This window comes from Haemaphysalis longicornis, unplaced genomic scaffold (assembly GCF_048455015.1).
Source record: "Haemaphysalis longicornis isolate Haplotype H1 unplaced genomic scaffold, Haemaphysalis longicornis Haplotype H1 scaffold_11, whole genome shotgun sequence".
Lineage (NCBI taxonomy): Eukaryota > Metazoa > Arthropoda > Arachnida > Ixodida > Ixodidae > Haemaphysalis > Haemaphysalis longicornis.
In genome coordinates, this window is record NW_027526214.1 from 114,373,897 (window position 1) to 114,445,985 (window position 72,089).

Below are 72,089 nucleotides of genomic sequence, written 5' to 3' on the forward strand. Positions count from 1 at the left end.
GTAATTGTGGCTCCGGTATCAAGAGTAGCGCTGACTGAGTGCCCGTTAATGAGTGCATCAAAGTGAATTAACATAGCTTTGGGTCGCCCTCCTCGTTTCCCTGGTTGGTAGCGAGGGCGGAAATGCTTGCGCGTCGTGGGCATTCATTGTGCCAGTGCATCTGTCGTGGCAAGCCGGCCATGACGCAATGCCTGCATCCAGACATGGGTGCTCGGCCTGGCGTATTAGGCGGACGCTGATGGGAATTGCCGCTTGGTGCATTGATCTGTGCGTGTCGACCTGGTGGAACGCGGTGCGACTTAGCTCGGGTCATAGCAGCCTCTACTCTAAGCGCAGCTGAAAGCCACGCTGCTGGGCTGGGTGGAGCAAGCCCGGCAAGAGCCATTTCCATTTCAGCAGGAAGGCCGTCGATGAGCCCTGATATAAGGTTTGCGTCCTTTAGTTCAGCGAGGCGTCCCAGACACATTTTTTCACCGTAATACTCATTGAGGCTCTGGCCCGATTTCAGGCGGCAATGAATGAACTGACGGAATGGATCCGCGATGGCGCTTGCGAACCGTTCGGTCATGCATGCAACGAGGTCCTCCCAAGCTGTGCCAGTGTCAAACACCTCGGTAAGGTACCAGCGGAAGGCCTCACCTTCAAGGTAATCGGAGAAATTCAACAACTTGTCTCGCTCGGTCCATGCAGCGGCCGCAGTCTTCACCTCGAAGAGTCGGAGCCACTTGTCAAAAGGAACATCGTCGCTTGCTCCCGAGTACTTGGGGATGGTGATGGCTTTCTTGGATGACTGACTTTATACGCACGACGTCGTGTGGTCTGGCGGAAGCCACTATACGCACGACGTGAGCGACGCGCCAACGCGGCAGCCAAAGCAACCGGCGCCGCGCTGTTTCCAAGCGGCTCTATCGCCCTTTTCCGTCGCACCACGGGTACCATACCACGGGTCGCGAAGCCGATGGTTCAAATGACAGCCGTACAACGCTCCTCGAAATGGGTTTTCGTTTAGCTTTCGCGCTTTGTATCGCAATAAAAAAAGCACAGCTGATGTTATGGATGCAAAGCAAGACATAGAACCGGATAATGCATTTATTTCACCTACGATTGCAGCTATGCGACTTATTTAACATGCTCTGTGCCACATTACGTCCTTGACAGACCGACCATATTCCCAATTGCAAAGCAAGACATAGAACCGGATAATGCATTTATTTCACCTACGATTGCAGCTATGCGACTTATTTAACATGCTCTGTGCCACATTACGTCCTTGACAGACCGACCATATTCCCAATTACCGATGGGAAATTTGGGGCTCTTAAATAACGTTCAGCTCCCTAAAAATAACCTAGGTTATAATTTTTACGTTTTTTTTATCTCGGCTTACAATCTGCATAGTCAATGTAGTTCAGAAGCGCTAGGATTGCGATCGCATCGAACCCTAACGGATGGCGGTGCTCTTATCCAGCCTCCCAACTAATTCTGCGGGATGGAAGCACCTGTCCTATATTTAGAATTAACACGTATATGGAGGATTACGTTGACCGATAGCCTAAACGATGCGGCAAATTGTTCTACTCATGCGCGTTAAGAAAGTTACAGGTTCAAGTTCAGTTGCAACAAATTATTAAAAAATGAATTCAGATGCACTCCCATTTCATTTTATTCTTAAACGGATTTCAGTGGCCACATGCAAGCCAATTTTAACCATTTCGAAATGAATACCCACGACATTTCATTTCAAGCACATCCACATGTGTGGAGCAATGATAACAGCCTTCATGTTTGCTTTCGGCATTAGCCATTTACATACACTAAAAATGTGCACTGAACTTTCCAAGAACTGCTTGCTTTATGTATACGTCGTGAAGGAAATGTGCGAAGGGTTCGCGAGCCCCCCTCTACGAAATAACGTCATAACGTCGACACGCAAGAAAGAGAAAGAACCAGTTTATTCCGGACAATAAAACAAAACGGCATGCGTAGAAGTATCAGAATGTAACATATAACAGCCATGCGAGCAAACGCGACACTCAACAACAAACTGTACCGATCGTTCCGAAAATAATATGGAGCTTTAATTAACACTCACGGCGATTTCCGAGTCGTGATGTCCGAGTCTGTTGTCGCGTTTGTATACTTCAGTTTCTTTTGCAGTCGTTCAAGTCGTACACTTAGCCGCGAATGGACGACGTCCACTGTTTTTTGTAGCTTTCACTACGAAAAAGGCGTTGTTCCGGAGCTGAAATTCTCAAAGGCGGGATCGAAATCGCTAAAGCAACTAAATCGTGCCCCAACTTCGAATGCCATGCCGCCTCCGTCGAAGCCGCCAAGGGGCTTGGGGAACCCGCCAACCCGTATGATGAGGGCGCTTTCAGTTTTCAGCAACTTCCGCGTTGGCTCCATAGTCGCGTCGTGCGTATAGTGGCTTCCGCCAGACCACACGACGTCGTGCGTATAAAGTCAGTCTTCTTGGATGTTGTCATGATGCGGGGTTGCACGGTAAATCCTGTAGTCTAGTGTAACGCAGGAGACATGGCGTCCGTCGAACCAACCCCTTTATTAACAACTTCTTCATCGTCCACCACTATCGCACCGCACCGTCTCTTGGTGGCTAATATCCCGTTCCGGCCAACTACCCTGCACCATCCATCTGCGGGACGTCACATATGTGTGTATATATATATATATGAAAGCTGATGAATGTTGTTGTGTTTTAGGAACTGCTTGAATTTGCCTGCGGTGAATCCTGTTACGCGGTCGGAGAGGAACTTCCGAGGCTTTTCTGCTACATGCATTACGAGGCACTGCTACACTACAACTTCTGCTACATGCATTACGAGGCACTGGCTCCAGCAGTTCGGATATGCCAATTGCTAACCCCGACCTACGACCACGGTCTAAGTGGCGGCCGCTGGGAAAGAAGACGTTCTACGTCTCCCGCGGTGGTCGAGGGGCGGCGCTAGTTGACCGGCCTCAGAGTGCTTGTAAATATAAACCCCTGCGGTAAAGTCGAGAGAGAAGCCGCTGCGGGATAGCGTAATGGCGAACGCACCGCACCGGTTATGCGGAGATGTGGGTTCGAGTCCCGCTCCCGGAAAAACGGCGGATTTTTTCTCGACTCATATTTTCGCTTATTTATCAATGTATCAAGGAAACGTGACAAACACACGTCATTCGGCCCTATTAAATATTTCGGAAAAAAGCCGAATCGCACTGGCAATGACGACTGCAACCTTGATATATATATATATATATATATATATATACAAGAAAAGAAAACTTTGAACAAGGTAAAACCACGATTGTTACCAACGTTCATCAAAGAGACTTGCTTTCGTCAGGGCAAGTCTCTTTGCTGGAACGTTGTCAACAATCGTGCTTTTACCTTGTTCAAAGTTTTCTTTTCTTGTGTTCTCTACCATCTTCAAAAGTTCCACTGCTCCCTATATATATATATATATATATATATATATATATATATCTTTCTGGTTCCGAAATTCTTCACCTTTTTTTATGACCCACCACAACCTCCCCTTTGCTTTCCGAGGTTTTCTTCACTGCCAACCCTTATTTTCTGTCTTTTTTTTTGTTTTTTCATTTTTTCATTTCATTTTTTCACCACATTCTTTCGGTCTATTTTCATTTCCCATTTTCTCATTCGCTATATGCTTAGAGAGGGTCTGTGTTCTGGCAGTCTTGGTGCCAAAGGGAGCTTAAGAGGGTTCAACACTGGTCAACCACTTTTTCTAAGAGGGTTCAACGATATAATAAGAAGATAAGAGAATAAGGTTTGGCAGTCAAAAAAACCTCGGAAAGCAAAGGGGAGGTTGTGGTGGGTCATAGAAACAGATTTTTGAGTCAGAAAGAAAGTGGCGAAAAAATGCCCGCCGGGTGGGATCCGAACCCACGACCTCCAGAATACCGGTCTGGTGCGATAACCACTACGCTACCGGCGGGGCTGTTTCCTCAGCACTATCTCGGGTATTTATGTTAAGGTGTTTTTTTGTTTCCTGCACTAGGTGGTGGTAGCCAGCGCCACTCCAACTACTCGGGGTGAGGGGGACCTTTTTTAACCCCCGGGACGTGACTCGAATTTCTACGACATGTCGAGAGTGGTCGACCAGCATTGAACCCTCTTAAGCTAAGCTTGGCACCAAGACTGCCAGAACAGAGGCCGTCGCTACATACTTAGCGAGGATGTGGGATGGGCTAGGTTAAATGCCTCAGTGAAGGTGAGGAGCTCCGCGTCACCGTGCTGCCAGATCATGAATATGTCGTGAATATACCTTTTATAGCAGACTGGCTTTAAGTTTTGAGTGTCAAGAAAGTTTGATTCCAGGTGAGCCATAAAGATATTAGTGTAGTTAGGTCCGATTCGAGTTCCCATTGACGTTCCGCTGACTTGCACGTAATGAACTCCGTCGAACTCAAAATTGTTAAGTTCAAGAATATGCCTAAGGAAAGTTTGGAGAGTAGAAGAATCGATAGGTTTGTCGCTCGATGACTGCACGCAAGCGATACAGCGGTGGTGCCATATTCATGGGGGATGTTAGTATACAGGGACGCAACATCGAGGGTGACTAGGAAGCAGTTATCAGGAATTTCAATTTTTGAGTTGTCTGAGAGAAAATCATTGGTATCCTTAATGAAGGAGGTACCCTTAATGAAGCTCCCCGACCAGCCTCGCACCGACAGCATGTCACGTCCAACCTCCGCATCTTCAGCGACCGCCGAGGCCACGGAAACCGACAGCATCGTGCCCGCCGGACCTTCCGGGGTCCCAAATCCCGCCCGCCGTGCCTCATGCCCATACAACCTTCGAAAGGATCAGCATAGCAACAACTGACTACAACATAAAAAACAGGTAACGCGGCCTCCTTCCCTGTTTCAAGACAGTTTTTAAAGTTAAGAAAAATCACTGAAAAGCGCATACGTTCCGAGTTGCACGTCTCCGCTCTTGCACAGTATTTCACCGCCGCGGTGGCTCGCAGGGGTTCAGGATCACAATAAAACCCGCTACTACCGAAATTTCTCGTCCAACATGAAAAAGTGGAAACAGGTACTCGATAAAGCATCTTTACAATTAAATGAAATAATCCTCAATAACTACGAAAGTACGGCCCATTCCCTCCGAAAGAAAGAGGAACTACTCAGTCAGGAACTAAGCAAGAAAAAGTTGAACCTTTCAAGCGACTACGAATCCAAGAAGGCATCCGCCATATCCCGAACAAAAGCCCGCAAATTTCACCAAGATGAGCTTTCTAACACTGGCCACACGCGTAAGAATCTAACAAGTTCCAGCAATAGTAACTTCCCCCACTCTGACAATACAACCGATGATGTCCCTACGACTGTAATTAATGCTTCCACTACCCCACTACTGCACCCCAACAAGTTCAGTTAAACACCAGTAGTAATAACTTTCCCTCGTCTGCCGTCAAAAAGAAAATCTTACCGGGAATGTAATGAACCTTTCAAGTATAATACTCTCCCCAGTTCAAATGAACGTATTGTCGAATGGCCTAAACTTTTTACTGGCTACTGGTGCGTTTGATGAATTTCAACTTTTAAGGACTTAGATAACTTCGCCAGAAACATGAGGTTACGTGAATACTTTCTACGATCACCTTGCGACGGAAGAAGCCCACCGCCTCCTACCTAGCTGCAAGCACTGGACCCCTCCCACACAGCGTGATAGTTGCCTCGACATGTACATCAAAGCTGTCCAACGCGATGGTGCGAAAAGCATACCAAACACAAATTTCTTTCCGCCATAACATGACTACAAACGAAAAGACAGCCCTAAAGGAACTCGCAAGCTGTCCCGACATAATTATTAAACCTACCGATAAGGGAGGCGCCATCGTAATCCTTGACAAAAGCGACTATGTTAACGAGGCCAATAAGCAACTATCGGTATCGACGTTCTACAAAGCACTACCCAATGATCCCACTCAAGACTATAAGCAAATCGTCAAAGATAAACTAGCTGAGCTTGTGAAAAATAAAACAATAAATGAAACCACGGCTCGTTCCCTGATCATTTTAAGCCCAGTAGCCGGTAAATTCTATCTTCTGCCTAAAATTCACAAGGTGAACAACCCAGGGCGCCCCAGTGTTTCTGGCATTGGAACTGTTACCGAAAACCTCTCGCGCTATGTCGATAATCTCATTTGCGACATTCCCACCAGCTTTCCCCCCTTCATTAAGGATACCAATGATTTTCTCTCAGACATATCAAAAATTGAAATTACTGATAACTGCCTCCTAGTCACCCTCGATGTTGCGTCCCTGTATACTAACATCCCCAATGAAGATGGCATCACCGCTGTATCCCTCGCGTATGGGCAGTCATCGTGCGACAGACCTATCGATTCTTTTACTCTCTAAACTTTCTTTAGGCTTATTCTTGATCTTAACAATTTTGAGTTTGACGGAGTTCATTACGTGCAAGTCAGCGGAACGTCAATGGGAACTCGAATCGGACCCAATTACGCCTATATCTTTATGGCTCACCTGGAATCAAACTTTTTTTACACTCAATACTTAAAGCCACTGTACTATAAAAGGTATATTGACGACATATTCATGATCTGGCAGCACGGTGACGCGGAGCTCCTCACCTTCATTGAGGCATTAACCTAGCCCATCCTAATATTTCTCTTGCTCATTCCTATTCGAAACACAGTGTAAACGTTCTGGACGTCAACGTTACTACCTTCCAAGGTCGGCTTCAAACTAAACTGTACAGAAAACCGACAGACACGCGGCAGTATTTGCACTTCCAAAGTAGCCATGTCAGACACTGCAAGACAGCGATACCGTACAGGAAAGCCCACCGTTTTAGGATAATTTGCACGAACCAAGCCGACTTCGACAATTGGACAATCAGTCTTGGAACTCACTGTGCGAAGAAATGGATCGACAGATTGATAATAAGAAAACGTGGCACCTCCTTCGTTATCTTGACGATCCAGAGAATAATAGAACAACCCAAAAGCACAATCTTGCAAAACTCATACATACATACCCCTGAACAGATCAACAACTTATCCAGGAATTATGTTCGTAATAGGAATTATGGAATTATGGGAATTATGTTCCCATATAGGAATTATGTTCCTAATTATGTTCCTCCAGGAACCTAATAGCACAACTACCCACGCCCCAGGCACCGTATGCCGGGATGGATAACCAGGCGTTGGACGCCCCTATAACGCTAGCAGAGGTTGATTACGCAATACAAACCCTACGAGTTAACTCTGCACCTGGACCGGATGGAATCACAAATAAAATGCTCCGAAATTTCGACGACACCTCAGTGGAGGTGCTGACAAAATACTTCAACAAATGCTGGGAAAGTGGCAACATACCAAGGCAGTGGAAGGCAGCCGCAATGAAACTGATCGCTTAACCAGGAAAGAAACTAAATCTGGAAAAGTTGAGACCCATATCCCTCACGTCATGCCTAGGAAAGCTTCTGGAACACGTCGTACTCAACAGACTCAATCGATACATGGAAGAAAAAGATCTGTACCCTTTCACCATAGTGGGTTTCAGAGAAAAGCTCTCCACTCAAGACACCATGCTTAGATTGAAGAAGCAGATTCTCGAGGGGCATGGCGGTTCCCCTCTGGACACCAGAGTCATACTTGGGTTTTTTTTTATTCCGTGAGGCACGCATTTGATTCCGTGAGGCACGAAGCTATTCTCCAGAGTCTCCAAAAGATAGCGGTAGGAACGCGAACCTATCACTATATCCGCAACTTTCTAAGCGACAGGACAGCCACACTCAGTCTTGGTTGCATCCAAAGCGAAAATATCAACCTCGGCAGCAGAGGAACGCCGCAAGGCTCAGTGTTATCTCCCTACCTTTTCAATATGGCTCTACTGGATCTACCCAAGAAACTAGAGGGAATAAATGACCTGAAATTCACTTTTTATGCTGACGATATCACGCTCTGGACAAATAAAGGCAGTGACGGAGAAATACAAGAACGACTACAACTCGCCGTAGATACGATAAACGCATTCATCTCTCCCAAGGGTCTGACCTGCTCCACGGAGAAGTCAGCACTACTTATCCTCCGCCCTGCACACCGTACGCGACGGTCAATGCCCACTGATGATCCCCAGATTGAGCTGCACCACGCGGGAAGAACCATACCTAATGTAAACTCAATTCGAATCCTGGGTTTAAATATCCAGGCCACAGGAACTAACACGGAAATCATAAAGTCATTGGACAAGCAAACTACACAGACCATACGCCTTATCTCTCGCATAACCAACCGAAAAGGGGGGATGAAAGAAGAAAGCACCATAAAACTCGTCCAGGCTTTCATCATCAGCCGGATAATCTACGTCACCCCTTACCTTAATCTCAAGAAGGGGGAAAAAGAAAAAAATCAACAATATGATGAAAAGGGCATATAAACGAGCTATTGGACTGCCAATGTCAACCCCAAACGACAGGTTCGATGCCTTGGGCCTTCACAACCGCATAGACGAGCTCATAGAGGCGCAGCAAATCTCACAATTTGAAAGGCTCTCCAAAACTTCTACGGGGCGAAAAATTCTAAGAGAACTTTGCATTCCCTATGGATCGACGCAAGCCGAAGAAGTTGACATACCCGCCACGCTACGAGAGCTTATACGCACAACTCCACTACCTTTAAACATGGATCCGACATATAATAAGGCCAGGAGAACGGCAAGAGCACAAGCTCTCACAAAACAATACGGCAACAACCCCGAAACAGTATTTGTAGACGCAGCGGACTATCCCGACAACAACGCCATGGCTGTGGTGGTAGTGGACCACAAAGGACAAACGCTCTCCTCGGCGACAGTTCTCATAAAAAATACTACATCTTCAGAACAAGCAGCTATCGCTCTTGCGATCACCGCAACTCGAGCCAGATACATAATCAGCGCCTCGAAGGCAGCCATACGTAGCTACAGCAAAGGGCGGATATCCCAAGTCACCGCAAGAATGCTTTAAAAGCTGCGAGCACCAAATTACCGGTCCACGAAACTTATTTGGACTCCTGCACACGAAGGGTTACAGGGCAACGAACAGGCCCACACAGCTGCTTGCGAGATCGTCACCCGAGCAGCAGTAACCCCCCCCCGCAGTGGCAACAGATCACTCAGAGAAATTCGACAGCGTCAACAAGTACAAAGAGATAACAAATTACTACAAACACAGCAGGTGCGAATTTCCAGCCGCCCATCGCACACTCAACGCTGCGCAGGGCAAAGCATGGAGGCAACTTCAAACCAATACCTACTCGAACCCGCTGGCCTATAGTCACTTCCATCCAGAGATCTCGGATAAGTGCAAGCACTGCGGTCACCGCGCAGACCTCACGCCCATTATGTGGAAATGCCAAAGAAAACCACGGAGCAAGACCCCTCTACCCCGCATAGATATCAACCACCTAGAGCACTGGGAAACCCTGCTGCGCAGCTCTGATCCTCAAACGCAGCTACGCCTTGTCCAGATGGCCGAAGAAGCCGCCAGGGACCAAGATCTTCTGGCTGACTAACGCGGCAAAGAGAGTCCAAGCTCTCTACTTCTGGGCAAATAAAGTTCTCTCTCTCTCTCTCTCTCTCTCTTTGACTCAAAATGTCGAGAACTCAAGACCGCCCTCCTGAATAAGAAATAACCCGCCGCGGTGGCTCAGTGACTAAGGCGTTGCGCTGCTGAGCACGAGGTCGCGAGTTCGATTCCCGGCCGCGGCGGCCGATCACAAATTAGGTTTTGGATGTTTTGTGCTAGCCGTGGCCTGTTTTCAGCCGTCCTCATCCCAAATAAGTTCGGGCACAAAATTTCGCATACGATAGGCTGCAGCGTACCTCACAAGTTGCTCCTTAAAGGGGTCATGAAGGCAAAGTAAACGTTTCTTTAGTCTGAATTTGAAATAGGTAACCCTCATTTAACTCAATTTCAGCACACTAAAGACGTTGTTAGCCGAAAAAAGACAACAAATATTAGAGGCGTTCAGAATTTCGAGCTGAACTATATTCGAGAAAACAACAATTGGGCAGAAGACACAGAAAGACCAGACGGCACTAGAACTCATCCAGTCTGGTCTTTCTCTGTCTTTTTGCCAATTCTGAACCAACTCGCCCAACAGAAAGTCTCTCAATATTAGCAGTTGCGTATTGAGGGGAAGTTACGTATTGAAGACATGGTTGCCAATGTGTTACGTTGGCATTAAAGGTGCACACTCAATCGAAACTATAGAGGAACCGCTGAAATCGCCTGAGAATGTTTTTTGGAGGTGGCTTTGGTCAGCCGCCGCTAATAACAGAAATTCCTGCGACGTCATAAGAATTCGGCGACGCAGTGGCTTCTGAGTCGCCGCTGCTTCGTCTGTTTTCGTTTATGTATCAAGAGAGTGAAATGCTGGGCTTGTTGGTTCATACTGTTGCAAAAAAAGAAACCAGCGGCAAGCACACGCAGGACAAGAGAAGCGTTGTGAGAATCCAGCGTTGTGTTTGTGTCCCTCCTTCTCTTGTCCTGCGTGTCGTTTATGTATCTAGGTGAGCTGATGAGAATTTGCGCCAAAATTGTCTTCAATGCCGGAATTGTAATGAACCTAAATAGTATTTTGTCTTTGCTTCCAATTTATTGGGAATAGTTCTTCATCTTCAGCGAAACTGCAGAGCTCGGACTTGAGTGGGCAGACGAAGTTCCGGAAGAGACGAACAGCCAAGGACATGTCAGGCTTCTGATGCAAGGACCGTTACCTTATGGTTGTCTTTCCCACTCGCTACACGATCATTCCCATTCCTCACGCTCATTTTCCCAGCGTCGCCCTCTCCTAATTACTCCCACCACCGCTGCCCACCGCGGGTAGGACATTATGTTGGGCAAGTCCTAAAAGATTGGAGCGCGATCAATACAATGAAGCGGCACGACGGTACCGGTGCTTGTCCTGTGGCGCTTCTGCCGTGTCCTGGTTTCCGGGCTCTCTCGTGGTGTGTACCGACAGCTTCGTGCAGGACTACGCCTTCTTTGTGTGCGCTGAGAAGTGTAGGAGGCGAAAGCTTCTTTGTAAATCTCTCAAAATCTCTCAAAGAGTTAAGAAGAAGCGTTTGCAAGTGTAGCCACACTTGCTCGTAGTTCAGCTTCAATACGTTTTATGTCCACGTGTTCCAGGACATGTACCGTAAACACGTGATTACCCCAAGAGCCTTTTGAAGGCATTCGACGCATTAAGTGTGCCAGCCTGCGCTGCTATTGGTTATTAGCTTATCGACAGTGGCAAGAAACACGCGTCATACGCGAATATTCCCGTGGCTTTGTTTATTGTGAACAAAATAATAACAAGTTCGTCTCTCGGTCCGCAGGCTTTGTCAGAGAAAAGGCGGCCCTTTTTTATCATCGGACACATGGCAAACTCGAAATACGATGTGGACGTATTCATCGAACACGGCGCCAATGCTATCGAGGCGGACATCCAGTTCAGCTCCGACGGTAATGTGACTTGGGTCTACCACGGCGTTCCTTGCGACTGCTACCGGACATGCACGAGATACGAAGCCTTCCCGGAATACCTTGATTACATGCGTAACATAACCAACGTGCGTGAGTATCCTAATCTAAGTAGTGCGTAATGAAGCGGACCAAGAGGCCTCACGGAAGATACATTCAAATTTCCCCCAAGAATGCTGGGGTTGAGTCTTGGACGAAGTGGTACAAAAACGGGCGAGATGGACAAAAAAAAAAACGGCACAGTTGAGGATTTAAACAGCGCCTATAAGCATAATTTATTTGACCTTTATTTTTGTGCGATGACCATTTTTCTGCGCTCTCCCACATAGTAAATACGGGAAAAAGATGAGCATCTTAACTGGCTCCGTTTTCCCAGTCCGACAGGCGACCAAGATGAACGGCAAAAGCCGCAAAATAATAAAAAGAAGCACATGATTGAGACAATGTGCAGAATGAAACTGCACGAGGAATACAGGAGAAAAAACAATGAACAGTGTTCTGAAAATGAAACGAAGAAGCACAGCGATGAGAAAAGAAGGGAAAATACTCGAATATGAAATGACTGCGTGTACGAGCAGGATCCACAATTCGGGTAGTTAGGTAGTTTTCGTTCGTGGAAGACAGCGCTTGCGGACACGGGGAAAAGAAGATCGGAAATACGACAGCGTTGCGTGTATTAGGAGCAATTTTATTAGGTGTATTAGGTGCAAGGATTAGGAGCAATTTTTGCACTCTTTTATAAAATCGGGCAGACAGTCTGTATCCAAACATTTATCGTTATTATGACTGGTGTTTTTTTTTTACTTTCAAGCTCTTAGAGACACGGAGTAATAGGTGTACGTAAATTTTTCTAGACCAGGTAAATCAATTACAAAGCTTGATGATGGATCCAAACAGTGACAATAACTGTTGGTCGAACACAAGCGAATTAATGTTTTTTCTTTAAGAAAAACTTCTTGCTTGTACGGAACCATACTGACTGTGTAGATGACCTATTTCTGTAAAGCAATTGGTTATCCTGTATTTTTCGAGCACTCTTTGTCCACGTCAATGAGTTTACATCAAGCTAAACGGACAATGATAGAATGCATGTTTAAAACAAGTTGGAAAAGTTCAACAGTAGCGACGTATAAGGCCAATGATATAAAGAAATTGGGAGCTAAGAAACCTTCATTACTTTGCGGAAGCCATGCCATAGAATTAAAATATATGTGGTATTCCAAAACATGTTTCTCGCAAGATATGCACCAAATATTTTGGAACAGTTAAGTGGTTCTACTACGGGTTGAGTTTTTGCACTCAGTCAGTGGACATAATCTTTAGGGCATAGTTGATATAAAACTGATATTCATTGCTAGTGTTACGTTGTTAATTGTGTTTTGAGGCCTGGTCGCTAGTGTATGCGAGAGTCACATCTGAACGATTTGCGAATAAGGCAACCTAAGTAACAAGGCTCTATCTGGAGAAAAAGCTATATAATTTCCAGAACAAAAAGAAACGGCCACAAAATTCTGCCTTGTGGCCCACTATAGCTAACCAGTTCTGCTGCCAATGTGCACTCGCGGATATCGGCAAACTGATATTTATGCCTTAATTAGCATGGCGTCAAAGAAGCTTTTGCAGAAAATCTGGTTCGGTCTGCTTTGCAAGAAGCTCACCATTGATATAAAAGCTTTCACACTATCAAGGAAAGTTTTAAGGACAGCATTATATATTTTCAAAATGTTTGGCATGAACTATTTCTTATCAAATCCACTCACTCATTCTTGCATAGTCTGTCTTCAGGTGAATTAAAACTGTAACTGTCAGAAAATAATTTAGCCGCTTGAGAAAATGTTTTCCTTTATTTTGGAAAAAAAAAATGTTTGACGAGGCACAAGAATCAAAAACGGCCGGGGCGCTGACTTACATCTCACGTGTGTTTTCCGTCCCGTAGAAACCTATATGCGTTCAGCGTGTAAAAATAACATGAAAAACAAAACAAAGAGCATTGTTTCACTGATATCACTGTATATCAAAATCCTTTATTGGTGCTTCGTGCGAGAACACGTGCATCAACGCGGCGATGGAAAGTGACGAGGAATTGCGATATGAGCGTAACTGTGGTGGTGGCTTTTGTGTTTTTTTTGTCCACACTCATGGTATGTACGTGCCTACGTGCAGTAAAACATATCTGCGGCGACAGCCAGTGCTCTGGCCGGCTTTCTTTCTTCCAGTGTGCGGTAAAATAAACATCGTTGCACTCTTTCATGCTCAACAACTAGGAGCGAAGCTGAAATTCGTCACAAGAACCTATTATGAATCCGGCCTTTTTTGGACACAAGTTGTTTCCAAAAGCAACTCTATGCATGGCGGGACGGGTGTTTAAAGCGGGCGAGCGTATGAATCGCGGAGGAGGATCACGAAGAAGTGACGCCATGGCTCCTTAACTGATCATTCTAAAAGAGAATGCATTCGACTGCAAAAACACACTGACATATATACACACAAAAGGAAATGAAGAGAAATAGGAGTACGGTGGAAATAAAATTGCGCTAAAAGGACAGGACAAACGAGCGCATTTTTATTTTACATGATGTCAAACCAACTGGCCCGCCAGATTCCTTCGATAAATAAAAGTAACTGCACACGCGAAAGTCCGACCAAAGACACGCTCGAAACAACGGGCTCACACAACAGTCTTCTCAGTGCTTGGACGATGTGGCGTCCGGCCCTGAAACGCCGATACGAGGGACATGCCGAGACTCGAGCCGTTGGGAAGCCCGAGTTGTGGAGGCAGCAGCTGGGAGTCTCGCGCTGGCGGCTCGGCGGCGCAGGCCCTGTCCCGGAACGGCGGCCCCCAGGGAACAGCCACTGGGACAGCACGTCGAACGGCACCCAGACCGGTCGCAGAACGTCCTTGCGCTGGCCGCGAACCTCTTTCGCTCGCGTCCCGATGCTCCGTCGCCGCTGGCCCATCTTCCGCTCGTGCCAGCCGGTGTGTCCCTAGTAGTACTGGAAGTAGTGGTACCTAGTAGTACCTAGTAGTAGTAGTTCTGGCGCGTTACATTCAATAAAAAGAGCCTTATTCGGTCGTTCAGGGCTTTTCAGTAGTCCAGATGAAACTTCAAGCCAAGCAAAACAAGAAATAGGGGACGATATGACAAAGTGGAGAACACGGCCCGAGGAGTCAGCGTCAGTCAAAACACGTTACCGGACACCGCTACTTGCAGACACAATGCGCAACGTTTTGTATGACCTTTCCAATATCCATTTGTGTGGAAGACTAAGCGATATTATCAGTTTAACGTGTGACGTTTATGCAGGTCACTTGTGCTTGAAATTCCATTCAGACGGGCGGCAAGCGTATATGACAGTAGGCGCGGGAGCGTATATGACAGTAAGCGTATAGGCGCGGGAATGTAAGGATGCAGCGAAGGGGATTGAAAACTGTGTGCAGCAAACGCACGTTCTATGATCATTCATGTCCTCTGAATACCTTACGTAAACTTACTTAGGTCAGGCTCGCCTCAGGCTGCTATAGAGGGTACTTTTCTCAGCGCGTAGCAGCCAATGTCCCCGAGCATAGATAATTCGCTGCGGACAAGTCCGAGACGAGCATTTATGTCTGCAGAGGCTTGCCAGTTCTCGAGTGAGGCAGCCCTACTCCTAAGGAAGATTCTAGAGTGCCACCGCAAATAGACCTTTACAATCATTAACTCGCGACACAATTGGAGCTCAAATAAAGAAAAAGAACTTCCAAATCCTGCAATCCCGACTTCCTGGCTACATTTTAGGTGGAAGCCAGTGTGTGCTTTGCACTAACTTGTTCCACCAAGGGGGCTTCCAGTAAAAGTGTTGGACAAGCAGATGTCTGCCCTGTCATGGAAGCTGTTTGTGCTGCCCGTTTTCGGTGTCATAATCAGCACTTACTATTCTATGATAGCCTCACTTCTCCAACCTTTAAATTCACGCGTGTTTCTTTGTGTGAAGGTAGCCCGCTGGCTCGCAACTTCCGCCTCGGTATTCCAGAGCGGCTTGAATTCTTCGTGTGCACCGTTTTCCAAACGACAAAGCTTCGCTGATGGAATATCTCGGGATGGAGCTACGATTAGAGCGGGTGTTTCGGGAGCCAGGCCTGCCTACGCAATCTCGCCCTTGCGACTTGGCACCTCCGATGTGGCCACGAGACATGGCTTCGCCTGTGCGTGCTGTTGCGACCGGGCGGGGGCACCCGATCCTTTCTCCGTGGCCTCCAACATACGATGGGTAGCGTGTAGGAAGCGAGCGGCCAGCCGGTGTTGCAGCCGTGAAGAAGTCCAGAGCAGTAGGGTAACGTAACTGTTTACTTCATAGCGAGAGGTGAGCCGAAGCCAAAAAAACATACAATGCCCTGACGGGCGAGGTTTACAATACAGGACACGAGAAGAGCGACCGCATGGATTCGCTGCTCCGACAGGAATCAATTTCAACGTTTGTGCTGCTTCTATTTATACCCAAAAAACGCCCCCAAGAGTAACACGCCATGAAATCACAGACACACACACGTTTCCATAGTTCGCGAGTCATGGCTTCGTCCCTCGTGGCGTCCGAGAGAGGGGAGAGAGTGTCCTTGAAAGGTGCCGGGGTCGCGCTATCTAAAGGTTGATCGTGCCGATAGCGAACCGTCTGAGCCGGGAAGGTCAGGCAGGTGCCTGAAGGGTGTGGCGCTGGCAGCTGCCGGAAGCACGTTGCAAAGCGAGGTGATTGACCCGGCATGGCGAGACACGAAAGTACAATTCACCGACACGCGGGCGCACATGGTCGATTCCCACGTGGTCGCTGATGCGGGAAAACACGTGTTGCAGGCCGATTCGTAACAGTGCGTAGTGTGGCACGGCGCGATGGGGCTTTCCTCTGTTCCCCAACACCTGCTTCGGCCCATGATTTCACCGGTACTGCTGATTTCCCCGGTTCTGCCATCTCCTCTAACCATAGGGGAATGATTACTAACCGTCTGATTGCTTGCTAATCATTTGATAATTTGCTAACGTTAACGTTAACTAACTGCTGACTAACAGTGTTTTGAACCGCGCAGTGACTACAAGTAACAAAGAGACATTGTTGGGTTACATAATGAACAGAAAAAACAGATACACAACCAGATTTACTTTGAGGCGTCGTAGGACAGGATGCGATGACGGGGGAGATAGAGCTCTTAATGATTGACACAAAAACGGAGGCTAAGGATCGGCCCACTGACGCAGGAAAGACTTGGTAGAAAACCGGTTGAGGCTTTATAAAGGAGCAGACATCAGTATCGCCGACGCGATGATGTTCCCAATATGGGCAACGCAAAAAAAGCATAGTTTTGGCGGGTTCAATGGTTTCCATAGACCCCAGTAAAAACTTCAACGACGGCTGTTAAAGTTTGCGTCGGGTATACGCAACAGAGTTAGCTATTCTCAAGTGCTATTTGAGACAGAAACCTTCTGGTAAACATGTTGGCCATCTGTGCCTCCAGAAACTCCATGCCACCATAGCAAATTCCGCCCGATCGCTTAATCGATCCGTGAAATATTGTCACGTGGCCAAGGACGACGCAGACGCGTCTTGGAAGAGTAAAGTTTATCAGAGCTAACTTCTGCTTAGAAAAGAGCATGAACAATACGCGAACGTGGAGAAGCAGCCAGCGAAGTGATGTACACAGAAGTACATCGGCTTAACGAATGCCCCAACATTTGCTTTCCGCAAATTTATGTTTCGCTCGGACTACTGGAGACATCGATTCACATTAAAAACATTTCCAATTAAACAAGAACAGTAGAAGAGTGTGACCGCGAAGGAACACCCCTTTCCTATAAAAACAAGATTAGCGATGCGGCACGCAAGAGGCAGGAAACGCGTGCTTCCCTTAACACCAGACAGCTGGAAGACGCGGGAAGGCACCGGAAACAAAACACAAGTAAACAATGTGGCAATGTGAAGCCACTCCCACTTGAAAAAGTTCGACAAAACGTTTTAGTACTTCCATTCTTCTACAACTCAACATTACCGTCGCAAATTTTTTATAAGGGAAAGCATTACTGAACAGTAAACTCGAAAATCTCTCGTCATGGTCGCCAAGAGAAGGCACACAAAATGGCGTACGGATCTCCACCAAATAAGCCGACGGGTGGCACACAAAACAGCCAATGGCTCACAGGATAAAAACATGCAAAAAAATTAAAGCCATTTCACTCAATGTGAAAGCTGTCGGCAGTGCAGAGCAGTGATTCACAATAATGGGTTGTAGCGTCGTTATCCGCTCACTGCTACCACCCAATGCAATTCCAATTTCCCGCCTTCGCAATGCTCGCGCTCCCCTGCCTGAAACTGCGCCAGCGGGAGTTCTGTTCTCTTTGTGCTTGCTTTTCCTCCCGCACGTGCCGGTGTTGCACTGACACTTTTTTCGCTTACTATCGTAAAAGCTAAACCAGCGAGCGTTCCTAACGCCGGCGCTGCCGGTTAATTACGAATATTTTGCATCAAATTTACATACAGTTTTCTTTGCGCTAAACAACGGGGAGATGTATGACAAGCGCCAGCGGTTCATGAGTTTCAGAATCTTTACCCAACAGAGCTCTCCTTCACCGTATTCACCCCTCCCTATTCTCCTCCCCCAACTGCACATCATGCGGCGCGAAGGCCACTGTGCAGCACCACATGTGGGCCTGTCCCGACGACCCCCTACCCCGAATCACCACCCCGGAGCTATGGGAGGCGGCGCTGGGCTGCTCTGACCTGACGACGCAACAAGCCCTGACGGACAGAGCAGCCAAGGTCGCTGAGCAGCTGCGGCTGCTGGCCACCCGCCCCGCCTAACAGGGCCCGATTTTAATAAAGTGTTTATCTCTCTTTCTTATGACTGTATAAACCGCTTGTCTTTCGAGGCCTCTGAGTTACGTCATGATGACAGCCGCTACAACGGAACGCCGGTGGCTCTGCTTGCGTCTAGCGAGCGAGCTACGACGTCAAGGCGAGCCCCTAGAGGGCTCGGCACATACCAGGAGCGACGCCAAATTTATTAGAGAAGCTCCTACAACCCAAGTACTCAACTGAGAAGAAATTCAGTTCCATTTGTGTGCGGGCGCCAGTAAAAGCCCAGGCTTCCGAAATGCGACAGGAGCGCTCAACTCATACGCCATAACACCTGAATGACTCTGACTAAAGCGGGACCTGCGAATGTGCCGTGGCCTTCGGCCTAGAGACGCGTGCAAGAAACATGCGCTGTGCCTACAGTGGGATGTGATCGTGTTGAATACGGAAATAGCAAACATAGAACTAGCAAAGTAGGTTTTCCCAAATGCAACGCTTTGATTCATGCTAATATGGCAATTATGGGCCTCCTTGACCGTGCCTCGGTCAGTCCCGGATCGTCCGCGGACTGCCCGAGACACGATCTGTTGTTCGATTTTCCCATGTATTCCTATGGGACGTCCGGTCCGAACGCAGTCCTCGGACTGCCCGCGGACCGTCCAGGACTGGTAAATCGAGGAGGCCGTGTGCGGCTGACAAAGCAAGTTTCCGCAAACGCAGGGGTTGATTCGCTTGCGCCCTCCCACGACTTCTATTGTAACCTGCAACCGTCTTGCGCGGTTCCGAGAGACGACACGCGTGCAGTACTAACGCTGAAAAGAAAAAAAAAAGGTTAAAAAAAAGGGATGGTCGTTGTTATTGGGCAATACGGCTTTCAAATAAGGCAAGTTCTGTTGAGTCCGCTTTGATGCAATTTTAGTCCCATAAAAAAATGTATAGTAGTCTGAGAAACCGAGAAGACATTTTCGGTGTAAAGTACACCTGAATGCTATGATTCAAAGGCTGAAATTTTCGAGCAGTTGTGCAACGAAATGTAGTTGCTGCTCCTCCTGAAGACGGCAACTTTGATATAAGCATGCGAATAGTACAAGATGAATAAATGTGAGCTATACGTTTGCTTTCAAGTAAACTGCGTTTTAACAGAATGTCGACCGAGCTGGCTCCGTTCGAGGTTTTCACTTATTCTGCAACACCAGCAGTGGCGTGACGTCGACGGCAGCTAAAGATGCCACCGAAAAGCTACACTCTTTCAGCATTTTTTACTATGTGGCGCGATGTTATTAATAAAAAAAGGGCCACTGCTTTGTTGCATTTCCAATCGCTAGCAAGGCGGCCAACCTTTCCCTTGGCCATGGCTCTGTCAAAAGGAACACACGCCAAAGCGACTGATGGTGTCCTCGTCATAAGTAAGTCCTGCTCTACACAACACTGCTCAGTTGCTTTTCATACAAAAACAACGAACATTTGCATAAGACAACGCAATAAAATGTTCGATATCCAAGCGACCTGATTCGAAGTCCAGTGAGGATTGTATGGGCACCAGCTCATAGCGGAATCCCCGGCAACGAGATCGCCAACCTCGTGGCTCGAGATTTGACCAGCCGAGCCAGCGCTGGTGAATCCGAAGACGAGCCCGAGCGCATGCAACCTCTTGTCACCTACGAGGAAATCACGCAACACTATAGGCTGTCCATCGCTACCGAGAGATCAGGAAAGATTATTGCGTGCCCTGCAGGTCAACACCTTCCCGCATCCCACCAGACTACACCTCTCTGACCGGACACACGTTTCTCCCCTTTGCCGCTTCTGTGGAGAGCCCGGGACTCTCAGACACATAGTGGGCGGCTGCGACAAGTCCAGCCTAGACGCCCCTAACATCCACCTTTCCACAGAGCTTTGGGAGAGAGCCTAGGCCAGCTCCGGCCTCGAAGATCAGCTGCGCCTCATCGAAAGGGCTGTCGACGTGGCCCGAGCTCAGGGCATCCTGGAATGAGGACGCCTCTCTCAAGCATTTTCTGGATTAATTAAAATTTATTCTCTCTCTCCCTCTGTCGAAGTGACAGCTCAGCTATCACAATATTCAAGTGATAACGGAGAAAGCGGGTGCGCGCTGATGCGTGCCTCTATGCTGACGCATTTGTTGGACAAATGCACGTGTTTTTACTTTCTGCGATTCGGTGCGGCAAGACACGTGACGTAACCCTTCGCTGAGCGCCGGCTGACAGCAGTGAGCGCTACTGCGCGTGCGATTCCCACAGGTGACATCACTTCTGCTTTTCTGGGGACAGCTTTTGCGTGCCGCCCCCGCATCTGCTACGTAGGGGGAAAGAAGGACGGTCGTTTCCGCATCAAATATGGCCTGGTTTGCTGTAAAGCTGGCTTCACAGCGAGCCTTAGGTCGCTGGTCGAGGTGTTCCGTATTTACAGCATCAGAACTCCCAAGCTGTGCTGCAGCAGAACACGAACAGATTATAGCCTCCCTTGAAAAGATTTGGGAATGTAATCGAACCTAAATCCTCAAACACTACTTCGTTTAAAGGCACTGAGGCGAGAGCAGTAGAGGGCTTGTTTTTTAAATGATGACTGAAGAGGCAATAGGCCTAGGAGTGAATGACTGAAGATGCATTTACGCCTACACTTTGGGCGTATAATGAAATGCAAAAATACCGACCTCAAATTGAACTCTTGAAGTATTTTTCTGTTGGTTTCTTTTTTCATAAAAGACACAAGCAGCAGTTGCATGTAGATGTTCTATTTTTCATTTTAGATGGCGGGAAGTATAAAGGGAAAGTGTCGTTCCTTCTTCTGGACTTGAAGACGTCAGGAATAGCTCAACAACGAAAGTACCAGGCTGGTGCAGACGTTGCCACAAAACTACTTGGGCATCTTTGGAGACAAGGTATGTCAACGCTTTCGAAGAGCGCTTGCCAAACACTAGAACGAAAATTGTCGCCTGGATGGGGTGCATCTAACCCATGCAGTGATGGTGGCATTCCCTTCGCAAATGCTTGAAGCCGGTGTTACGACTTTCTGAATAACGCTTTCTGTTTTTCAATGTGTACAGGTTCGCTTGTGAAAAATGATGACATCGCGTCTCTTTTTAACAATGGAGGCGCAAAATAGGCTCTGTGTACGTGATTTAGCCTCGCAAATGTGTTCATCGGGGTAACTTTTGCAACATTCATCTTCTGGCCAACGCGTAATAGTCCAGGCATTACATTTTTATAGCATGCTCAAGATATTTATTATTCCATTATTAAATCACTCATTCAAATATTAAATAAGTGTTTTTTAGCGCGAAAGGAAAAAGCTGAAGGCAGTGAGAAAAAGACGGTGTTATACCACCACCTAAGTGGACTTGCCATTTATAGAAGCCAGAAGCGGTTTCTGAACTTGAAAAAAAAAAATGCTCTTCTACACGACACACCTTTATAAGAACAACAAACTACACAAATGCCATCCCCCATAGGAAGTCGGGCAAAATGGTTTCGTTAGTCCAAACAAGACATCGCACGCGAGAGTTTACGAAACGGCGTATTAGGATATTTTGTACAAAAATAATTTAACATAAAAATTCGGCCTCCTTCACAAATGAGGTACAAAAACTGAGGAAACAGCGGAGCCGGTGGTCTTCAGTAGCTTTAACTTGGCTTTTCATAGGTCTGCCCATTTTATCGGTACATTGAACACTAATGCCGCTGAGCGCAACCCCACGCAAACATCTGTCCCCTTCAACTCAGCATAAGGCACAAGCCAACGACCGTGGCATAAGCGCTAAGAAAATGCCATGCGCTCCGAATGCGATGATAGCGGAATTCCTGAATGCCTGTCAAGGGTTGATGGCGCTTAAAGAAATGTAAACGACATTCCCAGCATACGTCAGCCTGGTAGCCGACGTGTGGTTTGTGCCTCTTCTGTTTGCCCATTGTTATGTAGTGTCGAAAACCGGCATTTAGCGAAAAAATGACAGTGCAATCGGCAGACGCCGATGTCAGAACGCGAGTGACCGAAGTTAGAAATGTGACCTCGAGGCGCGTTTTTTTTGTTGTCTTGGGGTGCGCACTCCCCACACCTGCTCGTCGGCTCCCTGCCTCCTCACCACTTTCCCTCGCCCTTCTTGGCACAACATTCGTACTCCTCATCACTTAGCTACGCCGAGTTTTGGGCACGGATAGAAGCCCGGCTTAAACAGCTCCGCTGTGGAAAGGCTGAATTTTCGCATCGCGGAAACCCGAACGCGGGTTTATCGAGATGCGCTGTTATAGGGAGCACGGTGTCAAAAGAAGTGATTTCTTGAGATCGTATTTTCAGCAAACGTATGGGAGCCTATAAGCAAATATTTTACTGCCGCTTATCTTGACGTCAAGGTAATTATGCTTTGAAGATTTTCCTAGAAAACGTTGTCTACTAAGCGTAGATTTTTCTTGTGTACTTTTCGAAGCTGTATTTTGTTTGATGTCTTATCCATCGCAGTGTCATTGCAAAACAAATAGCGAGCAAACCTTTCAATTATTTCGGACACAATGAGATGAACGGTAGGCATTTTGTAATTAATACCTCAAATCAAACGTCGTGGTTGCATGTACACTTAGAAACTTTCCGGCACCTAGATGTGCTACTTTGTCGTTGAGATAATGTATGTTAGAAACGGAGTTTTCCTTTGCAAATCATCGTTGGCATTTACGAATACAAATGCGGACCACGTGGGGTGCTACTCTCCGGGTTGGCTATATTTTGTTTGGCGAGCGGTTCTTTCTCGAGCTGATCTGATAAAATAGCGGCATGTACCAGAAGAACAAGACGATACTTCAGCTGCATAAGAAGATGATGGAGAGCAAGAAGGGGACTTGTTCGCATTACCGTCCGCAAGTGACAAGCGTCTCATTCACGGCAGACCGTTTATAGGCATTGATGCACGGTTGCGGGGATCTAGCTTGATTTAACGTCATTCTCTATTGCTCGTCTTGGCCGAGGCGTTTCTGAGCGCTCCTCCATCTGGAATTTGCGCGTACTGGTGCCCGCTTGCCCGCTATCTGACAGTACCCAGGCAGCAGTTCCTAAATTTTATTAGTAGTAGAACATCTGGGAGGCCCGCCGCAGCATCAGCCGGAGGTGGAAGAAAAAAAAGTGCAATAGGAAGCTACCACTCCGCATTGCAAATCTAACAAAGCAAGCGGAAGAATACGCAGATCAATTGTCTCGACAGAACTGGAATCAACTATGTGACAGGCTACAAGGGACTCTTAGTACAAAACGAACTTGGAGTATCCTGAGATCCCTCATGTCTCAAAACAACGAATCCAAATTATCTACCAGAAAACACGTCGCGCACCTTATTCACAATTTCCAAGGGACAGAAAAGGACGTCCTGCAAGCGACGAAAGAGAAGTTCTTTGGAAATAATAGCACCACGTCCGCGCCACCCGCCGTTACCAATCTGGAGTGCAGAGGGACCCCAAACCACGAGTTAGAGAGACCATTGGCCAGGTGTGAGCTGGACGCCGCTCTGGCCAAACTCACAAGAAATACCATGCCGGCAAGTGATAAGGTGAAGAACAAATTACTGCGTAATACAAACGAAGATATGGAGAACACAATACTAACAAAAATCAACGATGTGTGGGAGCAAGGCAGGCTGCCGGCCACTTGGAAACATGCCGACGTCACAATGATTCCGAAACCAAACAAACCCATCGAAATATCTAACCTCAGACCCATATCACTGACGTCGTGCTTGGGTAAAATAATGGAGCACATGGTTCTCAATAGACTCACCTGCCATATCGAAGAAGACAGAGGGGGATTTCCGGACTCCATGTATGGCTTTCGCCCCCACTTGTCAACCCAAGATATCCTTTTACAAATTAAAGAAGTGATGGACAACCTGAGTACCACGCAAAAAAGCGCCATTAACCAAAACGTCAAGGGAGCGTTTGACAATGTGTCGTATACAGCCATACTCGAAAATCTCCAGGAACCTCTATGTGGAGAGAAAGCCTATAACTATGTAAGGGGCTTTCTCTCCTCACGGACGGCAACTATAAGCCTAGGAACCCTACAAAGCGAAAAATTCGACGTACCAGCAAAAGGAACACCCCAAGGCTCAGTGATCTAGCATAATACGTGGGACGAACTGACAGAAGCGTAGAGGGCAAGCCAACTGGAACGACTCAAGCTTACAAAAACGGGCAGAGCTACCTTGGGCCGCCTAAACTATCAGGGCCCAATAGAAACAGAAAACCGAAAACAACGCATCCCCCTCGATTTAAGCACGCACATAGAAGTGGCAAGTATCCCACGAAACATGCACCCCGTCTACCACAAGAAGCGTCATGAAGCCAGAGCGAAAGCACTCCACAGATCCTACAGAAACGATCAAAACTCAAGATACGTCGATGTGGCAGTGTATCCAAGCCAAACAAATAAACGAGTCCATACAATAAGCGCTGTAGACTTCAAAAGTTCCCACCAATCATCGGCGACAATCAAGACGGGAGACACGGACTCGGCGGAGGAGGCAGCGGTTGCGCTTGCCGTCACCACAGCGCCGGAAACCAAAGAGCGAATCACAGAGCTCACGGGCTCGCAAGCGGCCTGCAGGAAGTACCAAAAAAGACGAATTTCTAAAGCGACGCTTCGAATATTATCCTAGACTTTCCAAGCTCGCCGAAACTCACTAGACATAAACATCATGTGAATACCGGGGCACGAGTCCCTAGAAGGCAACGCAGCGGCCGACGCCGTAGCCCGAGACCTCCCACTCCGGCAGTTGCCTTGACGGGAACACACGTCTTGCCCGGGATGCCACACAGCCATCCCATTGCAAACAAAGCAAAGACATCTTAGAACACCTCAGGCTTACAAGAAGGAAATACCCACCTCCACATCCAAAGCTCACCAGGGAAGAATCAACACAACTACGATTCCTTCGCACATGCCATACAATTTCATATGATGTACCCCACATTATACAGCTTCGGATGCCTGTTCTGCAGCGGAACGCCCAACACCCTATACCACATGGTGTGGAAGTGTAAGGGCGTCAAGGAACTACCGGAGGTCCTGGCGCCATCACCGGAGCAGTGGGAGGCCGTGCTGACCAGCGCGGTCCTGGAGAACCAGCGTGGTCTGGTGAACCGGGCTCTTCGTGCTGCGGCAGGCCATGGCATCCCGGACTAGGGACGCCAACCAAAGGGGGCGATCACCTCAAGACCAACAGAGGAGATCATCCTCCAATCCTTTGCCATTTTTGGCAAATAAACGTTTATACTACTACTACTAGTAGGAGTAGGTTGTAATTGGCCAGAGTCGCGTATTTCCACAGGAGTCGCTAAGTTTGAAGACAACGTGCTGTGTATGTGAGCAGTTTTTTCGTTCGTTGGAAGTAACGTTGGCAGTTTCTCAGAAACCTAAGGCAGTTTCTCAGAAGCCAATTACTTGTGAAATGTTGTTTGATCGAAATCTTACGTGACTGGTTGTTTTAACAATCCTTACTCGATGGCATATGTTGTACAAAACATAATACAACCTTTTTTAGGGGAACAGAAGTAATAACGGCTCAATTTTCAACCTGGATTATACGAAATACAACTACGACCGGTTTTAATTCACCGCCACTGCCGTTTCGCTATGCACACTGTGTAAAAACCGATGTGGAGCTAACGGCAAACCATGCGACGTCATCGAGGGAAGGCGCAGATTAGGGTTGCTGATGCACCGCAGTAGTCATGAGCAAATTTGCCACGTTTGGTGATGTCTCACTAAACGGACCCCGGCTTGTGGCGGCCGAGCTTTCAGTGTGGCGACTTTGCTGCCCTCTGGCTCCTTTTCGCGCGGAATATTTTATACATTTGCGGGATCTTCTGACACCATGTGCTGCAGAAACAGTGGCTTACACGGCCCTTCCGATCATTTCAATCATGACCACAAAACTGAAAGGCAAACAGGGAGGTGGGGACGATATGTAAATACTGAGAATGAGGCACAAGGAGTCACCTAATCCACCAACGTACACAGAACACACTAACACAGCTCTAACTTGTTTTTTTTTTTTCATTTCGGGCACCTGATAACCTAACACTTTTGTCAAAGCCTTCAAGCAACGTACTCGATTTTAAGTGCGATGATTGGGCAGTTCGTGGGAGCTTAAGATTTGTTGAAAATGGTGGGAAGCGTGTCTGATGGTTTATAATAGAGCAGGAATGTCAGGGGGCACCAAAAGGGGTGAAATACCGAGTGCAACAAAGTAATTTCGACGATGATTCGTATTCTTGGAACACTTATAACCCTGCATATTTCACATTTTCTTGTATTCAATTGTCAGAAACTGTCGCTTTTCTGCACAACAGCAAGTTTCTCGGAATGTCTGCCTTTTTCCCACAAAAGCCATCGAAAAGTAGTAGCATCGCCTTGTTGAGTATGGCGAATTTTCTGGCTCCATGTCAATTGTGGAGTTGTGGAGATCAAAGTGACTGCGGTTCTGACCGCTTTAGGAGCTTTTGAGGCTATTTTTTCGAGGCACTTTTAAATCCTCTTCGTGACCCCGAGTAAAAGAACTTTCCCTGTGAAATCATATCGCTTCCCTTTCTAGCGTCTCAAGCAGGAACCATGCTGCTGGCGTCCACGGGGCGCGGCCCACGGAATTCGCATTACTCCTTTGCCCTCCCCGGGGCTTTATTTGCATTGCTGGAAAGAGGTTCTCAATCTTCCTGCGCATGATCAAGCTGCCCTGATTTTACCACTCATCATAATTTGCTCTCGCTTCTCGGATTTCACCTTGTTGGCTGCCTTTCCGCTGTTTGTTCTGGAGATTCCCATGCGCCATGTAGTCCCGCTTGCAATCACCGTCTAGCCTGCCAGTACTGCTTCCGGCCGTCGACTCCTTGTGGTTCGCGTACGACAGCCTTTCGTATAGCTATTGAGGAGGGCAGGTTTGGCTAGTTTTCAACCGGTGTTTACTGTGTGAAGGTGGTTTCCAGTTATGTTGTCAGTCCCGACTGTGAAAGCGTACGTTTCATCCTTAGGCCGCTCTTTGGTTGCTGCACAACTTTCTCCTCCCTTTCAGTGTTTCTCATCTCTTTTTGTGATGCGGGTCACTGAAGTATGAGGCGCGTTTTTCGAAATGCGCCAGATCCAGAAACCGAAACAAAGTCGGATAAAACCGCACTGACAAGAAACACTCAACAATTTTCCCCTAAAAAAGGGGTGCAAGAAAATAGTTGAGATAACGCCCTGAAAACGCGTACGCAGTTCGTATTCCGTATCGAAACTGAGCCCGACCATGCTGTTTCACGAATGAAAGTGAGCCAAATCAATTTTCCCAATGGGCGTTTGCTTTTGGCTTGACTGTGAGTGTTCTCGGAAGTTTTGTTTTTTGCTTTTGGTAGCTGGCCTATTATGAATTCAGACGGCAATTAGGAGATCAGCGAAAGATTTGTCTTCAGATGTCAACTACAAAGTGAATGGAAGAAGTGAACGAAATGAAACTGAGAGATGCGAAACAATGATTTCATTTCGTCTTACCCTAACCTACGAAATAACTTCAGTTATATTTATGTTTTTACTCCCATATTTGCCATTTTAGTACCTAACCGAGTAGCCGCGGCTTACAAGCCCTGTCAAATCTGCCCCTTCCCCTTTGAGAGTAAGAACCAATTCATTGCGGTGAAGAAGATATGAGCAGCCTTCTTGTGAGGCGCTTTGCAAAGCAACGAAGAGCTTGTTTACATCGCGAGTGCCTTCAGGTGCGCCCAAGAAAATTATCCTAAGCAGAAATTCAAAAAGAGCTCCTAATGGAGCCAAGAAGACTCCCCTGTTCTCAATGTATAGTACTATGGTTTTTGAAGCCCGATTGCATATTTTTATTGCCTTTTCCACGATAACTCAACCGCAAAATGCTTGAAAATCAATTTAAATAAATTTTTCATAAGAATGCCGCATCCACTATAGAATCGGAAAGTAGCTTTTCTTCTGTTCTAACGCTTCTTTTGTAAGATATAGAAAAAAGTGGTGCTTAAGTATTGGGGCGAACAAAGCAAGTGATCAGGTTTAACTTGCACTAGCTTGTACTTGCACGCAGTTCGGCGAAAGTTGGGAGGGCGTCCCAAGAATGGCGACAGAAGGAATTTATGCTGCAGTGCATGAATTTGATGAGATTACGTAATCTCGCATATCAACTCTCTATTTCGCACAGTACTTGGATTGGTACTTGAAGGGACACCCACTCCAGTTTTCATTTCACCACACAAAATTGCCGGCGATAATTGCGGTCGTACGGCAGGACATTCAGAATCTGTAGCATACCAGTGCGAGATGAGTGTAATCTGTTGAAACGATAACACACGTAAGTGCTCATAAGATATCCTCACGAGGCAATATGCCTCGGCAATCTTCATTACGTAAAGAACAGAGTATGAATGCATTCTCTCCTGAATTGTTATCGTAGAGGTATTTTGCACGCCTGAAGCGTCGGCCAGCTTTTCTCTCATTTAGTGGGCACCGCATTTCAGGTGGGCGTACATGCCCTCTTCAGTTTCATTCCAGCACGCCACTTCTGTTGTTTCATTGCGGCGCATGGTTCTCGGAACATGGCTTCTCTGATTTGTTGCCGCAATCTCGCCCAACGTGGGATATTGAGGTTAACAATAGGCTGTTCCTAAAGTGCTGTCCGACAATACTAAAGCACTCCATGAAATCGACGTTCCCCGGCCGTTTCGGAAAAAAATGCGCGTCTGGCACATTTTTCCTCTTCCTTACGTGCTTAACCTGACAAAACCTACTTAGCAGAAAACAATCGTTTAAAACACCGAAAACCGACGTAGGGAATACAAACCATAATTGAAACCAAACATGACAGAATTGGCCGGGCTCTCTTCGCAGCAATTCTGTCAGCCTTCTGTCGCCCCTGACAGGGAACTGCTTTCTTTTTCTCCAACCCACCTGTCACTCTGTCCCCCTGTTTGGGTTCTCCCATGACAGCGTCAACAGAGGTTAGCTGGAATCGATCCGATTTTCCCGCGACAATGATGGTGATGGCTAGAGGCTTCCCCTTTGCATCTGGCCGTCGGTTGTCAACAACGCACTCGTTCGCACCGTCGGTGAGCCATTTGTTGGCGGTTTTGTTACGGTTTGGCTCGCCGCCCGAGCCACGAGCTCCAGTACTGCGGGCAAGCGCTTTTAAGACGATAGTCGTTCTTGGGCGACTCAAGCACGAAAGTTTCGGTCGGTCTGCATCTCTGCCTGTCCCTCGATTCAGCCGGCTGGTGAAATTGGAAAGAATTCTTGAGCGGGCTGTTTATAATCGCAAAACATTAGCCAGCTATTAAATGTAGAAATATGCTCCACATTTGTCAACATTGTTGAGCAACATGATATTAGGCTTACTTCACGAAGAACACCAATGAGAAACTGGCATTTGCCGTGCTATTTTTAAAAGATGATGATGATGATGATTGTAGGGTTTAACGCGCCGACGCAACGCAGGCGATGAGGCGCGCCGTAGTGGAGGGCTCCGGATTAATTTTGACCACCTGGGGATCTTTAACGTGCGCCGAAATCTCGAACACACGGGCGTTTTTGCTTTTCGCCTCCATCAGAAAAGCGGCCGCCGCGGCCGGGAATCGAACCCGCGACCTCGTGCTCAGCATTTTTTTTTTAGATGTGTTCTCGATTTTTGCTGGAGATAAAAATAACGCGTTGGAAGAAATGTTTGGACCACGAAATCCAAATAATTCTGCCGCCCGTATCTCGCGCTCGTAGACCGAGCGCTAAGTTCCAACAGTCCCTACAGACGGCGCAGCAGTGCGAATACGGCAAAATTAAACCCTACAAACCTCCGATCCGTCGACCGAGACAGGCCAATTTATATTGTTGTGTAGTTTCACAGCCCTCTCCAACTTTAAAAATCAGCGTATATATGATTACCAGTGGTCGCAGTTTTAACCTGAGGGTATAGCTTCGACTGCAACAACTTCCCTTATGGATAACGCATATTTTGTGTAGGTAAGAAATGTACGGATGTGAACCATTTGCCTCGTTGCAACACCGTCGCGTCAAATTGAGACGGCGTACTTAAGTCAAAATGTTACGTGGTGCTGCCTGACGGCTCTACCAATTCCCTTCGTAACTGTTATGTTTACTTGAATATTTTTTGCTATGTCTAAATGTAGCTGTCGACGACTACGCTGAAAATGCAAAACACTTAAGTCATTGCAATAAAAAATGCGATAATTTGAGCGTGATGAAGGTTGTTCATAAGTCTTTTGTCCCTCCAGTTTTCACGTTTCATGAGGTTTTCATTCATTCATTCATTCATTCATTCATTCGTTCATTCATTCATTCATTCATGTTTTATTGCGTGTCCAATACACAAGTCAGATAGTAAAATGTGATAAAGTGAAAATTAAAAACATCACCAATGTATTATAGCTACAAGCAAATGCCGATATTGCGAGCACAGATTTATCAGTGAAATAACCGTGCATGGAAGGCAGAACCGCAAGTCATGGCATTAGAAACAGATTTGTTAAGGTACGAGTAAAAACAAGTTGAGGCATGAAGAAATGAATGTCTGTTGACATACGATTGCACAGAATTTGCAGGCGTTCAGCAGGTGATTTGCTATGTGGCATACTGGGGCAAAATAATGTACAATGGCGCGTAAATCGCTGAGGGACATGTAAATTGACGCTGTGCCGTAAATAGGGAGCGTCAAAATGACCATTTAGTATCTTATATAAAAACATGGCGTCACGATAACATCGACGACTTTCTAGGTCGGTGATGCCTATTATCTTTACAAGAGAATGGCATTCATAATAAACCTTACGTTCGAAATATCTGTCATAGATAACTCGAACCAGGCGCTTCTGGACTGATTCTATTAGGTGGGAATATGGTTTTGGGAGCTGGTTCCAAACAACAGAACCAAATTCCAAACGCGATCTCACCAAAGAACAAAACAAGTGGATGATGGTATCCGGGCATTTGAAATTCCGTGTGAGGCGCGAAATTACACCCAGTAGTTTAAAACCGGTGTTACGAAGGGACGCAACATGCGGTTTGAAATTAATATGACTATCAATAAGAACTCCTAAATCTTTGATAACGTTTACGCGAAAAATAGCTTCGTTGCCCACCTTGTAAGAAAACAATACTTGCGCCTTCTGCCTCGATACAGTAATAATTTTGGTTTTAGACGTGTGTAGAGATAAACAATTTTTTATACACCACTGCGAAATGACAAAAATATCCATTTGCAGGTTTACACAGTCCTCTGTTGACTGAATTTGAGAAGACAGCTTCATGTCATCCGCGAACAGAAGTAATTTTCCATAATTTACACAATTGACAACATCATTTATAGAAACAAGAAACAACAGTGGGCCCAATACCGACCCTTGTGGCACTCCGGAGGTCGGGAAAAACGGTATGGACAAAATATCAAGGACATGGACATAATTTTGGCGCGTTGATAAATAACTGAGCATCCATTTACAGAGCGCGGGACAGAAGCCATAGCATTTTATCTTTCGTATGAGTAATTCAGGATGGACTCCGTCGAATTTCTTTGATATATCAAAGTAAATGCAGTCCACCTGACCCCTGTTTGAGACCACAGGGGACCCGTGGTTCAGGAAGGAACAGAGGTTAGTTTCAACAGATCGCCCTCTCACAAAGCCGTGCTGTTGAGTTGTCAACAGCTTGGACAGATGAGTAGAGAAGCGCCTGCACACAATTCTTTCAAAAACCTTCGAAAAGCCACAAAGCAAAGAAATCGGGCGGTATTTGGACGGGTTACAAGCATCACCTGTTTTAAAAAATGGGGCGACTATGCCTTTTTTCCAAAGTTCTGGAAAGACACCAGTGTTGAGCGAAAGATTAAATACATAGGCCATGAATCAATGTTGACAAGAGATTCCGTTACAGCTTCCAAACTGCCGATACAAAAATTTGATAGCATAGTGTCAAGGGTGTTACCAGCCACATTTTTTGAAGTTATTGTATTGAATCAAGCCACTAAAATTGATAAACGTGTAATAAAAGATGAGCTGTCGAATTTGGGGGGAAAATAGTAGTTACCTATAAGGTAACTGCACCGGTTAGCCTGGATCTCGACCCAAACACACTCATCATAGGTTTCAAGATCATGCCTACGTGTAGCCTTCACCGCGCCTGAGACGGCTATAAGGACACGTCCTCTGAACATCTGTCTTGTAGCTTCGTAGTTACGATCACGACGAATCACAGTATAGCGATCTGTAAAATATAGGGAGTCGGATAGGTCTTGGCATATCCATGTCTCCGTTAGGCAAATTATGTCAAAGCAGGAAGCAACAACATTGGCAAAAAATTCACTGACCTTAGTACGTAGGCCTCTGACATTTTGATAATAGACCGATGTGGCTGATCTAGAGTACATGACTGGCATTTTGGGCTTCTACAACATGGGACTCATCAAGTTTACCGAAGAAATGGTGGAATATAGAGCCCTCGGGCCAAACATCGGGGGAGTTCATAGCGGAAAATGCCTCGTCATCACCAGAAAGGTGAAACGAGGCGTAAGAGTCATACTTCGTACGCAGCTTCACGCACTGGACTGTTTTGTCACCCAGGACAGGTTTTATCAAGTATTGAACGTCTGCAATCGACGTCCTGGGATCAAGCCTAGAGACGAAGAGAGCTTTGGAAATCGGTTTCGGTTGCCTTTACCTTGGACAACTTGGAAGTTCCAGATGACGCCGTTGCTCGACGTCGGTACTTCACCACCTTGAAACCGTCTTTCGTAATGGCCGTCGGCGAAGTGCCACCACCACAACCGCTGGCAAGATCACTGCTTGAATAACCGTTAGCACCGTCGACGACGACACCCGGGCGGTCACTGTCGACGCTGGCGTTCTTTGATGATGGTGCCTGACGTTGCTTCTCGACGTTATGTTGGCTTATTCGATTCGAAGCACCAGCGCTGTCTGCATTGGAGGGGTGTGGGCGCGATGCAGTCATCCTACCAGCCGCAACTACTTTCGATAAGGGGCGTGAAGTCGGCGGAGGCAAAGGTGGAAAGTTACCGCGAAGTTGCAACAGCTCCGAGCGCAGGTGGCTGTTTTCAGCTTTCAAGCATTTAACTTCAGTTTCCAACAAATCCAGCCTGTTTAGAATGGTAGAGAGCTCAGTGATGTGGTCAAGGGTACTTAGCTTTCCAATTTCAGCCGAGTGAGCTTCCGATTATTCAAATTCGGTCCCTTTGTCCGCTGAAGGCGATACGGACGAACGCCTTGCGAACGATGAACACTTGTACGAGCTTTGGCCGGACTCCATGAAGAAATTATAATCTTCCGGGCGAACATTTATACATTTGCAGTGAAAGCGTCGTTCGTAACTCAAACACTGCAATAATTGCTGCTTGGCGTAAATGCGAGCGGCGCAAGAGCCACACCCATCCTACGGCGAAGCGTTCCTTGAAGCCGTGTAATCTTCCGCTGTAGCCATCGGTTCTTTAGCCGTGATGGCAAGCGAGCGCGTGAGCAGGTGTGCGCTCTCATTCAGTGCGCAGCGCTGAATTTAACGGCTTTAACGGCTTGAGCAGTCAACGATCATGCAATTAGCGTGGTGTCTTAGCATCACGACGCCGGGTCACTAATGCCGGGTTTTTACTAGTAACATTGCTCCACACCGCACGTGGGGCGGTGATCCGCATTCGTTAGGGAGATCCTCTTTTTTTCTGGCTTGTTTCCGGGCCTTTTCGTTCCTTCCTTTCCCCGCCGAGTAGCATGAACTTCCGGCAAACATTTCGGCTTCCTCTTCCAATAAAGAGCTTGCTCTCTCTCTCTCTCTCTCTCTCTCTCTCTCTCTCTCTCTCTCTCTCTCTCTCTCTCTCTCTCTCTCTCTCTCTCTCTCTCTCTCTCTCTCTCTCTCTCTCTCTCTCTCTCTCTCTCTCTCACTCTCTCACTCTCTCTCTCTTTTTCTCTCTCTGTATCTCAGTCTCGGTACGTCGCAAGCGTGACTTAATTGTGAGATTTTAAGCGCTTAGCAGGCTATCATCAACTGCATGTGCGTACATCTATTCGTAGCGGCGCAATACGCTATCACGTTCGTGTGGTGAGGGCGAAGGGCTGAAATGCACTTCACCCCTTTTGGGATCTCCCCTTACCGACTCACAGAGATTGGCCGAATGACCGCTCCTATAAAAAAGTTGTATTCGCGGCCCGCATCGACGATGACCTGCGAACTCCCATGAAATGATAGTCAAAGTTGTAGACAAGAATTACAATAAATGTACATTTCCAAAATGGTTCAGCGTCATAAATTTGTCATGAGTTTGCAGGTGCTGTGAGCCTAAAATTTTAAGTTTGTCCGGCCTGCCTATTGTTGCAGGAATTTTTCCCAGCATAGAGTTTATTCAGGCTGCTATTAACTTATCAGCAAAGTCAAGTTAAGATGAACTTCAGCAGGTGCACCATTCCCAGCATAGAATTTTTCCCAGCATAGAGTTTATTCAGGCTGCTATTAACTTATCAGCAAAGTCAAGTTAAGATGAACTTCAGCAGGTGCACCATGCCCTCAATACCGGTAAAAACTGCAGCGCGCTAATCCCTGAAACTATCACGAAATTAAATACCTACAGAGTGTTTCGCAACTGAACCGAACAAATGTTGTAATTGGTTTGCTGTTCCAAGGCAAAGCGCCATATGGAAAGCAGGGCGCATAAGAACCCTTGTGACTAAATCATCTAGCCTGGTCCAAAGTACACCGCCATAAGTATGAGCCCATACCGATGGATGACGTTGCATGTTTCACAGCGTTTATGCGAAGCGCTTTTCGAGTGGATTAAATATGCTACATAATCACGGAAAGAGCAAGCAGAATACGATTGATTTACACTGATAAATTCTCCATTTTATGTCGTTTTAAACCTTCCAGGTATCTCGTGCTTTTTCTTGCCACTCGGCTAATGAGTTGCCTGATATCCCTATCTTCTTTTTTCAGCCATTTCCGTCGAACGCTTAAGACTATTGACAGCGTCGACGCTTTGTTTTGAAAGAAACTTGTAGGGCTAGTGCTCTGTATTTTTCTAGGTCAGCGAACAAAAACTTCCGAGGCGCCACGTGTATTTGAAGCTCGAGGCATTCCGCACAGCGATGGGATGGAAAACCAACGTCCTGGTGTGTTCGTGCGTGAGGGCAGCCCCAGTTTCGCAAACGACGCTCTAAGCTCTGAACATTCGCAGGCTCGATCAACTCTGAGAGCGTCGTATGCAAAACTGGGACTGCCCTCACGCATTTCTTCAAACCTGTTGTTCCCGAAATGTCACACATCAAGCTGGACTTTTTAAAAGAGACGGGACTCTCGGACCGGCTATGATGCTGCCAGTTGCGCGGCTGCGCGGCTTGTGAACCGTCAGCTTATTCTCCCTTTCTATCTTTTTTTCTGTCCATCCTCCTCCTAGACTCAGTCTTCATTGTGGCGCCCTCAACCCGAGAGGCGGTTATCGGCTGAGGCGACTTTCGTTTTTCTTCGAATAAAGCAACTCTCTCTCTCTCTCTCTGTATATATATATATATATATATATATATATATATATATATATATATATATATATATATATATATATATATATATATATAGCGATACATCCTAGCGATACTATACATCCTCCCATTTGCTTTGCCTCGGAAAGCAAAGGGGAGGATGTAGTTGGTCAAGAATTTCGAAAATAAGAAAGTGGAGAAAAAATGCCCGCCAGGTGGGATGCGAACCCTGGGATTCTGAACCCTGGAATTCGAACCCTGGAATTCTGGAGGTCGTGGGTTCGGACCCCACCTGGCGGGCATTTTTTCTCCACTTTCTTATTTTCCAAATTCTTTATCTTGACCAACTACATCCTCCCCTTTGCTTTCCGAGGTTTTCTTGACTGCCAATTCTTATTTCTGACATATATATATGGTTCAGATGGTGATACTCGATATGGACGCTGGCGCAAAGGTGGCTGTGCGCCGGTGTCGATGTGATGGGCGACAGTTGACGTACGGCCCAAGGCAGTTTGGTTCGAGTCAAAGGAATAATGGAAGGCCCTTAGCAGAGCGAGCAATTGTGTGCGTTGCGTTAAGGTCAAGCTGCTGTCCAATGAAGAGGCGAAAGCGTCGGCCGGTAGCGGATGGGCATGGGAGGACGGAGTGGTGAGAGCGTTGATGTCCAGGGCAGATGTACTTTCGTCATCGTTGAAGTAGAGAATGGAGGCTATGGGTTCAATATTACCGAGGGATTCGCCGCGCATCAAACTGAAAGGGCAGGGGGTCGGATTCGTAATCCACATTGACGTGGCGCCAGACTGGAGCTCCAAAACAGCGAAAGGAAGGGGTAGGTCTTTTCGGCGGAGGAATACTTCGGATGGAGTAAACAGAACCGTGTCATCGGAGGTAGAGTATCACGACAGAGGTACAAGGATAGAGGTGTACGGCGGAATATGAGCGTCTTCGGAGATGATGATTTTGTCACTGGAAGACGACGAACCGGGAACATCGCACAAAGTCTCATAATATTGAGCAGATAACTCGACCTCAGCACGGGCACAAGCAATGATCGCGTGATGGCGAGACAGGAAATCCCAGCCCAGGATAATGTCGTGGGAACACGAGGCCAGGACGACGAACTCAATGGGGTAAATGGCATCTTGAATAACTACACGCGCTGTACACGTCGCAAAGGGTTCGACTTGTTCAGCGCTTGCGGTACGAGGCGAAAGGCCTGTGAGGGGTGTGGTAACTTTTTTCAATGAGCGACAAAGTTTTTCACTTATCACAGAAATAGCGGCTCCTGTATCTACGAGGGCGACTTTGCGTATACTGTCAATTGTTACGTCGATGACATTTCTTGGGGGCGATCGAGGTCTTGTGCATTTCGATGGGTGCGCAGTTCGTGCCTCGTGAACTGCGCACGTTAGTTTCCCTCTTGGACATCTTCGGGGCGGCGACGCATGGGCGACAGTGAGCGGCGGCGTGGTGACTGTGAACGGCGGCTGGCGTCAACGGCACGAGTGGGCGCAAACTGATCAGGAGTTGGACTAGGATGTGCGGCACGACGAAGCGGCGGCGGCTCATAGATCGACATGGGATGGGGTGAGTAGGCAGTGGCACGAAGTGCGTCGGGACGAGACAGTGGCATACGGGGGCAATAACGTGCAACATGACCCGGTATGCGGCAGGCGAAGCAGATAGGCTGGTTGTCAGGTGTTCGCCAAGGATTGGCGACTGGCGGCGTCATCTGAGAAGGAAGCGGCGATAACGTTGGCCCCACACGACGAATTGCGGAGAACTGGCGTGGAGTTCGGGCCGCTGATTGAGCGTAAGTGAGCGGTGCGGCGTCGTGAGCAGAAAGTTCGGCTGTCGGAAGCGCTTCGGCGATTTGCTCCTTATTAACAGTTTGAAGAGCAAGAGCTAGAGGTGATGACGTCTCCTGAACGTGGGGCACGCAAGAAATTTGGCGCGCCACCTCTTCGCGCACAAAATCTTGTATTTTCGCCCAAAGGGAAGGGCTTTCCGAAGGGAGAGCGTGGCCCGACACGGTATTTACTGGTCCCAAAGATTGACGGGCCACGACCCGCCGCCTGCGCAGTTCGTCGTAGCTCTGGCATAGACTTATAACTTGACTCACCGTGGTCGGATCTTTCGCAATGAGCATCTGAAAAGCACCGTCGTCGATGCCTTTCAAGATGTGCCGGATCTTCTCGGCGTCCGTCATTGCGGGGTCGACCCGCCTACGCAAGTCCACGACGTCTTCGATGTAGCTGGTGAAATTTTCTCCCACCTGCTGGGCTCGTCCGCGAAGGCGCTGTTCGGCGAGAATTTTACGCACGGCAGGGCGATCAAAAGCTTCTAAAAAGCGCGTTTTGAAGTCCGTCCAGGTATGAATGCCGGTCTTGTTGTTGTTGTACCAGAGCTCTGCGACCTTCTCGAGGGAAAAACTCACGTTGTTGAGTTCCATCGGGTCGTCCCATCTGTTGTAGTTGCTGACGCGCTCGTATGACGAAAGCCAATCGTCAGCGTCATAGTCGCCAGTGCCGGTGAACTTGGCAGGATCCCGCTCCCGGAGCGCGCCAGAGCAGATCACAGGCGAGGGCGTCGGCTGCGGTTGAGTGGCGTTGTCGTTACCGGGCATGGTTGGGGTTGGAAGCCGCCGATTTCGAAGTTCCAGGGTGATGGGAGCTGAGTTCGAACCCAGCACCTCCACCAAAATGTAGTGGGGTTTATTTAGACAGCCAAGGAACCGAGGGGATCAAGCGACGGAGGCAGAAGAAGCTCGAGGAGCCGAAGAAGCAGGGGCAGCCAGAACTGAACTCGATCACGCTGCGTATGCTGCGCACTTGATGCGTGGGGATTGTCCGCGGGGATTGTCCTGCTTTCGCATGGATTTCGGCCCGAGCTTTAATCCCTTGACCCGGACCTCGCTTCTTCGTTACAATAGTTACAATATATATATATATATATATATATATATATATATATATATATAGCAAAAAAAAGAAAGACACACGTCGAAAAAAGAAAAGGTTTAACGTTTCGGCCGAGGGACCGGCCTTCGTCAGAAACAGGTTATTCTTACGAAGGCCGGTCCCTCGGCCGAAACGTTAAACCTTTTCTTTTTTCGACGTGTGTCTTTCTTTTTTTGCTACGACTTGCCGGTGTCCAAGAAATATTTTCCTGCAATATATATATATATATATATATATATATATATATATATATAGCGAATCAGAATGGGAAATGAGGGGCTCGTTGAAAATAAGACAGAAATAAGAGTTGGCCGTCAAGAAAACCTTGGAAAGCAAAGGGCACGATGTGGTAGGTCATTGAAACAGATAAAGAATTTCGAAAGAAAGAAAGAAAGAAAGTGGAGAAAAAATGCCCGCCTGGTGGAATCCGAATCCACGACTTCCAGAATACCGGTCTGCTGCGATAACCACTACGCTACCGGCGGAGCGATTTTCCCCTCCACTTTCTGGGGTATTTATGTTAAGGTATTTTTGTTTCCTGTGCTCTCGACTCTCGAGTCACGGCCCGGGGGTTAAAAAGAAGGTCCCCTTCACGTCGAGAGGACTTCCTTACTTCAGAGTAAAAAAGGAAGTCCTCCTCCTGAAACGCCAGTAAATTTATTTCTATTTTCTACGTTATTCTCGAGTGTCTCTGTCTCTACTAATCTTATATATATATATATATATATATATATATATATATATATATATATATATATATATATATATATATATATATATATATATATATATATAGATAGATATATATATATAATATTGTTACGGAGCTCAGGTGTACAATGCCCCACAGTGCATTGAAACAAGAACGATGACAAAGACGACGACGACGAAGTGCCATGGCACGCACCTTGCGCGATCTGTCATGGCCGCAATGTACATAATGTGAATAGATCGCTTCACCCCATCGCATCGTTCGCCTCATCTGTGTCCTGCCGCCACGTAACATTTTGGTGAAGGTGCGGGGTATCATCCCCATCCTGGCCTCCACATCGCATCGTCTCGGCCAGGGCGGAATCGTCGAGGAAACGTCAGCCGTGTCGGGCAGCCCCAGCCCACTGCGACGAGCATTCGACCACGTCCCCCGCCCCATGACCACAGCCCGTGACCAGCCGATGAAGACGAGCCGCTACATGCCGAGACCAGAAGAACAGAACCCGCGTCCCCAGCCCTCTCGTCCGACGTGGTTCGAGTTCCTCAGACAGACCGCTTCTGCCAGCAAGACATCGCTGTTGTGGGGCTAGGCATCAAGAACATCATCGTCATCTGGGGTGGCAGGACACATCCTCACTGTACGTCTTCATCGCATTGCTCATTCGCATCGCAATCCTCAAATTGCCTCGGCCTCGACCGGGACGGTCGTTCTCGACCCGCGGGGTGATGTTACGGAGCTCAGGTGTACAATGCCCCACAGTGCATTGAAACAAGAACGATGACGAAGACGACGACGACGAAGTGCAATGGCACGCACCTTGCGCAATCTGTCATGGCCGCAATGTACATAATGTGAATAGATCGCTTCACCCCATCGCATCGTTCGCCTCATCTGTGTCCTGCCGCCACGTAACAATATATATATATATATATATATATATATATATATATATATATATATATATATATATATATATATATATATATATATTGCCACGAGGTCTCATGCCATTGCAAACATTCATTTGGACCTGATCTTATTACTTACATCAGCAACTTGAGTAGATTATTCGTTATTCGGTCCAGTTTTAATGTTAATACAACACATAGATTACAAGCTTATCCGGCTCATCCCTTGTTATGGAATTGGAGCAAATTATTTATCAATAGCCACCATTTTCAAGATCAACAGAGTGAAAATAAAAATATCGGCGTGCATGTATTTTTCCTTTTTAAACCACCGTCAACGCATTAGAGAAGCGAAATTTTCGCATGCCTTCCACCTAAACTCTGTTTCAGCGCTAAGTTGTGTGCTAAAACCCTTCGCTGCTCATCAGCCTTCACAGAGTGGATCGACTCACAAATTTTCGTTTTTGGGCTTGCCTTCTCATTATACCCGCTTTATTTATGACAGTTTCCACAGAAAACGCATTGGACGTGATGCTACACGTCCCCACTCTGGACGACAAGGAAATTTTTAGGGGAGTCTTGGACACGATACGCGCACGCACAAAGTCAGAAGCCTGGGTGGAACACGTTGGTAAGTGGAGATCTTTCAGAGGTGCACAAAGTACGCGCGACCACAACGTCCCACTGGGCTGCCAGTTTTACGGTGTAAATCAAAGGTTATCCTCCGCATGCTTGGAGAGACTGCTACGTGCAAAATAAATTTTCAGGTTTCACAGAGGAATTTTCTTGCGATATGCAAGAACGTACATGGACGTGCGCATTTCATGTGGTCAAGAACACGTCCCCCGGCTGAACTAGTACTAAAGCGCACCAAAACGTACGAGTGCAAACATTTCCACTGATTATTCTTCTAATCTTCTCGAACACTTTCCGTTCAAACCTTTTACACTGGTTGTTATTCTTAACTTCTTTGTTTAAACGTTTCCCGTTCAAAGACTTTTAAGTGCCCGTGTTATTGTAGGGTCATTTCATAGGGATTTCAACGTTCTTACAAAACAGCCTGATGTTCGAGCTGAAAATATTTTACAAGATCGCAATCTAAGTCTCATATTTTATATAATCAATATCAGCGCCAGTATGGCTAGGTTATTCACCAGCAGAATAAAACCTAGCTTTTGTATTCCCTAGGTCGACCTTGCTTTCAGTGTTCCGTAAAATAGAAGCACTTTATGCTGACTGACTCAACGTTAAATAATAAAATGTCATAAGTATATCCTTTCCCCTGTTCATTTTGAGTAACGCTAATTTTAAATTGTAATTATTTATTTTCATGCACAAAGAAAATCATATGGCACTGTGAGCCATGAGCCATAAGCCATTGGTCAAGTTCAAGTTCAAGTTTATTTCACTTTTTTGGATAGCGTAGGCGACTACAGAAACAAAAGAGGTCCCGAACTTGAAAACTTACAAATTGAGCCTAGATATTCGGCATACATATTCGTCGGCATACATATTCGTGGCCGCGGTGCATACACTACGGCGATGGAGCAGAATAATTGGCTTATATTTCGGCGTTGCCAGTGGAACCATTTCTCCCTATGCTTCTTCAGGCAATGGTAATTTAGGGGGACGAGAGAAAATATTGGCCAGGACGGCCACCGCTGCAGGTTTCATCGCTGCGGCCGTTTCGACGTCACAGGTAGTGGCACATCCTACCTCGATGCTCTGTTACTGTGATGGCACGCTACGTCAGTCCTAATCTCGGCAATTGTACCCATTCTGCACCAAAAGAAAAATAAAACTCTCGTTTGCTAGACAGTAGGCGCCATCTAGAGAGGACTAGCCAACCTAAAATGTGTTTGTTGGTAATTTCATTTCAGTATCGAAATAATATATCTCTAAAATAAGGGAATAGGGCAGTCAGGAACGTTTCGGTGAATTTGTAAAACTTTTCGTATTGATGCACGATGGTTTTTAAGCCCGTAAGTCATAAATTAGTAATTCCCCCAGGAGTGTAATTATGGTGATTCCCCGTTATTACGACTGAGTGGCTGCAAAAAAAAAAGAAAACAAAAACGGTGCTCGAAATACAGCAACAGGAAAACAGGCCTTCCGCTAATCCTTTGAGGTCTAACTTCTTCGTTACTCCTCTGGGCATGCCAAACATTTCAGGCTGCGCACGTCTTCCCCATTAGAAAGGTCATCTCTGCGATCCCGTAAATAAAGAAAACGCCAATGAGCCTGACTCCTCTTCCGCAGGGTTTGAATTCGGCTACTTCGATTCTCCTGCAACCACCGCCAAAGCTTTTGCTGAGCTGGGCATCTTGGGTCGCCGATGGCAAGGTCATGGAATGACAAACTGCCTGCCGTATCAAGGATATCATAAACTTGAAGAAATTGTTGCCTGCCGTGACGGCAAAAGTTCGAAGTGCAACTACGTCGATAAAGGCTACGCATGGACGCTCGACAAAGAGTCCAGCATCGCAAGAGAGATCACGTGAGTGGCTTTCCGTCCATTATCAGCAGCCCATTTAGGGCGAAAGACTTAAAGGGCCGGACCACCGATTTTTGTCGCATATATGTTCTCTAGTTCATATGAAAGCACGAGTATTATATAGAGCGTATTCACATACATACAGGCAACCATGCGTGCGCCGCCATATCTGTGGCCAAGCGTCCGTTGCTAGGCGACGTTGTGCGCACGGCCCGCAGATCAGGCCCTCCTCTTCTCCTCCGTGCCTTCATGGCGGCCAGGCAGGTCGCGGTCCGCGATATGAGCTTGTGTTTTCGTGCAAGGCGTGTGCGAGTGGCTTGATAGTCTGTTGCACCGCGATAGCGTTGGTTACGCGAAAATTCATGGTTCCGCTCATGAGTGTGACAACCTTATCTGCAATTCAACCCCAGCCTCTGCGCACACCTACGAGCGAGTGCGAGCCGGTCGGGCGCAAAGGTTGCATCGTTAGCGCATTGGTCGTTTGTCAGCATGAACTGCATCATTTCCAAACTGATGCCCACTGAACGCAAAGTAATAACTCGACGCTAAGTACTGTTGAGTACAGTGCGATCTACCTATCGCCAGACGCGTATCAAGTCGCCGCCGCAGATCAGCTGATGGCCAGCCGCCGCGCTCTAATGTCACAGGTGAGTTTTGCTGAGTGTGAAACATTTAGCGCACGAGAAACCCAGTGCCAATGTGTCGCCCGTGCCATCTTGAGGGAAGCCGTTTTTAGGGCTGCTTTTTTGATAGTAACTCGAACATAAGCAGCAACGTGTTTTCTTCTTGTTTTTTCTCGTGCGGTGATTGGATCGCATGCAGCGATCAATTTACTTCTGTCAATCTCAGCGCAGGGCATGAAGCCCTGTGTTTCGATTGTCCTTGGGTGGAGTGAGGAAACCGGCGAGCATCAGTTAAAGGTCAAAACCTCGGGTACTTCTATCCTGCGCACTGTTGAGGCCGATATATCTTTTAAAGAAATTGCTGTTCGATCACGCCGTCCGGAAACGAACGTCGTCTCAAGCTGTTGTTTTGCGCCAGCAGCGCTTAGCGAAATTTACTATTATGGGTTTTTAGGGGCAGCAGAACTGCCATTTAAGTCTCCGTACTAAACTTGTAGCTCCTGCTTGGTTTAGAAAAACTAATTGTGCACATGATGGAAGTAATTGTGCCTTTCTGCTTCACCCCGAACTTTAGCCCGTTTTTTTTTTCTTTCTCTTTCATTGCAGGCGTATGCAGCTGCTAGAAAAGAAATACGGCGCCCTCACAGAGCTGGTGTGCGTCCTGCGGGGCAAGCCTCAAGAGTGCCGTTTTTTGCGGCATCCGTGAGCAGCAGCAGGTATAAATACAGTGATAGTGTTTAGCACACTTCGAAACTGATCTACAAAAATATTGAGAAATAAATAGCGAGGTCGACTGGTGCCCTTTTATGTGCATTTAGGTGCCTTTCCAGCTACTGCTATTTGAATTTACAATGACTGTGGAAAATGAAAATAAAAAGAAACACATTTTGGTCATGCTCTTCATGTGCTAGAATATAAAAAAAAACATTTTAGTCATACTCTTCATGTGCTAGAATATTTTTTGCAAGACGTGGTTTCTGGCCAGGAAATGATAACTCATGACTATCGCCTTCATTTTGGCTAATTCAACTGTTATGAAATGGTGATCTGTACAGTGAGCACAAGGACTTCATTGAATTATCGGGCCACATTTTGTCACACTGCGAAAAGTTACGCTTGTGTTCCACTTTTTGGGAAGTGCGTTCATTGCTTAGAAAAGGAAAAGTTCACACATTAATTGATAGGCGTACTTAAAATTTAATGTTTAATAATGTGTGCATTAGAGACCCTTCAGTTGCACTCCCAAAAAAAGAAATCGTGTATCAAAACCTTGCTATGTAGCAGGGAAGGGGCGAGATGACGTGTTGGTTTCGATGTGCTTTTAGCCTTTTCATTGCTTGTAATCGCATTGGTATGTTTATTCCTTGAATAAACAATCAGTCACAGCTCAGTGCTTTGTCCTGCCTTTGTTCATATTGCTTTGTAAGACCCACTTTTCATTATGCAATACCAACTAGCTTACCAACCCATGTTCTTTGTGCACCACCAAAGCTTAACATTGGTGTTTCCGGGCATCATCAGCAAGGCTTAAGTTAACTTGTCTTACTTACACCTAGGGTAACTGCTAACAGCAGCTTGGGACACTATTAAAAATGGCATGATGAGAACATGTCTATCAAGAAACATTTTATTACACATCAATAAAACACCACCCACCCAACCAACAGTTCACAATGTAATTACCCATCAGTTAAATATTAGTGATAGTTTGCAGTAGGTCACAGGAGCACCGATGCAGTCTGCCGATTCTCTTTTGTTGTCACTTCTGCACTACTACTTGGAGCTAAACAGAGACAAGGAGCCTTGCTGGGGTACAAAAAAAATTACACCCATCTCCCCGAAGGGAACCATGAGTAGGATGCGGAGTGTCATGGGGGTTCCGTTTGCGTTTCCGTTATGTTTAATTGCGTCAGCGCACCCGTTGACGGGACTGTTGCTTCCATCCTACTTCATCTGAAGAAGCTCGGAGTCAAGCGAAGCAAGCGCAGCACTGAACGGGCGCTCTGCTAGTTCCCCTTTATATTCACAGCTGTAGGAGAGGAGACTACGAGAGAGAAGTTTGAAGTTTATTAGGAAGATTGCATATAATACAGTACATACATTGGTAAAGAATACAGAAAGAGGTCCCATAGTTTATCACTGTGGGGGGACCTCTTGTTAAAAAATACATAAAAAAACGGTAAAACAAGAGCAGTCAGAAGAGATAAGCAGAAATATAATGTAGATTTATACACAAACCAAATGGACACGGTATAACGGTATAATGAACAATTGCGATGATCGTTCATTACTGATTAGGCCAAAATATCAGAGCGGAGGTGAAAAAAAAATGACGCTTCACTGGACATCAACAGTGTCGAAATATAGAACAAAACAGTTTAATTGTGGCAAAACAGCCTAGGCTGATTTGTTCAGCCTTCATAAAGAAAACAGAGCATGAAAGCAGAATTATTGTAAAATAATATTACACAATAAACGCATTACGGGGATCAATCAGGCAACATGCTTTCACTGGGATGGATTAAAAAAAAAATTGCAACACAGAAATCAACGTCAGTGAACTGGAGACATACATTTTCCCGGAATATATACGCTTTCCTTGGATTTATAGGGTGAGAGTGAATGAAGGACTATGAAGGAAGAGCCGCGCATGCGCGCGAGAGAGCTGAAGCGAACGGAGGAGGAGCGCGCGCAGACGGTAGGAGAGGAGAGGAGAGTACGCAGCTGTTTGGAAAGGAGGAGAGGAGCGCATGCACAGATGGTGTGCAGACGGTCGCCACCGGTCAACAAGTGACATACCCCCGAGCATAAGACACTCCGCATCTAGAACACGGAAACACCATTTTTTCCCATTCCATTCGGTTTTTGTGTGTGGGTGCTTCCACTTGTAACCTTCCATTCTTTGTGTTACGATTGATACACATAGCCATGCCCTATTGTGCACAGTTAATCTAAAGCAAGGGTGTGAAACACCCGGGCCACATGTGGCCTGCAGACCTTTTGATTTTTTTTTGACCTTTTGATGTATTAAAGGATCACCGTAAAACAAATATCAGTGCCTATATTTTAGTCATCCTGGAGATCAGTACTGATATGTTTCTCAAATGGTGACACCAAATTCCATACAGAAATGACCAAGCATATTTACAATGTGTGGGAAAGGACTTGTTTCGTTTGAACGGCAGCATTAGGTGACAATTTGTTACACCCCCCTCCCCCCTGCCTTTCTTGCATTGCAACCTTCCCACGTGGGACTGAACTTCTTGACTGTGGCTTGCTTGCTCACTGATGTGAGTTGAGACCCCTCATGTCACTAACTAAGATGCACAATTTTTTTTGCACAAAACATTAACAACTCTTAAAAACTTGCATACTACAACGACAATCATCAATGTCAGCTTGGACAAAAAAGGGAAAGAAATACTGACATTGGGCAGCATTACAAACACCCTGTATTTTTTGTGAAGACACAGAACTAAGCTGAAGAATGTTTACTAGAGCAGCAGCAGCAGCATAAAATGGACAGTGGTGTAACAACTGACAAAAAATAACCTACCTAAACCATTGGAATCAAAATCACGAGCGTAACAGTTTAAAATTGGGCTTGATGTCTTCATCTAGACTCCCATTGCTTCAGGCTCGCAATGGGTGCTGCCATTCACTGCGTGGAATAGCATTTCACATTATGGAAAATTCGGAGGGCTTATTTTACACATTACGGCACATCAAAACTTTCACCGCCAAGAAATGAGGTAAATCGTCGGTCAACAGTCCAGGAAACAGCTTTTCATGTCTACAGGAGCAAAATCCTCATAATGTTCTGTTTGAACAGAAGAGTGCATTCATACAGATGACCAGGGCTAAAATCTTCATGACAGAACATAACTGCAAATCACACAATGAAAACCAAAACATCTGTGCATTTAGATACTACAGCGAAACAAAAAATTGCATCAATAAGTCAATCATCAGGAATTGCACTACCTGGTACAGTAGCCTGTGCATTGTGCTGTTATGCCCATCGCTGGGTAGTCCCTAAATCATACTTCCAATAAATACACATGGTTTGCGACGATTTTAGATGCCCACCACACAACATTTTTTGCACACCCGTTACACACCACACTAACCATGCGTTGCATCCTGGCTGTCTTAATGGTCATGTTCGCCTTCTAACCAGTGGCATTGGATGCCTGCTGCTCTTTTCACTGTTGCCCAGTATTGGCATTTCATTGCGGCCATTCCCATTCCATCCTCTTCTGTGTGGCTAAGGTGTTGTGCTGCTGGGCCCAAGGACATTGCAGGTTCGATTCCCAGCCACTTTTCTGACAGAGGCGAAAAGCAAAAACGCCCGTGTCTGCGAGATTTCGGCGCACGTTAAAGATCCCCCCCCCCCTTCTTGCCCCAGGTGGCCAAAATTAATCCGGAGCCTTCCACTACGGCGTGCCTCACCCACCTATTTCCCACACAATAAGGGAAACTGCTAGACATTGTTGTCTCAGCCAAACTGATGCACACGGCTTGCTGGAAAATACCTATTCGAATGGCACAACTGACTGGCTCAGATTTGCTAGAGCTGCGCACACAGCTACAATTTTGTCTAGCTGGGTGAGCCTCTCGTTCTGCTTCACAGTCACAAGATCAATTGGAATAGTGCTTGACAGGATTCAGTATCGTCCTCTAAGTAGCCCAATCACCCGTTCTACATGAATGCGGACATTAGCCAATTTTCGAGTTTTTTGGACGTCCCAAGCCGATAACTGCGATTTCCCCCTAGTGAAAGCCGGCATTTCTAGCTTGGCTGAGTGGATGCCAACAGCATCACCTATTGTGAATCCTCTGTCAGCCAACACTGTGTCACCTGGTACAAGGTTATTTAAGATGCCGCAAGACTCGGTAAGGCGCTTGTCGCTGGTCCGACCACCCCAACCCTCGGAAATGAAAGTGACTGCACCTCGTGCTTTGCAGCGCAACGCCGTAGCCACTGAGACACCGCGGCGGGTTATATTTGCAGCATTGGTAAAACCATTTTGAAATACTGCAACTTGCCAAGGAATTTAGTCCTGTCAGTTTTACCTTGCAATCTGATTATACTCACATTTTTTGCAGTTTGTTTTTAGTTGTAAATTAAGTGTATCAAGTCATTTTTTTTGCGTGTTTGCCATTCAGCAGAAGACTGCACTTACTGGGCACGTCTGGTATTGATGGTCATTTGTACTCAACACATCCTGTATTTACTGATTTCTTTTCTGACTCCAACAACTGCATCGGTGAAGCAATTTTGTAAGCCTGCAGCTCGTCGTCTTGTTCAGTTGTTATTAACGTGCTATGTTAGAGAAATCACATCAATCTCAATTATCTTTTTAGTTTAAGAGTGTGGCATTACTTTGTGTATTTACCAGAAAACTATTACCTGTCTGTATAATGCCTTTAAATCCCTATTTCTTTGAACTGTTTCAACGCTTTTCTGTGTATGATACTGTCCAGTTGCTGTGATTTTTTTAACACGAGGAAAATGCAAATATCATTTTAAGCAGTGACATCACAAATGACATACTGTGTGCTGAATAAACTTTTTCTGTTGTTGCCCACTAACCTGTTGCCTACTAACAGCTTTGCAGGCTTTGCTTAAAGACCTACAAAAAAAAATAAGTAGCAGATAGTGAATTTTCACTATTGTAAACGCGATACCCAGGACTCTGCTGGGAAAAACTCGTCATTGTGTACATAGAAGGGAACTTAGTATCTGGCACACAGCATCACTGAAAAGCAATTTACATGCCCATCATAGCTAAAACGTGCTAAAATTCACACTCACTGCTACATTGTAATTTTTTTTTATTCTAAGCATCCCCTTTTATTCATGCCCCTTGCACTTGCGATAGATGCACTTACGGTTGATTGATTGATTGATTGTAGGGTTTAACGCGCCGACGCAACGCAGGCGATGAGGCGCGCCGTAGTGGAGGGCTCCGGATTAATTTTGACCACCTGGGGATCTTTATCGTGCGCCGAAATCTCGTACACACGGGCGTTTTTGCTTTTCGCCTCCATCAGAAAAGCGGCCGCCGCGGCCGGGGCACAAAGATTTGGAGTATTTAACATTCAATACACCTTTTATAAAATGGGGTAGGAACTAAGAATTGAGCAAATGGGGCAGTAAAAATTGGAACAATTCATATGGTGAAAGGTGTTGGAGGGCCAGAGACAGATGTGATGATAGTTCCAGGGTGCTTACTGCTCCTACCCTTGTTCTACTCTCCCCAAGTAGGAGCTGTGCAGTACGGTCTCCCACTGCTATTAACACTGCAACTTGGTGTGGCTGTGTGAGGACGCTGACATAGCATGTGTGCTAGGCCTGCTCCTTCCTGGCACCTGTGGCACTCTGCAGGGGGGGTGGGGGGACAGCTACTGTTACCTGTCCTGGGTAACAGTAGCTGTAGACAATTAAGCTCCGACACGAATTTGTCTGGAGGTGTCTCCAAACCACAGATTCCTGGGAGGGATACAGGCTCAGGTCAGCTGACAGTGGTTGGGGATATCCGTGTAGGACACTACTCTGTTCCTGCCTGACAGTGAGATGAAGCCACCGTCCAGATTGACGTGCGCTAGGTCGGTGAAGCCGCAAGCGGCGTTGTGTGCGGATTCACTCCTGGCCATGCCAAAGAGGGCAGCGGTCCAGATTAGATCCAGAATTAGCGGTCCAGAACTTGCCGGTTCGTTTTTCGGGGTCGAAGCCAAAAGTTAGAGGTACGGACACCTCTTCGGAGGTGTCGGGAGAAATTTAGGATTGCAGACCTGGAGGTTTTAATTAACAGCGATGCTGTTGAGCAAATCATTTCTGTATGGTGTCCGCAGCTTTTAAAATACTAGGAAAATGCACACCATTCATGCTCACGTGCCTTGATACGTGTGCATAGTTTGTCGCGGATAGTGGATAGGCCACAGATAGTTGGCATGGCCGAGGAAAGGAAGAGGCCGGTGTGCTTCGACAGGCTCGGCGTGCAAAGCATCTGCTAGAGACGATAAGTCATGCTTACAGGGCGGCACAAGAAAACGTCGACCAAAATGACGAGGTCACTCTGGCGTTGCTCAACGTAAGGTAATGAAATGCCATCCCGCCGACGTCAACCACGGCACCACGACAATAAAACTCAACTTTGTGTCCGTCAATGATCAAGTCTTGCACGTGAGCGCAAGCTTCCCTGAATTTTTTTACTGTTCTGATTTTTGTGAAGGCCACCATTGCCAGTGCAATGGCTGCTGCTTCATACACCACTGGGGTATGAAGCGGGCCAGAGGCAATGGAGTTTCCCTGGTTATTGACTACAGCAACTAATATTACGTCGAGACGAAAATAGTTGGCTGCGTCGCTGTAAACCACGTCCTCACATTTAGCTTAGCGTTTGCGCAGAGCTTGCGCCATGGCCTATCGTCTCTCGTCGTTGTAATTGGGGTGCGTTTCACGAGAAGAGGGGGAATGAGGATGCAATCTCCGCGTTGTTGGAATAGCTACTTGTAAAGTCGTGCTGCAAGGAAGGTTAATGTCCAATGTGCTTAAAATGCGACTCCTTGTTTGGCTGTTAGCTAAAGCTCATGCTGCCTTAACCTTTGTAGAAAGTGTACGTCTGAAACTGATCATGGTATGCAGAAAAAGAGTTTTCCTCCATGTTCAAGAACCTTTCCCATGCATGGAATGAGAGATAATGGCTGGAGAATTTCAATCGTAAGCTTTTTTTCAGGTTTAGGGATTAAAATATTTTTGGCTCTTTTCCACTGTTTCAGAATGTGGCCTCTATCCCAACACATATTGAGCTAATGAGTGAGGGCTTTCAAAAAGTCAGAACCTAGATTACAAGCATTTGTTCCTGATGTCGTTTTGCCTAAAAGCACATTTTGTTTTGTGCAAAGGGCCGTAATGGCAGCCGCGTACCTTGCCCGAAGTAATGTTGAGGAGGGCATTATTCCGGCTCGAGCAGGGGGGCAGTACCTTGGCAGCACAGCTTGCAATATGAAGATCCTGAATAACCTTCAGTAGTTCTTTGTCCGTGCTACCAAACTGATAGGGAATGACACTTATGGCGAATTCCATTGGGAGAGCAGGAGCACTCAAAAGCACTCTGAAAGTGCTCTCTGCTGAGCAGGCGTGTTTCAGTGGTCGAACAGAAGTAGGAGCACTGTCATCCAGTGGTAGTGCGAGACCACTTTCGGTGCTCTGAGAGCAGTTGGGAGCAGTTCGATCTGCTCCCGCTTGAAAAGTCGGAGTGAGCACAGTACGATACGAAGGAAGTCACATGACCTTTAACGTCATATCCTCCCCTTTGTGTGTGTGTGTGTGTGTGTGTGTGTGTGTGTGTGTGTGTGTTTTGCTCCCTTGTATCGGGGAGCGCGGCAGTATCCATCGTGCATTTGCAACTTTGTGGAATGGGCAGCGAGCCCTACGAACATGCGAATGCTTCACACCGCCACACGTGCTTTGCCCAGCTTTGCTCACACATGCTTTTCCGCAGAGATTGCTGGGATGCCTAAAGGCTGGAATACGTGGAGCGAACTTTCACGAAAAAGTTCGCGCGGCGGGAAATCTCTGAGCTACCGTACTTATCCAATTCTAACGTGCCCCCGATTCTAACGCGCACCCGATTTTTCTGACAAAAAAAAACCAAAAAACTTGCACCTCCGTTTGTAATGCGCACGGAACTTTATAACCCAGATAAACGAATGCGGGAGAAATGGGCGATTTATTCCCCAAAGTATATTCGCTCATCTCACTCCTCGTCGCTTTCCGCTGACCAGAACATCTCGTCCTCGGTGCCACCAAGAGCCTTCGCGATGCCACACTTCTGAACGAACATTCAACCATGGTCGATGGGATCGTGGCCCACGCCTCGCACGCCCATCCCGCGAGCTTCTCCAGAGCCGCACGCTTCAGCCGACCGCTCGTTTTGAACGCGTGAGAGCCGCTGCTGCCATTGCTGTTATCAAGCGCGCAAGTGGAACAATTTGACGATTTGTGTGAACGCCGATAGAAAAGTCTAGGCGCATATGGTTCCTGCGTCCGAAAAATCGTTGCTAAAAGCTTTAGCGCCATCTTGACGTGGTGATGGCGATGGGTGGGACGAAATTTCTGCTGTTTCGGTTTCGGTTTCGAATCCGATGCTAACGCGCATGTGATTTTTCGGCCTATTTTTCCGGAAAAAGGGCGCGCGTTAGAATCGGGTAATTACGGTACATGGAGCGACGACATGGCGCGCACCACCGCGCTGCCGCTGGGCTGCTCTAAATTAAAGCCCCTCCGCCGCAGCCCTGCCCATAGGAGGGGCTTTACTCTCACTGAACTCCATGCCCAGAATCAACGGTGCTGTTCAGTAAACAGACCCAGTGAAGGAGCTTCCCACTTTGGTTGTACATCATTTAACGATTCTGCGTGGGGCGGGGGTGTTTCTTCTACTGAAATATTCGTTCTCAGTTCTCAAAAACGCTAAAGGCTGAAGAGAGAGAGAGAAAGAGAGAGAGAGAGAAAAAAAAAACGAACGGCACCGGGGAGATTCGCACGAACGACTACAAGAACAAGTAGCCGGCAGTTTAACCTCTACTTCACCCCGAGAGATGGTGCATATGAGCAAAATAGCCTCTGTTACTGGTTTTTGTCGTATTTGAGACGCCCTCGTAGTGATACCGCCTGTTCCTCACTCGCCAATCTTGCAGACAGGCCTCATATTGCTGCTACTGCAAGTAATGTAGCCGGATCGCCCTTATTTAACCTGATAAATGCTATCATGTATGCCCATCTCGGCGACACAAGCCACGACAGCCGGTCGGGACCGTGTTTTCCCCTCGGCGTTTTTTCTTCTCCCACCTGCTTTCCGGGTGCGTGCCGCACTCATGGCAGGTGCAGTGGCCCTGCTCCTGAATGCCCCCAAGTGTTCTGTCACCTACTCCTCACTGCATGACGCCACTGCTCCTGTTCTCTCAATGGAATTCCCCATTAGGTTGCATCGATGTATGGCTTGGCTTTTACCGAGATCGATTAAGCATCAGACGACGTTTCATGTCTTGGGTGGTTGCTTCTCACGCTGCAATCGCAAGCTGCATGCCAATTTTTTCGCAATAACTGAGTATTCTTTAATGTGTTGGTCAAGCCAATCCAGGCGACAAAATACGTTGCAACTGACTTTGTTCTTGCGGAGCCGCTGTTGCAAACGACTCTTGGGCTCCCATATGTGGGGAAGCTGCAAGTCAACCTGGTATTGGTTCCCTGCTTCAAATGTATAATTAGTTACCTGCTCAGCATCTCGGCCCAGCTGATCCGCCTTTGCCTTGATGTTAGTTATTTCTCAGATATGTGGACCAGTCACCGAGTGTGAGGAATCCCGCTGCACCACTCAGAGCCTTTGAAATGCATCTCAGTAAATGAGGATAAGCGGGCCTACCAGACCTTCGTTTGATGTTGCCGGGTGGTCGCTGCCGAGATTCTCTTATGTGTTGCGTAAAGTGGTCTTCCTTTACGTGTGTTCTGTAGAAGTGAGGCAAGGCTGCTCACACTGCTGCTCATCACTGCTCATACTACTTCCGGTGCAAGTGGGATGCGCATGGTCAGTGGTAAGGGTGAGGCCTTCTTGTTGGGCATCAAGCCAAAGATTTCGCTTTTCAGTGGTGTCATGCTTGCAATCCCCACTTAGTGTGATGTGCATTAAAATCACCGACAATGAGTAATGTGTCGAAATGGAAAATTTTAAGAGTTTTCTAAAAAAGCTTGGTCAATTTGGAGGTGTTGCGAGAAGGGCTCCATACGTTTAGGAGAAATGTGCTGGTCAGCCATGTTTTGCATTTAGTAATTAATTCGATGCAACAATACTCGCATCCCGGCCGGCAAATTTCACTTCTTTTCACAGACGCAGAAGTTTTGACGCCTCAGAACGCTCAAAGTTCTACACCGTGTTTGCCATTTGAAAAGACTTTCCACACTGATGAGTTCTACGCTGTTTGTTGATTAGTACACGCATACCCTGAAGTCACTGACCAAAGAACTGAAGCGCATGCAAACTTCCTTGCCGGCCTGACCCCTGACCCGACAGGCACAGTCAGCCCTGTGCGGCCGCAGCGGCTCACCATTGTTTGCATTGCTGGATGTAAACAAATCTTTCCTTTGCAGCTACGTCAGCTGACTCCTTAGCCATGATTGGCTATCCAGTTTTGCATTGCCGAGGCGCAACGAGGGGATTCAGTCCTACAGCGATCTTGTCCCCCTCGCAAAGCGAGAAAAAGCGATGCCTGGCTCATCACTTGCGACGTCACGCAATGTGCCAAGTCGCCAGTGGGAATGTGCCTTTAGACGATTGGTGAGCACTTTGGAACTGTCTGCTGACGGAGGCCAGACGCACGTGCAGTCGATTTTATGGGGCCCATTCCCCTTCACGCAGCTTCCTCAAAGAACCGGTGATTCAAATGTTGAGACCGGTGATTTCAGCACCAATCTTATCCTCAAATTGCGCTAACATTGCTTTGAATGTCGCACGAGGGTTTCCATGATCTGTTCTCCAAAATTTTGAAGCACACCTTCCGTAATGTACTAATCATCCGACCCCGAAGCAAGGAGGGTTTGCCAAGGCGAATTTTCTTGTCCCAGTGTTTTAACTGAGTAGAGCCAGATGGAGAATTGTCCATTGCGTCTGCGGACCCAATTTCTGAGGACCCCAAGGTCGGTAACCTGCTGTGGCTGGAGTCAACGATGGCCTGAGATGCTGGTCTGACGTTTTGGAAGAGGCAGGGTTGACAGTGGTGTCGAGTCCCTTAAGTTTAGTTAGGGCTGCTTTTAGAACTTTTTTTTTCCAACGATAATGGGCTCAAGCATGTGATGGATTTTGTTAATTTCTGAGCATGAATCGGAATGTCTGCCGTGAGTGTATTGACTCTGGGGGACCATGTGTCTCTGAGTGTGTTTGCCGTGGGAGACCGTAGCTGCCCAGCTCACCTTGTTGTTTAGGTTGATTCTGTTGGCATGGATATGGCCGCCTGTCCTCGATGGTTTTGGCCCTCAGTGCTCGACAGCCGACGACGCAACGTCCAGCGCACACAATCCCAGCTCCGGGTGGAGTTGTCCTTGGTTGCCGGTCCACAGCTCGCATTCCCTTGGCTTTGCTGCAACCAAGGAAATGAGCCCAAATGGTCACTCTCACCAGATGAGGCCCTAAAGAATTTTTTACTGCTCCTTTCTATTGTCCTCGTCCTTCACGAATAGTCACAATCTGCGCATAGGGTGTAAATCCCGAAGTGCTAGGACTTGATTTTAATGAAGCCTGTCGCATGCTTAAGCTCCCAATCAGAGGTCAAGAGAAAAACGTTCAATGCATTACTGACCGCTAATCGCTAAAACGCACCCGCCGCGGTGGCTCAGTGGCTGAGGCGTTGCGCTGCTGAGCACGAGGTCGCGGGTTTGATTCCCGGCCGCGGCGGCCGCTTTTATGATGGAGGCGAAAAGCAAAAACGCCCGTGTGTACGAGATTTCGGCGCACGTTAAAGATCCCCAGGTGGTCAAAATTAATCCGGAGCCCTCCACTACGGCGCGCCTCATCGCCTGCGTTGCGTCGGCGCGTTAAACCCTACAATCAATCAATCGCTAAAACGCTTCAACAAGGCCGAAGCCACATGTAGCCAAAGCAACAAGCACTAAATGAACATCATACTGTTAAACTAGGCCGTACAGCCAGTGTCTTCTTGGCAGGAGGCACTTATTCATGCGGCAGCATGTAATGCCTTTCAGCTGCTGCTTGCATTAATCTAGAGTTTTGCGCCCGTGAGTACACCCCATTGTTTTTCTCAACAGCTGCGTAGTTTAATTTGACCCAATGCAAGTGCAGTTACTAATACGCCTGCAGTGCACTGGCCTTGAATGCAGGATCACACATGCTTGGTGCATTGCTACCGTGGTATGCTGCACGTATCAACTCGACTCAACAGTGTGTCACCTGACAACCTCCAAATGCACACCTGAAACATCTCCTTTAGTTCTTTCCAGGGTGCTCATTCTTCACAGTCCATCAACTGTTGGTACAGCCAGAAATACTTTTAGGGGTTCGGGGTGTATGGAGGTATGGGAGAATGGAAGGAGCCTTGCCAAAATGAATGCTAGCACTTGCTTATGTGCAGCATAGTAAAATGTTCGGGGGAGGGGGTTCAAAACCCCTTCGCGCTGTACCTGGAGAATCCTATCGGCCATCTGGGAGGCCATCACTGATGTATTGCTGGGGCATTCTTGGCTCGTTTCTCTCTCACAAAGGTGAGCACATGGCGGAGTTATTTGTGCACTTGACAGCACCTGAGGATTCACAAGGATTGTCAGCTGCTGATAATGGCTGAGCTGTTGGGTTGACCTTTTTTCTGTGCAGCTTAGCAAAGGGGTCAGCCTCGCGTAGGATGTTTACTAGCACTGATGAGAGGCTGAAAGTTGGGACGTAAAGAGTAGTCAGGCAGTGGATGTTCACACGTATTTAAAGAATTGGCCATCATATGGCTCATGTGAAGACTATGACATGCTTTTCATCACTATCAGAAGTGGGGTAGATCCAGCCCCTTTAAGGGACAGTGGCACACCATCTTGCATTCGGGACAGACGAAAACACCCACACATCAAAAGGTTCGACAAGTACTCCTGTAATGATGCCAGCATTTACGGAGGTGAAGGATAAAAAAATCTAAAATGAAGTTTGCCTTGGAGGTGCAGTGTCCCTTTGGCTCTGCACATTTTTATACGTTTCACCATGAAAATGCATAATCAACATAAAAAAAAGTTGTACAACTGAAACTGAAAAGCAGCACAGGCTGCATAAACTTTAACTTCTTAAGAGAAGCAAAAATAGGCCAGAAACATGCATACGCTATGCCAAGTTTTTTATGCAGCCTTGTGTGCCTAGTGGTGGCTGGATGGCTTTTTGTTGACTTCGCCGGACTGGGGGAGTGGCTGTTGAGAGCCAGTGGTTGATCTCATGATTCAGACCTGCAAGAGTGAGTAGTAACATGTGAACATAAGCATGCTTCAATGCACAGTCTTACAACAGTCAGTTCACCAGTGACCACATAAAGTTGAAAACGGCTTGTGCTTGCTTTGTAGAAGGTTTGTACGAACACTTTGATTGACTATGAGGTTTAACACACTGACCCTACACAGGCGATGAGGCACACCGTAGTGAGGGACTAAAGTTAATTTTGACTACTTAGGGATGTTTTAAAGTGTGCCAAAATCTCGAACATAGGCATTTCTGCTTTTCGCCTGCATTAGAAAAGCGGCAACTGTGGCCAGTTGCCGCTTTTCAAATATGAAGTCTGGACTAGAAGGTATGCAGGCAACATTTAACAAATACACATATGTGCAGACGCAAGGATGGTGAAAACAGAGCCTGCAAGCATATGAATGGTCTGCTTGCCGGTTGGGAAGGTTGGTTGCTTAAAAAAAGAATCGTGCATAAAGTAACATGCTAGATACCATCTGTGCCAAAGGCATTGCTTAAAAATCAACTCGCCATTCCATGTAATAAATGCAGCTATGTCGTAAAAGCACAGAGGGGGAGGGAGGAATAACCGGGTGTTTTAAGGTGCACAGTAAAAATAGTGCAGTTAAAAGGAACAAGCCAAAGATGGAACTAGCGTTACTCCGCTTTGTTCACAAATTGAAACGCCCAATTTGTTTTCATTCCTCAAATTAAGGTACTTTCTGTCTCGTCGGCTGACGAGCGACGATGAAAGCGACCACACCGACCGCTTGCTGGAAATCAAGTGCCTTTATTAAGCGAAAAGAAATAAACCCTCCCGGTCCCCGATGGCGCAGCGGCGCAGGCGTGGAACACGATAGCTCACGCGTCACACATCCGGCGGATTTGATCCGCGGAGCTTTCGACCGTCACTGCTAGTGTTTCGTCTGTGCTTGAATAACTGTCAGACGCAAATTAAGGCCATCAGGCATGCCTGCACCGTTGAACGGCACCAAATGCCGAAGGTTGCGCTGAATGATGCCTGTCGGTGTTTCCACCACATATGAGCGTGGTCTCCTTGCTGGGCTGAGCACATTTGCTGCGCATGACATATTCTGCACCCACACATCCTCCCCGTCAGCGAGTGGGCGGAGTTGGTGGGCGGCGTGACGACGGTTGAAGTTTTGACTTTGTTTTGTTCGGTTAGCTTCATCCTTAGCTGCGACTTCGTCGTGTGGCGGCCACTCCGGTTGCAGGGTGTCTGGCATCTTCGGCGCTGTCGTTTGCAGACGTCGGCCCATTAGGAGCTGCGACGGGCTGTATCCGCTCACCCCTGGCGTGTCGCGGTACACCAGAAGCGCCATGTGTTGGTCCTTGGATTTTGTGAAAAGATCCTTTATGGTCCGCACCATGCGTTCTGCCTCGCCGTTTGACTGTGGGTAGCCTGGGCTGCTCGTGATGTGATGAAATCCGTAGGTCTGCGCGAACTCGGCGAACACCCATGACGAAAATTGCGGGCCGTTGTTGGACACGAACACATCAGGTATTCCATGTCGCGCGAACGTGCTCTTGACAGCCGCAATGACAGCTGTGGAGGTGGTCGACGACAAGCTGATTACTTCCGGAAAACGAGAGTAGTAGTCCACCACGATTATGTAGTGAGTTCCATCATGATTTGGAGTCGGTGTTGTGATTAGTGGCTCCGAACGCTGAACTCTCGTCTGAGCGCATTTCTCACACGATGTTACGATCTGCTCAATTTCGCTGTTAAGGGTAGGCCACCAAACTGCGTCCCTTGCCCTTGCCTTGCACCGTCCAATGCCCTGGTGGCCTTCGTGGATTTGCTGAAGTACCTCACGGCGCATCAGGCTTGGAGTAATGATGCGGCGATCTTTGAGCAAGAAGCCATCGCACACTGTGATGTTGCCTCCTTCCTTCCAGTACTCCCTTAGATGAACTGGAACCTTTGAGACGTTTTCTGGCCATCCTTTCTCACAGAAGCGGAGTAGCCCAGAACAGATGCAGCCTTCCGCTTGGTGCTTGCGTAAGGCATCCATGCGGGAGGACATGAGGTTGGCAGCTGCTGTAACGACTTCCCCGATGAATAACTCGATGGAGTCTGTCTGCCGTTGACTTCGCTCACGATCGTGTCCCTTAATAGGAGCCCTTGACAGCGTGTCTGCCGTGGCAATCAGCTTGCCAGGGACGTAGAGAACAGTGAACTGATAGCGCATAAGACGGAGCAAGCGCTGGATTCTGGGCGGAATCATGTCGAGTTCTGCTGATCCCAGGAGCGTGACTAAAGGACGGTGATCCGTTTCGACTTGAAATGCGATGCCCCTCAGAAACTGGTCGAACCTCTCGACAGTCCACGTCACAGCCAAAGCTTCTTTTTCTGTTTGACTGTAGCGGCTTTCAGTGTCCGTTAGGGATCGTGAGGCGTAAGCAACCGCGCGTCGTTCTCCCAATGGTTGATCTTGAAGCAATACGGCTCCGAGACCGTATGAGCTTGCGTCAGCTGACACAACCGTGGGGTACGATGGGTCATATTTAGCCATGCAGACCTCTGAACTGAGCAAGCTTTTGAGCTTGTCGAAAGCAGCTTGCTGGCACGGTCCCCAAAGCCATGAGTTTCTCTTTTGAAGCAATGCCCTGATCGGTGCTGTGATGTCGGAAAGATAAGGAATGAAGCGGCCCCCATGGTTCGCCATTCCCAGCAGTCTTCGGACACCACTGACATCCGATTGGGTTGGTAGCTTGGCCAAGGCCTCGACCTTTTCTGGATCGGAACTGATTCCTTGTGCGCTAACCACGACTCCAAGAAACTTGACTTGGTTTGCAGAGAATGTGCATTTCTTGCAGTTCAGCTTGATTCCCGCTTCTTCCAAGCGCTGTAACACCTGCTTGAGACGTTGTTCATGCTCTTGCTGCGGTGCTCCGAAGACAAAAATGTCGTCAATCATGCTCACAACTCCTTCGAGGCCTTCACGAATTCTGCTCATCTGTCGCTCAAAATATTCTGGCGCTGAGCTGATTCCAAAAGGTAGCCTTTGGAAACAGAATCTTCCCATTGGTGTTATGAACGTAGTGAGTTCTTGACTTTCTTCTGAAAGCTTCACCTGGTGAAAGCTAGCGGTAGCATCGAGCTTAGAGAATACCTTTGCTAATCCGAGGCGTCCCAGGATGTTCTCGACTGAGGGTAGTATGTGACGCTCTCGAAGCACGACTTCGTTGAGTCGGGTGAGGTCAACGCATATTCGGTAGCCTCCTCCTGCTTTTGGAACAGCCACCTTACCGGAACACCATGGTGTGGGACGGTCCACCCGTCGGATGACTCCCTGGGATTCGAGCTTGGTGAGCTCCTCTCGAACTGGTTTGTGAAGCGGAATCGGTACTCTTCTCGGCACGCTGAGTGAGAACGGTTTGGCACCTGGTTGGAGATGTATCACGTATTCGTCTTACAGCTCGCCCAAGCCATCGAAGAGACTGTCCTTCAAAGTGACGGTAGAATCCGTTACACTGTCCACGAACCGTATAAATCCGAGAGCCTGTATCGCAGGGAATCCAAGAAGTGGCGGGTCTTGCGAAGGCACAACATACACTGTTTGCACTGTAGACCTGCCTTTCCAGCTCAGTTTCGCTTGGAATGTTCCGAGAATGGTGAGGGAGTAATTTCCTGGGCCCGTAAGCTCACCTTCTGGCTTTTGCAGCTGTTTCGGTATGCCTGGAAACGAGTCCGGTACCCCTGTCACCTCCGCACCCGAGTCAACCTTGAAGTTAGCGTAGTCCGTTGACGGCCACTTTTACGAACTTGGCTCTGGTGATGGCTGCTACGGAGTGCAGTGTGAGAGCTCCCATGTTCTTCTTGCTTTTCGTTTCGCAGCCTGCTTCGAAGTGTCCAATCCGATTACACCCTTTGCACTTGGCTTGCCTAGCTGGGCAATCTGCTCGAGGATGCGTTGGTCGACCGCAGTATCTGCAGCTCGTGGTAGCGTCGCTTGTGTTGGACTTCGTAACACGCTTGCCGGAGCTCCCTTGAGAATCCGAGCCATGTCGCGGCTTTTGGAAGCGCTTTTGAACTTTGGCCTCGGCCACAACGTGAGCAGGATTCGGCTCTTTTTGGAACACTGCTGCACGGGCTTTCACGGCATCTTCGTTGATGCGAGCCTGTAGTCTTGCTTCTTCAAGGGTAAGCTTTTGTGTTCGGCACAGTTTGTCCACAAGATTAGAGTCCCGGAGACCCACGACGAACCTGTCTCGAACGAGTCGTTCTTCCACTTCCGCTGAGGCGTAGTTGCACTTTTTGACAAGTGCACGCAGCGCAGTGTAGAACTCGTCTACGGTCTCGCCTTCGCCCTGGGTTCGACGGTGGAAGCGGACACTTTCGTAGACCTCGTTGACCGGGTGGATGAAGTGATCGGTGAACTTCTTCTAGACTGCTTCTAGCGAGCTTCAGTCTTCGCTGGACAATGCTAGAGTGTCGAGAACGCGGCGGGCGTCTTGGGAGCCCATGTCGTAAAGAAGCGTTCTGACCTGTACTTCTCCCGGCGCTTGGCAGAGCCCAGATGCATAGCAATAGTCGTCGAACTGGTAGACCCATTCTTTCCAAGAGCTTGGGTTCCCAAAATCGAATTTCGGTGGCGGTTGAAGCCCGGTGCCGCTGAACTGGATAGAAGGATCTCCACCCGCCATAGCGTGTTTTGCAGGCTACGCACCTTAGACTGATTGCTATTAATAATTGATCGATGTGTCGCTAACTTTATCCCACTTCTGACACCATGTCTCGTCGGCTGACGAGCGACGATGAAAGCGACCACACCGACCGGTTGCTGGAACTCAAGTGCCTTTATTAAGCGAAGAGAAATAACCCCCCCCCCCCCTGTCCCCGATGGCGCGGCGGCGCAGGCGTGGAACACTATAACTCACGCGTCACACATCCGGCGGGTCCGGTAACACGAACCGCCGCCCGAGCGAGCGTGAGAAACGCACCTTCAGCGCGCCGTGAAATGCACGTCCACTAGACTTCCGAAATCTGGGTCCTAGTAATTTTTTTGCGTCCAGACTTGCGCATTGAATCTACACGGCACCAGCGGAACGGGTTGGTCACTGCAACAGCAGCTTTTCTCTGGAATTGGAGTGTGAAGAAAATCTCAGTGATGTCAGTGATTGTCAGTGTCAGTGATTGCCGCGATTTAAATAAAAAACAAGAGCGCGCCTGTTTTTTATCCCTCGTACGAACAACCGACAAGGCATCCAGCGTGCGACCGCGACTGATGACTGCGAAGCTGATGGTGGCGCATTGCTGCCTGCCTAAGTTTTCATTCCAATTTATTTGAAAACATGTTGGCACACGGGGGCGTGCGCGAGTACGTAAAGCGGTAAAAACGTTAGAGCCCACGTATGCGTGCGACTGCGTCGCGATAAGTCACGCGTATGCTCGCGGAAAAGCGATCGCCCGAAGGCATATGCAGAAAATGTTGCCGTACGGAAGCCGAACTCGAGGAATTTGTTCAAAGGGCGCTTGCGATCCGTCAGCGCTCGGGTTACAGCACGGCTCGGGAAGCGGCCTCGCATTCGCTACCATCGCTAAATCGGCGTACGCGTGAAACAGCTCTCCAAAGAAATTATTCGGTTTTTGTAATCAACCATGTATTAGAGGGAACTTAACAGACAAATTCGTGGATACAGTGCGGGTGCACTTGCGTCGGCATCCACGGCGGCAGCCAACTGCAGTGTCGGACTTTTGCGCGCCGTTCCGGCCGTTCGCTGCCGCGGTTTCATCCTCCAGTGATGCGAAGTTATGGATGGCAGGTAGAGCGCCACCACATAATGTGAATGCGATTAATAATATATCTCTTGACGCCACTACCGATAATTGGGTTGAAACACGGCCGACGATAACCGAAACACCGGTGTTTTTTTTTCTCGAGCTGTGGGCGCAGAGCGCAAGCGCTAGCAGTGGCCACAAACATGGCGGCTTTCAGTGTGGCCACGCGAAGAAAATGGCCTGCTAAACTTTTGAATGAATACCGTCTATAGCTCGTTGCGTGCTTGATGCATGTGGGAGCGTAGACGGCCGTTTTATCCGCTGGGGAGCTGCGGTGTGAGGGATAGCATAGTTCGGTGCGTTGAGAACGTTTCTTCGATTGACATGTGAGTTGCCTGTGGTGCAAGAGCCGGTTGGCTTTTCGATTAGCGTGCGGTGGCGTGTGGTTGTCGTAGGGTGGCATGGCGGATCGGTCTAAATCATTGCGGTTCCGTGGTCCCTTTTGCAGTGGTTGCTTAGAAAGTGAAACCGCTGTGTTGGGGAAGCGGGCGTTGTTCGTCTCGTCCGTTCGGCCCACATTTCTTGGGGTTGTAAGCATCACATCATCGGTAGGGCGTTCGATGCCTTCGTCTGGATCGAGCTCTTTCATTGGCGTTCTTGTCGTGTCCGTGTCGTCGCTCAAGCTCTCCTCCTTTGCCCGTTATTTCGAGAATGCTAAAATCGCTATCTCTCCCATACAAGCAGGCTCGAAAGCGTTCCGTTCATTCCGAGTCAGCTCGCTCGCGGTTTGTCGGGTTTGTCGTGTGAGTCTCGATCGGAGCAGCGGGTGCCGTGACCTAGGAAGTTCCGACTAGGACGTGCCGCAAGCGCTGGCCGTATCGCTGCTCGTTGTCGGACCTACCTGCATGGGTGTAATGTCATTCGTTCGCTGGACTCGGGTTGGAGCAGCGGGTGCTAATGAGCTTGCGCTGAGTTATATGTTGCTTGTGGCAAGGTTGATTTCTGCGGTTATGACATTCGCTTGCCAAGTCCGGGTAGCAGCACCGGGAGCGGAGGATGTCCCAATTAGCGGTATCTTGCGTGCCTGCTGGCTTAGTGATGTTCCGTGTGCTTTGCATTTTGTTCGCAGTGGTCAGCTCCACCACCCCCAGTGTGATGTCGTCTGTCACCTCTGGTGCGTTTCGTGCGCTGTGCGTATCGTTTTTCCTTAGAAACTCCCCTAACATTGGCGTGCCGTCATTCGCCACGTATGGTGCGTTCTGTGCGCCGTGTGTCTCGCTCGTCATGGCCTATCCATCTATTCGGATGCGAATTCTTTGGTTTCGTGGACTGGGGCTGGTACAGGACGAGCGGAAAAATGTACGTACTGGCCTTGTTGCGTTTTGCACTTTCCGCTTTTCGTTCGTGTACGCCAGGACCAGAAGAGCGGATGCCAGACACATGCTGTTTTTTGCCTCGTGCGAGCTGCGTACGTTGTGCGCATCATTGCTCGTTGCTGGAATGACCTGCGCGCGGGCGATGTAGCTCGTGGATTGCCCCGGTGACAGAGCGGCTGTGTTCGTGATGTCGCAATTACCTGAGAGAGGCCCGGTGAGCACGCAATCACAGTTTTGCATACGTCGTCTCGTTCGTGTGTGTGCTGTCGTGCATGCTGCCGGTGTCCGGACCTCCTACAGTTCAGGCACTGTTGAAAAAGTGTGGCCAACTCTCACCACTTGTCTCAGCAGCATCATGTTCACAAACAGCTCTGCTTGCAAGTTCCTCTGCCGTTTGTCGTCGTAAGCAGCCTGAAGTATCGTTGCAACATGCGTTCGTTTAAAGAGCTGGCGACGTTCCTCGTTGTCCACTAGAAGACGCTAGACGATGTCGCCCTTACGCCCACAGCAGGGCAGCCCTCGTACTTGTCGTGCGTTCACGAACTGCTTTTAAGTGCGATTGCACTTTATAAGCGACCCTGAATTCCGTTGACCGCCGTCCGTCCACATAGCAACAGCTGCGGGTGCGCGCGCTCCTCGTCTTCCTTGGCAACGGGGGGAGATGGCACATACCCACGTGGGGGATTGGCCAGGAATCTCCTCGTCTTCCTTGGCAACGGGGGGAGATGGGCGCGCGCTGCCTGGCCGCTGACATGGCACATACCCACGTGGGCGATTGGCCAGGAATCGGGCGTGAGAAGGGCTAATGCACCCGCCTAAAGGAGTACTGACACGAAATTTCAAAGCTGAGATCCGCTCTAGCAATCAAGTACAACGACAACACAAATAGGTGTCTGTGAATAAATGCATCTTTCTTTATTTGTAGTTGTGTGTGTGTGTGTGATCTCTCTTTCGCGAACATTACCGAACCGCGCAAATTCAACTCGTGCATTCGCACTTTCACATTCTTCCCCTCGGGGAAATGCGGGGAAATTTTTTTTCTTCGTTGAACACAGGACCTAGCGTTTCATTGAAGTCAGCAGTGGGTGGCCCACCGTTGCGTGGGCTCCGTCGGTGCCCCACGTCTGCGTGCAGCACTCTCGTATTCGTAGTGCGGTTCGTCCGAGTCAGTCGCCCGTTCGTCCGTTCATCCTCCCGTGGCCTAAAATGCTGATCCTGTCCACTGCCCCAAGTTAACTGGGTTGGGTCTCGAATGAAAGGCTAAACAGGAAACATTTTTAAAAGTTTAACTAAATAAAAATACTGAGGTTACATATACATCACGACAAAATAGCACAAGTAGAAAACGTCTTACACTGTGTACTGTAGCAGGACGACGCACTACGCGAAGGCGCGTACAAGGGAGAGAGCGAAACAGAACGTAAGCACTTGCGTTGTGTCTGCCGTCTCCTCGTGTTCTCAGAAATAAAGCCCCGGAGTCTGGGGCGTGTCGTGCTCTTGTGGGAATCGGGGCATCTCCGCGCTGCCATGGCTGTAATTTGCGGTTTCCTGCATGTCCTCCGGCGGCAGCTTTCCTCGTGAGTTTTCGTTTCTCGGTGCGCTGATATTCTCCGAATCATCCGAGCTTACTGACAGTACTCACTCCTACTCAGTCTGTACTCACCTGTATTTCCGTGTGCATATTCTGCACTAACATTTGATCGTATTCAACAATGTTTCTACTAATTTGGCCAATTACGCAAGGTGGGAAATAATATCGTTACACAGATATCATGGTTATCATCTTTAAGTATCATTGTACAAATATCATTGTCACCGTTTGGTGCTGTGCAAATAAGCTCCACTAATGCTTATTTAGGCACCGGTAGCCTTCAAGAGGGGACCAATGTTGCCAAATATTTATGCGCTCTCAAGGCACATCGTGTCACTCAACTTTCGTCAGCGTGTTTCTTTCTGTGATTTCCATTTTTTGCATTTGATTTCAATATCGTGTAGAAAATTCCTTTATTAGTGAGAATAAATTTTCATCGGTCTTTCGAGGTCAAACCAACCCTCGATGAACACTGTAGGGAATAAATATTAGTAGGACACAATGTTCCGTCGACCATATCAGTTACATCCATCCAATAGCCTCCGTTACGGTTAACGCAATGGTGCATCATGCAAAGTGGTACAGCTGAAGCAATGTTACATCATACAATGTTGCATCATCCTCAGTAGCTCTTCACAACACCTGCTAGTCAAGTAGTTCTTCCGAGTAACTAATTAGTGAGCACTCTTTCTGCCACTTCAAAATTAATCCTGTGACAACCTGTAGAAGGTGACCACTGCCATTAAATGACATTATTGAATCCGAAAAACGAGAAGTGATCATTGTACGATTAACGTGCACTTGAGTTCTATTTGGTGTTGCTCTTTTTGCGGGAGGAGAAGACGGAACAAATTTCCGGAGGATGAGTTGTAACAAAAACAATAAAGAGCGGTGACCACTGTATAAAAGGCCCAAAATTCGAGGTCTGCGCAGTATGCGGATTCGGACCGTGGAGGTCAGTGAAAAATTGTTGCCCTAACGATTGTGTGTAAGCTCAGCTATGGCTGCCTGCAACACGCACTCAACGGACGACCTGATGATAGCGCAAGATTTAAGTATGCAAGAGAGCTTGAAGGACAACTATTAAAACATCGCCACTAACAAGAATTTTGGAACGTTACCTATCGCTTCAAGTACTGCAAGTAAAACCCGTGCGTTGTATTTCTTTATATCCCTCCCCGAGCCGGGAGGGATATAAGTTGCAATAATAAATTATCTTTATGATAGACACAGAGAGAAAGACAGACAGACAGGCCAACATTGTCGCGCGTGAGTAGCCAAATAAACACTACCTCTTTTAAAATTAGCTGCAAAGAGACGCTGCCGCCACTGTTCCGCGTGCTGCGAACATTGCGCAGCTTGGCGGGAAAGGCGCCGCCGAGTCTGCTCTGACTTTCCCATAAGGACGGATGGACCAAATTATGCCTGGGAAAAACGACCCCCGGCGGAACCGCAAAAATCAGCGCCCTGAGACGGTGCCGCCGAGTTGCCTTCCCTTTCGCTGTCGTGGCGGCTGGGCGGACGCAACCGCTTCGCCTCCATTCGCCGGATTCGAACTGCAACAAGTGATAGTCCCGATTTGAAGGATTCGAACTGCACATGGCTGCAAGGGTACCCCGAGGTATAGCACCAGCCCGGAAGCAGCTGTGGTGCGGCGGCATCTCATCGGAGGCACTGAGTGTAGAAGTGCTATCGCCTTTGTCCGAGCCATGCAAAGCTCCTGCTACCTTTGTATATATTGTATATAAATACAGCTTCAAATAACCGGACTCGACTACTTCGTTGCTCTACTCTGCGCTGTTTCGAGAGCGGACTGAGCAGAGCAACGTCGCAACACTGGTGACGTAGCTGGGATGACCCAGCCGCAGCACTGTGTGTGTGTGTGTGTCTGTGTGCGTGCGTGGGTGTGTGCGTGCGTGTGCGTGTGCGTGTGTGTGTGTGTGTGTGTGTGTGTGTGCGTGTGTGCGTGCGTGCGTGCGTGCGTGTGCGTGTGCGTGTGTGTGTGTGTGTGTGTGTGTGAGAGATAGAGAGAGAGAGAGAGGGGGGGGGGGGTGGAGCGGGTAGAGCTCGCTGTCGAGGGCCGCAGTGCACCCAGTAGCTGCTTGTGCTTGGCAGCCCTTACAGCACTGTCCAACTGCTCCCCCATGCTTTGTGAATTGCAGACGCGTTTTGCGGACGCGTGATAGCTTGCACTGACGTCGCTTTATTGCCGTGTTGGTGCCTTGGTTGCACATGTAAATCTGCAGCTCTTGTCTCGAACAGCGCTGACGATGCTGACAGATATCTATCAAAAAGTGCCATGTCGTCGTTATGGGCAAGCAACATGTTTTGCGAGCTGTTCCAATACGCGACCTCAAAGGGACCAAGAAAAGCTTTGCTAAGATGGCAATCACATGCAATCAGGTAGTACAACATATACCAGGGGATATGTTGTGTAAGCCCCATACGTTGTACAGATAATTTGTAAACAATTCTTGAAGACAGCGTTTCTCAGCCGATGAGCGCGACGGCCACCGGAAACGTCACTGCCATTGGCTTCCGGCTGCTCTTTCTGCTTTCTGCGCGATCCCTAGAAGGCGTAGAGAACCGGATTTCTACAGCGACGTTCCGATGCGAGCGCTGCGCGTCCTCCGGTCTGGATAAAGATGAGTTATCCGTGCCACGTCATTGGCTGTAAAGTTAGTGACGGGAGTGGTGTGAAAACGAGGCACTCTCTGCCGAAGGATAGGTGTCGGGGGCTGCTTGCAGGCTGCCTGGATGGGGCGACGAGTCGCTGCTGCCGCTAGGCACGAGGACGACGTTGAGAGGCGGGGTTTCGCTATACGGGTTGAAGCCCATATCTGCGCTCATTGAAAGGATACGCTGGTTAAGGTCCGGATGCATCGGGTCAAAGATACGGCCGATTGCAGACTGTGCAAAGGCAAAGGCGGGTGCGCAGCGATTGACGCGTGCCTGGGCGCAGGAATGTAGCTAGCGCAGAACGGAAGTCGAACGTCGTGATGCCACATAGCTATCTATACCCAGTGTTTCTAGCTGCTTTGCAACAAGGAGAGAAGAAGGAGCAATCGATCGGTAAGGGGGAGAGGTGTATTTAATTGCTTCTGGCGCAGCTAACACTGAATGTAGATCAATAATTCCAAAGGCATGACATCGCTATATTGGTACCACGGGAAAATACACGCCTTTTGTAACTTTTACAAACGGGTTTTCTGGGTCCCTTTTAGCTAAAACTCCAACTTCTGGCGTTGCCGTTCATTACATAAAAATGGCCCCTTCACAAGGCCTTCCACAGTGCGAGCTTAGACTTGGCAGTAGTTGCTAACGAGGGGTGGTCGCCCCGCTAGTAAATAGGAGATGAAAGTAGCGGAGGAACAACCACCGAAATTCACCATCGTCGTCCGCATCCTCATTACACGGTGGCATAAACGAGAAACGGCGCATCGGGTTGTCATTCGAAAGCAAAGCCATTCGAAAGCGAAACGCTCCTCTTGCGGCAAGATGCCAGAGCAATTCGAAATATGCGAGGCAAAACACGGCGGCGCACGCGTTTAACTGGGCACTATGATGTCTGATTAAGAACCCACAGACGTGCATCGGTGTACTCGTATATTTTATTTCCCATGCTGGGGAAAAATACACCGCCGCGCTTGCACATTTGAGCTATATGCTCACTTGTAAATGGACTGCACGAGACTGTAGTCCTACCGACCCTGAGCAAAAAGTTTCAAAACTGGATCCTAATATTACCATTAGGCCGCACGTACACCACCCAAATTATCGCACAGCGGCATGTTGCAGACAATTTCAGTGACACAAACGATGCAGTGGAATTGAAGCGACTCACGCACATTAACTGCGACTGTTGAAACGAGCGGTTCGGCATACGAAATGACTACACAGACTGGCATGCATCTAGGGAAACTCGTGAAGACTGGAAAAAAGGGACATCGGTGCGCGAAGTGCCTGCATTGTTAGCAGCCCCCAACGCCTCCGCTAAAGCAACTTGAACGAATCAAGTGAAACGAAGTAACTACGAGTTCTCAGGCAGGGTCTTTGTAAAAAAAAATTACCGCGCCAATTAACACGTGCCACAGAAACAGAGCCACTGCGGCTGCACTTCCCACCGGGACCTCAGCCCTTCGTTTTCCCCTTTTCACAACAACCTCATCTCCAGCGACCACCGAAGTACGCTAACAGTGCCAAACGGGGACAGGGAAAGGAGAGAGGCGCAGTTTTTGTTGTCTGATTTCACCATCCTAGAGAGGTAAGCTGCGCAGCGGCACCGCTAAAAGTTTGCGACCCGTAGACATGCGTCCAGACTCGAGTTTGTGATAGAACTTGTTCGCACTACAGTACCCACAAGTGCATGTACTCTCGAGTGGATGCACCCGAAAACACAGTATCCATCAGTATTGTACTTGTGACTACTCTAACTCATGTGTAATCATACTCATGAATACTGTGTAATGATGAGTACTCACACTCATGAGCCCTTATACGCATAAGTACTCATGAGTACTCGTACTCATGAGTACCCATACTCATGAGTACTCATACTCATGAGTAGTTTACTCATGAGTAGTGTACTCCCGAGAGGTGAACCTACCCCTGCACTCACTCGTCATCGTACTCCCTTTTTTATTCTGGGTGTGTACTCACTTATCATCATACTCACTCGTGTGTTTGAGCACAAATGAGTACAAATGAGTCTACTCACGAGTGAGTACGCCGCACTATGTGCCTGCGACGCGGGAAAGAAACGGACAGTCATATTGTAGTCCACTAGAATCAAGCTGGAGTCCTTCTAGTTTTTAACTTCCTGTAGCCAGACGCGTGTCGTTCGCTCGAAGAACAGACGATTGTAACGTCGAACTCTTGCAGGCGCAAACTCCACCGCCCAAGACGGCCAGAGGGGTCCTTCAAATTGGCGAGCCAGCACAGCGCATGGTGGTCTGTTACAACCTTGAACGGTCTGCCATACACGTATGGGCGAAATTTTGAAATGGCCCACATAATAGCCAGGCACTCTTTTTCGGAGGCAGAGTAGTTTTTCTCCTCCTTCGACAGACCACGGCTGGCATAGGCGATTACGTTTTCGCACCCGCTTTGTTTTTGGACAAGGACGGCACCCAAGCCTATATCACTGGCGTCCGTGTGTATTTCCGTTTCGGCGTTTTCGTCGAAATGAGCGAGCACGGGCGGGCTTTGCAGGTGTTTTTGCAGCTCGCAGAATGCCTTTTCTTGGTCGTCTTCCCAGCTGAAAGCGGTGCTATCTTTCGTCAAGCGCGTGAGCGGCTCTGCAATGCGTGCGAAGTTTGCGACGAAGCGCCGGTAGTATGCGCACAGTCCAAGAAATCTGCGCACGCCCTTCTTATCTTTTGGCCTTGGGAAGTTCGCTATGGCTGAAGTTTTCGCAGGATCAGGCAGGACCCCCGCGGCGTTGACGACATGGCCCAAAAACTTCAGTTCCTCGTACGCGAAGCGGCACTTTTCAGGCTTCAGCGTTAACCCCGACGTACGGATGGCCTCGAGTACAGGCTGCAACCTTGCGAGGTGTTCGTCGAAAGTCCGGGAGAATACCACAACGTCGTCGAGGTATACGAGGCAGGTGTGCCACTTCAGGCCAGCTAGCACAGTGTCCATGACTCTTTGGAACGTTGCTGGTGCCGTGCATAGCCCAAACGGCATTACCTTGAACTCGTATAGGCCGTCCGGGGTTATGAATGCAGTCTTCTCTCGATCTCTCTCGTCCACTTCAATTTGCCAGTAGCCGGTCTTCAGGTCCATCGACGAGAAGTACCTCGCATGGCAGAGGTGGTCGAGGGCGTCGTCGATTCGTGGCAG

General features: G+C 47.9%; 1 protein-coding gene, 1 long non-coding RNA gene and 1 other non-coding gene across 3 annotated transcripts; 1 reads left to right on the plus strand and 2 right to left on the minus strand.

Moving 5' to 3' along the window:
• Positions 1-3,886: 3,886 nt before the first annotated feature.
• On the minus strand, positions 3,887-3,959 carry Trnat-ggu (transfer RNA threonine (anticodon GGU)). The gene has a single exon. It is a non-coding gene; the product is annotated as a tRNA-Thr (tRNA).
• Positions 3,960-11,346: 7,387 nt separating this feature from the next.
• On the plus strand, positions 11,347-42,946 carry LOC144160977 (dermonecrotic toxin SPH-like). The gene is made up of 4 exons (XM_077692044.1): positions 11,347-11,602; positions 21,093-21,224; positions 40,936-41,061; positions 42,690-42,946. The coding sequence occupies exons 1-4, from the start codon at positions 11,407-11,409 to the stop codon at positions 42,929-42,931; spliced, it is 696 nt and encodes a 231-aa protein (XP_077548170.1). The 5' UTR covers positions 11,347-11,406; the 3' UTR covers positions 42,932-42,946.
• A 2,652-nt stretch (positions 42,947-45,598) lies between these two features.
• Positions 45,599-55,645, minus strand: LOC144160978 (uncharacterized). The gene is made up of 2 exons (XR_013320458.1): positions 55,519-55,645; positions 45,599-47,208 (listed from the first exon to the last, which is right to left on the minus strand). It is a non-coding gene; the product is annotated as an uncharacterized LOC144160978 (long non-coding RNA).
• Between the last annotated feature and the right edge of the window lie 16,444 nt (positions 55,646-72,089).

Coding starts and splice junctions, on each gene's coding strand:
- LOC144160977 (XM_077692044.1), top strand. CDS start 11,407: ATGGCAAACTCGAAATACGATGTGGACGTATTCATCGAACACGGCGCC. Junction 11,603..21,092: donor GCGTAACATAACCAACGTGC/GTGAGTATCCTA, acceptor TTTTCATTTTAG/ATGGCGGGAAGTATAAAGGG. Junction 21,225..40,935: donor TGGGCATCTTTGGAGACAAG/GTATGTCAACGC, acceptor TATTTATGACAG/TTTCCACAGAAAACGCATTG.